This window comes from Salmo trutta, chromosome 40 (genome assembly GCF_901001165.1).
Source record: "Salmo trutta chromosome 40, fSalTru1.1, whole genome shotgun sequence".
Taxonomy (NCBI): domain Eukaryota; kingdom Metazoa; phylum Chordata; class Actinopteri; order Salmoniformes; family Salmonidae; genus Salmo; species Salmo trutta.
The window spans coordinates 4063285-4124883 of NC_042996.1; the positions used below are offsets into that span (position 1 = coordinate 4063285).

General features: G+C 43.9%; 4 protein-coding genes across 4 annotated transcripts in view; 3 read left to right on the top strand and 1 right to left on the bottom strand.

Annotated features, from left to right (window-relative positions):
* The window catches only part of LOC115180115 (WAP, Kazal, immunoglobulin, Kunitz and NTR domain-containing protein 1), a 5102-nt gene extending 1965 nt beyond the window's left edge, over positions 1-3137 (top strand). The window contains exons 2-4 of the mRNA XM_029742015.1: positions 424-504; positions 1568-1753; positions 2960-3137. Coding sequence (XP_029597875.1) covers positions 424-504; positions 1568-1753; positions 2960-3030 — 338 coding nt within the window. The 3' untranslated portion in view covers positions 3031-3137. The remainder of the gene's footprint in view (positions 1-423; positions 505-1567; positions 1754-2959) is intronic.
* Positions 3138-20086: 16949 nt separating this feature from the next.
* On the top strand, positions 20087-20545 carry ucn3l (urocortin 3, like). The gene has a single exon (XM_029742017.1). The coding sequence runs from the start codon at positions 20087-20089 to the stop codon at positions 20543-20545; it is 459 nt and encodes a 152-aa protein (XP_029597877.1).
* Positions 20546-29476: 8931 nt separating this feature from the next.
* On the top strand, positions 29477-53408 carry copg2 (COPI coat complex subunit gamma 2). The gene is made up of 21 exons (XM_029742675.1): positions 29477-29624; positions 30293-30426; positions 30515-30586; positions 30846-31001; positions 31199-31291; positions 31394-31480; positions 31679-31836; positions 33180-33313; positions 33475-33542; positions 33643-33831; positions 34111-34206; positions 34447-34690; positions 34990-35065; positions 35154-35257; positions 35483-35677; positions 45767-45948; positions 46259-46388; positions 46689-46786; positions 46940-47078; positions 52063-52161; positions 52384-53408. The coding sequence occupies exons 1-21, from the start codon at positions 29588-29590 to the stop codon at positions 52512-52514; spliced, it is 2622 nt and encodes an 873-aa protein (XP_029598535.1). The 5' UTR covers positions 29477-29587; the 3' UTR covers positions 52515-53408.
* An 88-nt stretch (positions 53409-53496) lies between these two features.
* Positions 53497-60538, bottom strand: LOC115180117 (mesoderm-specific transcript homolog protein-like). The gene is made up of 5 exons (XM_029742018.1): positions 60429-60538; positions 59976-60143; positions 58408-58487; positions 55663-55718; positions 53497-53614 (listed from the first exon to the last, which is right to left on the bottom strand). The coding sequence occupies exons 2-5, from the start codon at positions 60133-60135 to the stop codon at positions 53497-53499; spliced, it is 414 nt and encodes a 137-aa protein (XP_029597878.1). The 5' UTR covers positions 60136-60143; positions 60429-60538.
* Between the last annotated feature and the right edge of the window lie 1061 nt (positions 60539-61599).

A 61599-nucleotide genomic window follows, 5' to 3' on the forward strand; every position in this document is an offset into this window, starting at 1 on the left:
GGAGTATTACGTTGATTCCATTACAGCAGACTTAATTTGCCTGATAAAAAAAAGTTCAATAACAATAAAATACAAACTCCATAATCTCCCCATAAATGCAGTGTATTTTACATGCAAAATGTATCAGTCACAGACAAACATCCGACTTGGAGATAACGGACATTCGTAGACATTTCCGTCTGTCATTAGTCTTATTGGTCATAAATCCTTTCCTCCATGTCTCCCTGTTCATCCTCCAGTATGAACCTATAGAGAGTCAGTAAGACAGACCAAGTCAGTTGGACAGACTGAAGTGGGTCAGTGCCGAGTCTGCAGACCACGGCCCTGTGTGTTGATTAGAGGAGTGGTTCGCAGTAGGCCCCACTTAGTGATAAATGGTTGAATCCACCTGTCTGTAACCTAATGAGTTCTCTCGGCCTTCAGACTCTGGAGCCAACAGGGGAGCGGATTGGGGACTGAGGCACAGGAGAAGAAGGGTTCCGGGAGTTGGGCCACACTCATCAGGTGAATGAATGGAACTTGTTTTCCTTTCCATCTCTCTCTTTTCTCTCTCCGTCTTTCCTCTTCCTCCCGCTTCTTCCTCTTCTCATTTTGATTCTTTATTTTTTCTCTTGCACTCTCTCGCTTTCAATCTCCCTCCCTCCCTCTTTCTCTCTCTCTTTCTCTCTACCTCCCTCCCTCCCTCTCTTTCTCTCTCTCTCCCTCCCTCTATCTCTCTCTCTTTCTCCCTCCCTCCCTCTCTTTCTCTCTCCCCCTCTCTCTCTCTTTATCTCTATCTTCCTCTCTCTCTCCGTCTCTCTCCCCTCTGTCTCTCTTTCTCTCTCTCTCTCTCTCCCTCTCTCTCTGTCTCTCTTTGGTTTCCCTCTCTCTCTCGCCCTCTCTCTCTCTCTCTCCCCCCTCTCTCTCTTTCTCTCTCCCCCTCTCTCTCTGTCTGTCTCTCTCTCTTCCTCTCCTTGTCTCTCCCTCTCTTTCTCTCTCTCCCTCCCTATCTCGCTCTCTTTATCTCTCGCCCCTCTCTCTCTCTTCCTCTTTCGCTCTCTCTCTCCCTCCCTCTCTCTTTCTCTCTCTCTCCCCCTCTCTCTCCCTCTCTCTTCCTTTTTTCTCTCTCTCTGTCTCTCCTTCTCTCTCTCATATTAGTCTGTAATGAGGATGGAGTGTATGGGGCACAATGCGGGACGAGAAAGATAAGACTGTGTGTGTGTTGGTGTGCTCGCGCTAGAATTGAAAGGCAAAACTATTAAAAAACATTATTCACTTAATTAATGGATGATCTAACAATGACTCAAATGCTTGATATCACAGCACAATGAACATTATTTCTTTGGTTTTCACAAAGGATTTTAATTCACTGAGGATAATATTCCTAATTCTACGTGTTTTTGAATGTGTTCACTCTTGTCAAACATGCCTCAGAAAAGCTTCTCTTAATTCTCTGATACTTAACTCCTATAATTTAGTGATTAGCCTGGTCCCAGATCTGTTTGTGCTGTCTAGCTCCTACAGTCATCGTCATGTTTGGCACAAACAGATCTGTGACCAGGTTATATTGTCTCTACTTTTGCTTTAGACTTGACCCCTGACCCCTGCCTGCAGCCCATGTCAGAGGGGGGGTGTTGGGAGTATGTCCTGCTGTGGTACTACCACCCCCGCTCCGGGGAGTGCCGGCCGTTTGTCTACGGGGGTTGTGAGGGCAACCACAACCGCTTCAACACCAAACACGATTGTCAGAGGTGGTGTGGGAAAGAGAGGAGAGGTAGGGAACTACTTGGTGCCGGTAATAGTCTCCAGGTTAGAGTTGACGGGGAGGAATCCCTCAGTTGACGGGGGACATCTGGGGGGAGGTGAACCAACAGCCGGAGGGTTACTGGCTTCAATATCCCATGTGCTATCTAGCGCCGTTGTGCCCTTGAGCATGGCATTTTACCCCTAATTGCTCCAGAGGCAGGTTGGGTACTGTGACAGCAAAAAAAAAAAGGATTTTTCAGTCCAAATGGACCAATAAAGCAAATATTGTATTATATTGGAATAACTTCAGAAGATTTGGGAAGCAGAGGAGAGGTAGGGAACCTCTAGGGATGACTAGGGAATGACAGGAGGAGATTTGGGAAGCAGAGGAGAGGTAGGAAACCGCTAGGGATGACTAGGGAATGACAGGAGGAGATTTGGGAAGCAGAGGAGAGGTAGGGAACCGCTAGGGATGACTAGGGAATGACAGGAGGAGATTTGGGAAGCAGAGGAGAGGTAGGAAACCGCTAGGGATGACTAGGGAATGACAGGAGGAGATTTGGGAAGCAGAGGAGAGGTAGGAAACCGCTAGGGATGACTAGGGAATGACAGGAGGAGATTTGGGAAGCAGAGGAGAGGTAAGAAACCGCTAGGGATGACTAGGGAATGACAGGAGGAGATTTGGGAAGCAGAGGAGAGGTAGGAAACCGCTAGGGATGACTAGGGAATGACAGGAGGAGATTTGGGAAGCAGAGGAGAGGTAGGGAACCGCTAGGGATGACTAGGGAATGACAGGAGGAGATTTGGGAAGCAGAGGAGAGGTAGGGAACCGCTAGGGATGACTAGGGAATGACAGGAGGAGATTTGGGAATGATACATATTGTAACGCCCTGGCCATAGGGGGGTTTTTGTTCTTTATTTTGGTTAGGCCAGGGTGTTACATTGGGTGGGCGTTCTATGTTCTGTTTCTACATTTTTGTATTTCTTTGTTTTGGGCCGTATGTGGCTCCCAATCAGGCACAGCTGAAGTTCGTTGTTGTTGATTGGGAGTCACACATAAGTGCATGTTTTTCTGTTGGGGTTTTGTGGGTAATTGTTTCTGTCATTGTGTTTCACCTGACAGGACTGTTTGGCTGTCAGTTTCTTGTTTTGTAGTTGTATAGTGTTCCGTTTAAATATTAAATATGATGAACACTAACTCCGCTGCGTTTTGGTCCACTCTCTCTCACGACAGCCGTTACAGAATTACCCACCAAACAAGGACCAAGCAGCGGAGGAAGGAGCAGCACCAGGAGAGCAGCATGATGGACTCATGGACGTGGGAACAAATACTGGACAGAGAGGGACCATGGACTCAGGCTGGGGAGTATCGCCTCCCGCAGTGGGAGATCGAAGCGGCGAGAGCGGAGAGGCGATGGTATGAGGAGAGAGAGCGCAACAGGCACGAGAGGCAGCCCCAAGATTTTTTTGGGGGGGGGGGCACACGGACAGTCGGCGGTGCCGAGGTCGGAACCAGAGCCAGTCGGGTTGACGTTGGAGGTGAGCGAAGGGTGCGAAGCAGAGACAGTGAAGGAGTTGATGGGGAGATTGGAGTGGAGAGAGATGAGAGAGCTGCTGGTTTGGTGCATAAGGCACGGCATTCGCCCTACGGAGCGTGTCAGTGAATTGATGTCACCTGAGTCAGTTCTCCATACTCGTCCTGAGGTGCGTGCTGGCCGTCTGTTGAAGACTGTGCCTGCGCCCAGAAACAGGCCTCCTGCATGTCTTCCCAGCCCTGCACGTCCTGTGCCTATGCCCAGAACCAGGCCTCCTGCATGTCTCCCCATCCTTGTCTGTCCTGTGCCTGCTCCACGGACCAGGCCTCCAGTGGGTCTCCCGATCCCGGTTAAGCCTGTGCCTCCTCCTCGGACCAGGCCCCCAGTGGGTCTCCCCATCCTGGTCTGTCCTGTGCCTGCTCCATGGACCAGGCCTCCAGTGGGTCTCCCCATCCTGGTCAGTCCTGTGCCTCCTCCTAGGACCAGGCCACCAGTGGGTCTCCCCATCCTGGTCCGTCCGGTGCCACCTCCCAGGACTAGGCCTCCAGAGTGACCCGCCTGTTCGGAGCTGCCAGAGTGGCCCGCCTGTCCGGATCGGCCAGAGTGGCCCGCCTGTCCGGATCGGCCAGAGTGGCCCGCCTGTCCGGATCGGCCAGAGTGGCCCGCCTGTCCGGATCGGCCAGAGTGGCCCGCCTGTCCGGATCGGCCAGAGTGGCCCGCCTGTCCGGATCGGCCAGAGTGGCCCGCCAGCCGAGCACAGCCAGGGTCGTCTGCCAGCCGAGCGCAGCCATCGCCGCCCGCCAGCCGGGCGCAGCCAGGGTCATCCGCCAGCCGGGCGTAGCCATTGCCGCCCGCCAGCCGGGCGCAGCAAGGGACACCCGCCAGTCGGGCGCAGCCATCGCCGCCCGCCAGCCGGGCGCAGCAAGGGTCGTCCGCCAGCCGGGCGCAACAAGGGTTGCCCGCTAGCCGGGCGAAGTCAGGGTCGCCCACCAGACCTTCGGCGCGGCCAGGTGCGCCACCTAAGAGGGCGACGCCAAGGGTGGAACAGAGGCCACGTCCCGCACCTGAGCCGCCGCCGTAAGAAGGCCCACCTGGACCCTCCCCTTCAGTGTCAGGTTTTGCGGCCGGAGTACGCACCTTGGGGGGGGGGGGGGGGGGGGGGGGGGGGGGGGGGGGGGGGGTACTGTAACGCCCTGGCCATAGAGAGGGGTTTTTGTTCTTTATTTTGGTTAGGCCAGGGTGTTACATTGGGTGGGCGTTCTATGTTCTGTTTCTATGTTTTTGTATTTCTTTGTTTTGGGCCGTGTGTGGCTCCCAATCAGGCACAGCTGAAGTTCGTTGTTGTTGATTGGGAGTCACACATAAGTGCATGTTTTTCCGTTGGGGTTTTGTGGGTAATTGTTTCTGTCATTGTGTTTCACCTGACAGGACTGTTTGGCTGTCAGTTTATTGTTTTGTAGTTGTATAGTGTTCCGTTTAAATATTAAATATGATGAACACTAACTCCTCTGCGTTTTGGTCCACTCTCTCTTTCACGATAGCCGTTACACATATACACTACAGTTCAAAAGTTTGGGGTTACTTAAAAATGTCCTTGTTTTTGTCCATTAAAATAACATAAAATTGATCAGAAATACAGTGTAGACATTGTTAATGTTGTAAATGACTATTGTAGCTGGAAATGGCAGATTTTTTATGGAATATCTACATAGGCGTACAGAGGCCCATTATCAGCAACCATCACTCCTGTGTTCCAATGGCACGTTGTGTTAGCTAATATCATTTTAAAAGGCTAATTGATCATTAGAAAACCCTTTTGCAATTATGTTAGCATAGCTGAAAACTGTTGTCCTGATTAAAGAAGCAATAAAACTGGCCTTTTTTAGTCTAGTTGAGTATCTGGAGCATCAGCATTTGAGTTCGATTACAGGCTCAAAATGGCCAGAAACAAAGAACTTTCTTCTGACACTCGTCAGTCTATTCTTGATCTGAGAAATGAAGGCTATTCCATGCGAGAAATTGCCAAGAAATTGAAGATCTTGTACAACGCTGTGTACTACTCCCTTCATAGAACAGCGCAAACTGGCTCTAACCAGAATAGAAAGAGGAGTGGGAGGCCCCGTTGCACAACTGAGTAAGAGGACAAGTACATTAGAGTGTCTAGTTTGAGAAACAGATGCCTCACAAGTCCTCAACTGGCAGCTTCATTAAATAGTTCCCGCAAAACACCAGTCTCAACGTCAACAGTGGAGTGGCAACTCCGGGATGCTGGCCTTCTAGGCAGAGTTGCAAAGAAAAGCCATATCTCAGACTGGCCAATAATAAGAAAAGATTAAGATGGGCAAAAGAACACAGACCCTGGACAGAGGAACTCTGCCTAAAGGCCAGCATCCCAGAGTCGCCTATTCACTGTTGACGTTGAGACTGGTGTTTTGCAGGTACTATTTAATGAAGCTGCCAGTTGAGGACTTGTGAGGCGTTTTTTGAATGGTAGTGTACATATATTCAAAATATGTCTATTGTGACAACTAGCATGTCTGTTGACAACTACCAACAGTACATTTCCTAAAAGAAAATGCAGCACTTGAATGCACCATCAATCAGGGCCAAGGTTGGTATTCAGGAATAAAAGGGGTCAACGATGGAAGGAACCAATCAGACTAGCCAGAGCTGGCACTAGAAAAGAGAGAGGTAATCTAGACAGCCATTGTGAATCTTGGGATAAACATGGGCAAACACCAGACAGCCAGGTCAAACACATTATTTGAAGTGCACTTGATTTAGCTTGCCGTTTGACAAATGTATTTGACATCAGTCTGGCACACACAAATGCAATCTCAACGAAGGAGGGGCAGTACGCTATTGTTGCATTACATAACACATTCATTGTTTCTTCACAGGTCTTGAACCTAGAAGGTGAGAGACAGCCGCCAATCAAGACAATTCTTTTTTTGTAAATGCCACAGTGTAAAATGTTAGAATTTTTGTGCAGATCTGTTTTGTTATATTTAAAGTAACCTAATGATTATCCACACTTGAGAGAAATGCCCATATAGACCAGAGCTGCATTGGTTTCATATATTTGCAAAATCATTTGAAATGCTTTTTCTGTGCCTGTTTGAGCTTGCCTGGCTTAATAACCCAATAGAAAAGTCCCAAAACTGCAAAACCCTGCCCATCTGGGACTCCAGGCAGTCTTAAGCTAATGCTCAAATTATTTTTCAAGTATTTGAACCCAGGTCTAATACAGGCATTATATTTTCTATTGACTATGACAATTATAGTGACTCACCACCATTTGTTTTATGTGGTTCAGGGTGGTGTGTTTGGTTAAAGGGTGTTTGATTTAGTATTTCCGGGGTTTTGGTTTATAGTCTATGTTTATGTATTTCTATGTCTAGTCTGGTGAGTGTGTTTCTATGTTGTGTTGATTGGGGTTGGGACTCTCAGTTGAAGGCAGGTGTTGTCTATCTGCCTTTGATTGAGAGTCCCATATATTAGGGTGTGTTTGTGGTTGTTATTTGTGGGTGATTGTTCTGTGTTCAGCCCTAGGCTTTGCAAGACTGTTTTGTTGTTCGTTCGTTTTCGTGTTTTGTTGTTTTGGAGTGTTCTTTTGATAGTTAAATAAAAGTCAAAATGAGCATACACGTACCTGCTGCATTTTGGTCCTCATTCACCGACGACAACCGTGACAGAATCACCCACCACTCAAGGACCAAGCAGCAGAGGAAGGAGCAGACGGCGTTCGAGTTGGACTGGCGGGAGAAGTGGACTTGGGAGGAAGTTCTGGACGGGGCCGGACCTTGGCACCAGGCTGGGGAGTATCGCCGCCCGCAGTGGGAAATAGAGGCAGCCAAGGCAGAGAGGCGGTGGTACGATGCCAGAGACGCGCTGAGGGAGAAGCACGAGAGGCACCCCCAATAATTTTTTTTGGGGGGGCACACGGGTAGTTTGGCTAGGCGAAGGAAGAGCCGGAAGCCAGCTACCCGTGGTTATATGGAGGAGCGTATGGGATGGGGAGCGCCATGTTTCGAGGAGAAGCGCACTATCTCACCCATACGCACGCAAAGTCCGGTGCGAGTTATTCCAGCCCCTCGCAGGTGCCGTGCTAGAGCGGGCATCCAGCCTGGTAGGAGGATGCCTGCGCAGCGCATCTGGTCGCCGGTACGCCTCCGAGGACCAGGCTACCCAACTCCCGCTCTACACACGGCTTACATCAGGCCCCTGCACAGCCCAGTCTGCCCTGTGCGAGCACTCCGCTCGTACAGGGCTACTTGTTCCATCCAGCCAAGGCGGGTTGTGCAGGAGGTAAGATCTAGACCGGCTGTGCGCCTCCATAGCCCTGGGTTTCCAGCTCCTGTCTCTCGTGCGGACCCGGAAGTGCGCCAACCCAGTCCGACTCGTCCTGTTCCCGCTCCCCGCACTAGCCTGCAAGTGCGTAAACCCAGCCTCGCCAGTCAACAGTCGTCGGAGCTGCCCGCCAGTCAACAGTCGTCGGAGCTGCCCGCCAGTCAACAGTCGTCGGAGCTGCCCGCCAGTCAACAGTCGTCGGAGCTGCCCGCCAGTCAACAGTCGTCGGAGCTGCCCGCCAGTCAACAGTCGTCGGAGCTGCCCGCCAGTCAACAGTCGCCGGAGTGGCCAGACTGCGCTGAACTGCCGGAGTGGCCAGACTGCGCTGAACTGCCGGAGTGGCCAGACTGCCCTGAACTGCCGGAGTGGCCAGACTGCCCTGAACTGCCGGAGTGGCCAGACTGCCCTGAACTGCCGGAGTGGCCAGACTGCCCTGAACTGCCGGAGTGGCCAGACTGCCCTGAACTGCCGGAGTGGCCAGACTGCCCTGAACTGCCGGAGTGGCCAGACTGCCCTGAACTGCCGGAGTGGCCAGACTGCCCTGAACTGCCGGAGTGGCCAGACTGCCCTGAACTGCCCCGAGTGGCCAGACTGCCCAGACTGTCCCGAGTGGCCAGACTGCCCAGACTGTCCCGAGTGGCCAGACTGCCCAGACTGTCCCGAGTGGCCAGACTGCCCAGACTGTCCCGAGTGGCCAGACTGCCCAGACTGTCCCGAGTGGCCAGAGTGCACCGACTGTCCCGAGTGGCCAGACTGCCCAGACTGTCCCGAGTGGCCAGACTGTCCCGAGTTGCCAGACTGCCCCGACTGCCGGGAACGGCCTGAACCGGAGCCACCTCCTGATATAGGTGGGTTGGGGAGGGGGGGGGTGTAGCACAGTGCCGTCGTTGACGGCAGCCACCCTCCCTTCCCTCCCTTTAGTAGAGGGGAATTTTTGTTTTGTTGTTTGGGGTTGTTGTTTTTGTTTTGTTTTTTGTTTTAAAGGTGCTTCCGGGGTTAGCACCTTTAAGGGGGGGGTACTGTCACGTCCTGGCCAGTATAAGGGTTAATTAGTATTGTAGTTTGGTCAGGACGTGACAGAGGGTATTTGTTTTATGTGGTTCAGGGTGGTGTGTTTGGTTAAAGGGTGTTTGATTTAGTATTTCCGGGGTTTTGGTTAAAGGGTGTTTGATTTAGTATTTCCGGGGTTTTGGTTTATAGTCTATGTTTATGTATTTCTATGTCTAGTCTGGTGAGTGTGTTTCTATGTTGTGTTGATTGGGGTTGGGACTCTCAGTTGAAGGCAGGTGTTGTCTATCTGCCTTTGATTGAGAGTCCCATATATTAGGGTGTGTTTGTGGTTGTTATTTGTGGGTGATTGTTCTGTGTTCAGCCCTAGGCTTTGCCAGACTGTTTTGTTGTTCGTTCGTTTTCGTGTTTTGTTGTTTTGGAGTGTTCTTTTGATAGTTAAATAAAAGTCAAAATGAGCATACACGTACCTGCTGCATTTTGGTCCTCATTCACCGACGACAACCGTGACAATGTTATGAATGTGTTCTTTCATGTTTTAATCAAAAGGTAGCCTGCACATTCTGTAGTAGTATAGTATAGTATGGCACATTCTATAGTACTATAGTATAGCACATTCTATAGTACTATAGTATAGCACATGCTATAGTACTATAGTATAGCACATGCTATAGTACTATAGTATAGCACATTCTATAGTACTATAGTATAGCACATTCTATAGTACTATAGTATAGCACATTCTATAGTACTATAGTATAGCACATTCTATAGTACTATAGTATAGCACATTCTATAGTACTATAGTATAGCACATTCTATAGTACTATAGTATAGCACATTCTATAGTACTATAGTATAGCACATTCTATAGTATCATAGTATAGCACATTCTATAGTACTATAGTATAGTATAGCACATTCTATAGTACTGTAGTATAGCATGTTCTATAGTACCATAGCATAACACATTCTACAGTACTATGGTATAGCACATTCTATAGTACTATAGTATATCACATTCTATAGTACTACTTCTAAGTGCATCATTTGTTCTTATTGTTTAAAGTTTAACATTTTTAACACTTAAACCCTGATACTACTGAAATAGTTTAAACCCTGATACTGCTGAAATAGTTTAAACCCTGATACTGCTGAAATAGTTTAAACCCTGATACTGCTGAAAGAGTTTAAACCCTGATACTACTGAAATAGTTTTTAACACTTAAACCCTGATACTACTGAAATAGTTTAAACCCTGATACTGCTGAAATAGTTTTTAACACTTAAACCCTGATACTACTGAAATCGTTTTTAACACTTAAACCCTGATACTACTGAAATATGTTTATTGTATTGGTACATGATTCTACACCAATTGCACTGTTTATGTGAATTTATAATGAGTGTTTACTATTTGAATGTGTGTCATTAAATCACAACGAGTCCATGACGTTCCTTTACCACTGTGTGTGTCAGTGAATCACAACAATGAGTCTATGAAGTTCCTTTACCACTGTGTGTGTCAGTGAATCACAACAATGAGTCTATGACGTTCCTTTACCACTGTGTGTGTCAGTGAATCACAACAATGAGTCTATGAAGTTCCTTTACCACTGTGTGTGTCAGTGAATCACAACAATGAGTCTATGACGTTCCTTTACCACTGTGTGTGTCAGTGAATCACAACAATGAGTCTATGACGTTCCTTTACCACTGTGTGTGTCAGTGAATCACAACAATGAGTCTATGACGTTCCTTTACCACTGTGTGTGTCAGTGAATCACAACAATGAGTCTATGACGTTCCTTTACCACTGTGTGTGTCAGTGAGGGTCGGTGCCGTTTAAGATGAGGGAGGACTAGTTTTATTACAACATATTGTATGACTTTCATTCATATTCCATTCACCCTACTACTACATGATACTCACATTTTCACATTTTCCCTGTACCCATCATGAGGTTGCTACAATCTAGCCTATGAATGAAAGTTTACAGGTCGAGAGAAAGATTTGAGGTGACAGACCGTGACACACGAACAGACAGAGACACGTTCAATACCGTCTTGCACACTCTTGCCTGCATCTAGCTGATCTACGGTGTAATCATTAGTCCAACAGTTGCAAAATAGAGTACAAATTCAGGTATGTTTATCCCCGTTCAATTCCGTTTGCTTCCGTTAAAAAACGTTTTTCAACAGAATCGGCGGAATGAATACACCCTTGATCACATGCAAACAGCACATAAAATAGCCACATACAAACAGCTTGTTGTCTTCCTTATCGCATCTATGCACACTCCTCCTCACTTTTTCCCTTTGCTTATGGACTTCAACTAACAACACATCAGCTGTATGTGACCAGGCGAAAAAAACCTTTCCTAGCCAAACCTTCATATCATGACCGCTACACACAACCTACACCGTTGTCACCATATTAGCTGAAGTAACATCATAGAACTAATAGAACTAACGTGTTAGTAAACCCGCTACAATCATGCAGTAATGTTACAGTGTACCGTCAGTAAGCAGTTTAGCAGTTACACCGGTGGGCCCCAGTGGCAATAAATTTGTAAAACCAAAAGCTTGGAAAACAGAAAGGAAAACGCTGAACACTGCTGCTCATGCTCCCAGGTGATATTTATTTATAACAACGTTGTTATAAATAAATATCACCTGGGAGCATAAGCAGCAGTGTGCGGCATTTTCCTTTCTGTTTTCCATGAGTTTGCCTACAACTCCAGCACCTGCGGAAAGTAGCTGTAGCTTATGTTTTCAGTTCTAGATTCACTCTCTGATCCTTTGATTGGGTGGACAACATCTCAGTTCATGCTACAAGAGCTCTGATAGGTTGGAGGATATCCTCCGGAAGTTGTCATAATTACTGTGTAAGTCTAAGGAAGGGGGTGAGAACCATGAGCCTCCTAGGTTTTTGAAGTCAATGTACCCAGAAGGGAACGGAAGCTAGCTGTCCTCTGGCTCTACCATGGTGCTACCCTACAGAGTGCTGTTGAGGCTACTGTAGACCTTCATTGCAAAACAGTGTGTTTTAATCAATTATTTGGTGACGTGAATATATTTTGTAGAGTTTTATCTAAAAAGGATAACTTTTTAAATGTTTCACTATTTTTAATTTTAATGAAATTCACTGAGGATGGTCCTCTCCTTCCTCCTCTGAGGAGCCTCCACTGGTGTGTGTGTGTGTGTGTATGTACGTGCATACGTGTGTGTATCTGCATAAGTGTGTGTGTGTGTACGTGCATGTGTACATGCGTGGGTGTGTACGTGGGTGCGTGTCGTGACCTATTTTTTGCACTTGTATTTGGACGGTTACTTTGAATCTTGGCTAAGTAACTGGTCTAAATGCTGCCGTGTTGGCTCTCTCTCAGGACTCTCTCCGTGCTTGGGCCACTGAATTCCCTATTGAGAGAATCTCTCTCCAACCCACACACATACACTCACTCTCTCTTTCCCCGGCTCTTCTCTCACTTTTTGTCTCTCTTTTCACAATGATCATTTTCTCCCCTTTCCCAAACCTCACTCCATCCCTCCTTTCCCCCTAGCTCACATTACACAACCCTATCACCTACTGTACATAAAGCACCAGTATCCCACCAGGCTTATTAAGGCTAAAACACCCGGGGGTGGCTGACTACCCACCTGCCTGCCTGCCTTGCCACCTCTCTCCACTACATATGTCCCCGCAACAGGGGGGTGACATCATGCAGGCTGAGGGCCAGATGAGAGCCCAGCAAGGGAACAGAGGGCTGTATTTGTCAGAGGAGAGGACACACCGTCTATGCTCGGTAGCAGGGGAATCCTGGTTGAAATAGGTTGGTTGGATGGATGGATGGATGGATGGATGGATGGATGGATGGATGTTGGTAAAGGAACAGACTTGACTTAGTAATTTTACAATATTGTTACGTTCCCAGCTGACAAATTCAAAATGTCGTTCAAAACAAAGGGAAATAACAAAGACAGATCACTTTGACAACTAAAACAAACCAGAAAGGGGTTCTGAAAGTCACCCATGTGGGTGCCCACTGAAAGTTGACAAAGCCACTAGTAAGGGTTTCTAAAAGACACCCACCATGGATGCCCACTAGGTTTGCCTCCAAAAAGCCAAACTAAAAGAAAAACCCACAACAACTTAGGATAGGGAATAAAAAGAATATGAAACAAAATAAACATGGGAAAACCCAAAACTCAGGCTTCTTTCAAACTTAAATAGGTTGAGCTCTAAATTGCGTCTCAGCTGACGCAATTTCAAGCTCAACTGGAGCACTGGGCCAGCCACTGTTAAATATCACCTGGGCCAGCCACTCTTGAAACCTCCTAACGATTGGACCCTTTTTTTTCAATTTTCGCCTAAAATGACATACCAAAATCTAACTGCCTGTAGCTCAGGACCTGAAGCAAGGATATGTATATTATTGATACCATTTGAAAGGAAACACTTTGAAGTTTGTGGAAATGTGAAATTATATAACACATTGGATCTGGTAAAAGATAATACAAACAAAAAAATATGCGTTTTCTATTTTTCTACCTTTGAAGAGAAAGGCCATACATTGAAATAGGATTCCAGATGTAATTTAGATGTTGTCCACAAGATAGCAGCAGTGTGTGTGCAAAGTTTCAGACTAATCCAGTAAAGAATTACATCCCTACACAAGTCTGCCAGGAGTTTGCCCAAATGTGCCGAATTGGTCAATTAATACATTTTCAAGTACATAACTATAGAGAACATACAAAAATGCTATGGTAAAAAATATATACACTGCTCAAAAAAATAAAGGGAACACTAAAATAACTTATCCTCGATCTGAATGAATGAAATAATCTTATTAAATACTTGTTTCTTTACATCATTACATGAATGTGCTGACAACAAAATCACACAAAAATAATCAATGGAAATCCAATTGATCAACCCATGGAGGTCTGGATTTGGAGTCACACTCAAAATTAAAGTGGAAAACCACACTACAGGCTGATCCAACTTTGATGTAATGTCCTTAAAACAAGTCAAAATGAGGCTCAGTAGTGTGTGTGGCCTCCACGTGCCTGTATGACCTCCCTACAACGCCTGGGCATGCTTCTGATGAGGTGGCGGATGGTCTCCTGAGGGATCTCCTCCCAGACCTGGACTAAAGCATCTGCCAACTCCTGGACAGTCTGTGGTGCAAAGTGGCGTTGGTGGATGGAGCGAGACATGATGTCCCAGATGTGCTCAATTGGATTCAGGTCTGGAGAATGGGCGGGCCAGTCCATAGCATCAATGCCTTTCTCTTGCAGGAACTGCTGACACACTCCAGCCACATGAGGTCTAGCATTGTCTTGCATTAGGAGGAACCCAGGGCCAACCGCACCAGCATATGGTCTCACAAGGGGTCTGAGGATCTCATCTCGGTAGCTAATGGCAGTCAGGCTACCTCTGGCGAGCACATGGAGGGCTGTGCGGCCCCCCCAAAAAATGCCACCCCACACCATGACTGCCAAACCGGTCATGCTGGAGGATGTTGCAGGCAGCAGAACGTTCTCCACGGCGTCTCCAGACTCCAGACATGTGCTCAGTGTGAACCTGCTTTCATCTGTGAAGAGCACAGGGCGCCAGTGGCGAATTTGCCAATCTTGGTGTTCTCTGGCAAATGCCAAACGTCCTGCACGGTGTTGGGATGTAAGCACAACCCCCACCTGTGGACGTCGGGCCCTCATACCACCCTCATGGAGTCTGTTTCTGACCGTTTGAGCAGACACATGCACATTTGTGGCCTGCTGGAGGTCATTTTGCAGGGCTCTGGCAGTGCTCCTCCTGCTCCTCCTTGCACAAAGGCAGAGGTAGCGGTCCTGCTGCTGGGTTGTTGCCCTCCTATGGCCTCCTCCACGTCTCCTGATGTACTGGCCTGTCTCCTGGTAGCGCCTCCATGCTCTGGACACTACGCTGACAGACACAGCAAACCTTCTTGCCACAGCTCGCATTGATGTGCCATCCTGGATGAGCTGCACTACCTGAGCCACTTGTGTGGGTTGTAGACTCCGTCTCATGCTACCACTAAAGTGAAAGCACCGCCAGCATTCAAAAGTGAACAAAACATCAGCCAGGAAGCATAGGAACTGAGAAGTGGTCTGTGGCCAACACCTGCAGAACCACTCCTTTATTGGGGGTGTCTTGCTAATTGCCTATAATTTCCACCTGTTGTCTATTCCATTTGCACAACAGCATGTGAAATGTATTGTCAATCAGTGTTGCTTCCTAAGTGGACAGTTTGATTCACAGAAGTGTGATTGACTTGGAGTTACATTGTGTTGTTTAAGTGTTCCCTTTATTTTTTTGAGCAGTGTATGTTTACACACTCTCAGGAATGTCATGCATGATGGATCACTAGCTTCCCTACAGAAAATACACTAACCTACACACATCTATATTACCTGGACCAGCCACTCTTAAATATCACCTGGGCCAGCCACTCCTAAATATCACCTTGGCCAGCCACTTTTAAATATCACCTGGGCCAGCACAGGTGAAACACCTCCCGACTAATGAGATGGACAAGCCAACACAGGTGTAACACCTCCGACTAACGAGATGGACAAGCCAGCACAGGTGTAATACATACTTACTAACAAGGTGACACCAATCGGTGCACCCTATGTGCGAACATGCTGCCTCCAAATATAAATGAAAAAAAACAAAACCGGTAACAAAATAAATAAATAAATAAATAAATAAATAAATAAATAAATATATATATATAGTTAAAGGAATAAGTCAAATTTGTTTCAAATTCACTGTCTTCTTGGTAAGCAACTCCAGTGTATATTTGGCCTTGTGTTTTAGGTTATTGTCCTGCTGAAAGATGAATTAAATCTCCCAGTGTCTGGTGTGAAAGCAGACTGAAGCAGGTTTTCCTCTAGGATGTTTCCTGTGCTTAGCTCCATTCTGTTTAGTTTTTAACCTGAACAACTCCCCAGTCCTTAATTATTACAAGCATACCCATAACATGATGCAGCCACCACTATGCTTGGAAATATGGAGAGTGGTACTCAGTAATGTGTTGTATTGGAATTGCCCGAAACATATCACACTGACTAGATCAGTCACTTCGTTCACAGTCGCTGCTGTCCTTGTCTGTTCCTAAGGCTAGAACTGAGATGGGGAAACAATATTTTTCCCATAATGCCCCTTCATCCTGGAACATGCTTCAAAAGATATTAAAGTTAGGGGAGTTAGTGTCCTGCCTGTTTTTAAGACTCTGATCGACAACACTGTTTGTGATAGCTGCAGTTCTTTCTAATATTCAATTGTATCCATCCGTAACTTGGGACACTTTGTATTTTGGGTGTATTTTGTAAATGTTTAATGTACACGCTGCTATTTCCCTGTTTTGCCTTCTTACCAGGTCACCCTCGCAAAAGAGGTTCTTAACCTCAATGGGTCTTACCTGGTTAAATAAAGGTTAAATAAATAAATAAAAAAGTTGTATTCAGGACAAAAAGTGGATAGGTTTTCCACATTTTTACCAGTATTACTTCAGTTAGCCTTGTTGCAAACAGGATGCATGTTTTGGAATATTTGTATTCTGTACAGGCTTCCTCCTTTTCACTCTGTCATTTAGGTTAGTATTGTGGAGTAACTACAATGTTGTTGATCCATCCTCAGTTTTCTCCTATCACAGCCATTAAACTCTGAAACTGTTTTAAAGTCACCATTGGCCTCATGGTGAAATCCCTGTGTAGTTTCCTTCCTTTCTGGCAACTGAGTTAAGAAGGACGCCTGTATCTTTGTAGTAACTGGGTGTATTGATACACCATCCAAAGTTTAATTATTAACTTCACCATGTACCATGTAGGTGAAATGTAATATGTAAAATGTATGTAAATGTAACCAAAAAGCTGTAAAAACAAAAAAATATATATTTTTGTCATCCGAAGATGGGGGTTGATGGATGGGTTGATTAAAAAATAAAATAATAATAATACAAACGTCACCATGCTGAAAGGGATATTCAATGTCTGTTTTTTTATACCAATCTACCAATTGGTGCCCTTCTTTGCGAGGTATTGGAAAACCTCCCTTGTCTTTGTGGTTGAATCTGTTTGAAATTGTGTTTTAATGGGTCCATGCAACTTATTATGTGACTGATTAAAACCTGTTGAGGCCAGGGGGCAGGATCTTATCCCGGTATTGGGATTCATTGTCATGTGACCATGGCGGGGAATTCAAAACTGCAAGAGTAATCATTTCAAATAATCAAATAATCAACTATTTTCCTCCATTTGAAAGAAATATCTCCTAAATCTAACCACGCTGTCCGATTTTCAGAGGCTTTACGGAGAATGCATAAAGTTAGGTTATGTGAGGAGAGTACATTGACAATAGCTGCGTGTAATGTTTAGCCAATTCAAAGAAGGGCATCAACAGACAGAAAACTAGCTAGAATTATGCACTTACCTTTGACAATCTGCATCAGATGACACTCATAGGACATTATGTTATACAATACATGCATTTTTAGTTCCATCAAGTTCATATTTATATCCAAAAACAGCATTTACAGTCGCGGTGAAATTCTGAATTTTTTTCGGCTCGAATGCTCCCAGTGAATCTAGCATTAAAAATCACGGAATTACTATTCGAAAACATTGGTAAATTATAATATTGTCATTCAAAGAATAATATATTATCATCTCGTAATTGCTACCGAATGGCCAGATCTCAAAATAACTTTACTGGGAAATCACATTTTGCAATAAACTTGGTACTATGCTAACAACAATAAGCTATAAGCTAAGCTAAGCTATACCGTTAGCATTAGCATAATCTAATATCGATAATAACATTCTAAATATCCCCTTACCTTTGATTATCTCCATCAGAAGGCGCTGCCAGAGATCCCAGGTCCAGAACAAATGTGGTTTCTTTTGACAAAGTTCATAATTTATGTCCAAATAGTTAGCGTTCAGTAGGCTCCCACAAAATGAGGTGGGCAGTGTAAAGTCACGCCGAAAAGCTAAAGAAAACCTAGTAAATAATCTATTTACGTTTCTTCAAACATGTCAAACGTTGTTTAGCATTAATCTTTTGGTCCATTTTTAACGTGAAACATCAGTAATATTTTCACACAACCTATCAAGTGTCTAGAATAAACGATTATGACAAAGACACTCTTCTCAGATTTATGCGCAGGCGCAAAAAATGAAGTGATGACGTGTCAACTTGTAAGCATTCTAATTCGGTCTGTATTCATCACAGATGCTTCAAACAACTTTCTAAAGATCGTTGACATCTAGTGGAAGCAGTAGGAGTTGCGAACTGAATCCTTTCTCACTGTGGTATCTATAAAACAATGACACTAAATAGTACAGTCACAAAATTCTCATTTTTTTAAATCTATTTTTCACAGGTTTTTGCCTGCAATATGAGTTTTGTTATACTTACAGACACCATTCAAACTGTTTTAGAAAATTCAGAGTGTTTTCTATCCAAATCTGGTAATAATATGCATATCCTAGCTTCTGAGTTGGTGTAGGAGGCAGTTAAAAATGGGCACATATTTTTTTCAAAATTCTCAATACTGCCCCCGTGGCCCGTAGAGGTTTTTTTAGCACATTTTTACTCCTGAACTGATTTAGGCTTGCCATAACAAAGGGGTTGAATACTTCTTTTTTTATTCATTTGTCAAAATTTCGACAAACATCATTCCACTTTGATTTATGGGGTATTGTGTGTAGGCCAGTGACAAACAAATCTAAATGTAATCCTGTAACAACAGAATGTGGAAAGAGTCAAGGGGTGTGAATACTTTCTGAAGGCACCGTATATGTCACTGAGCAGACCCTTTTATCGAAAGCGCCTAACAGTTTGTGACGCGTGTTAATTGAACTCATTTCTTCAGCACCATGCTCTTACCAAGTGAGTCACACAGAACCGAGTGAATTAACAGCAGCAGAGGTCAACCCTTCTATAAAGCATGCTTGATGACATCTTTCCTGAATTAAGCATTTTGATACAATCACCTCAAAACCAAAGACGGACTAGGATTTAACCAGCATAATGGGCACCAACCATATGGGCACACAGTGTGGATGAGCCTGCCTGCTGAGATGAACGCTGTCCTTGCCTATACATTCACCCAAGTCACGACTCGGTTCGGACGCTACAGACGGTTTAGTGAAAAGACCGATTTTGGGGATGTCTCCTGGTCTGATACACAGCGCTGTAGCTCTGCGGTTGAAAGTAGCGAGAAAAAAATTACATCTTTACCTTAAACTGGCGGATTATGTTAATTAGATACTCTTAAGGATAGAAGATAAGCTCAAAGAACTTTAATTGAAAGTTCATGAAGTGGACCTGTTGTTTACCTCATGGAATATTCCAAGACATCTCTTTGTTTCCTCTATCCTTCCTCATGCCTACTCTGATCTGTGCAACGCCCCTACTCTATAGCCTGTAAAAACAAGATAACCTCCTAAAAAGTAATTTTTAATACAAGTATTTATTTGTATTGATTGGCAGATATTTTTTAATCAAGAGAATCAAGGCCCAGAGGTAAACATCTGAAAATATTGTTCAGAAGGTTGTGCACTGCGCATGGAAAGCATGGTGCGCGTGGAGCTGTCCATGGTGCTGAATGACATCGCATCAACAAGTAGTGAGCTTTTCATTTTCAGGCTACTCACGAGCGATATGTTGAAACTATTGGAAAAACATGACATTGGCTGACACAATCTGGTTAAAACGTTTGAAACTGCAAATAGCTTTGTAGGATAAATTGGATGTGTTACAAAAGTGTCAGAAGGGGTGACGAAATGGATCCTTGCAAGGGGGTGTCAACGCATCAGAGTCAGTGTGTGATCTTTGAGAGAGAAGAGACCAAACATGTCAACCCTATGACGTTAGTTCTGGCGCACGAATGAATTCCGAACGAATGGACGTGCGAGACAAATTCGTGATCAGAAGACGCGGAAAGAACAAGGCGAGAACGAGGTTGGGAGATCAGGGAAGCCCGAATTTTAAAACGCTGGGATTACCAATATTTTATTTTATATTATATATTCAATTGTTATCTAGGGTGTTTTTTGTTTTTGTTTGTACTAGTCACACGTGACTTTCTGGCGAAAACTGTCTTGTAGAATTACAGTGCACGGAACTTGGTAAGTTATTTTTTGATCTGGCACATTTCCGTGTGCTCAAATCATGAATGTAGTTACATATTTCAATATCATTCACTTAATGTATTGATCGGATCAGACATTTTTAAACCATAAAGTGTTGCTTTATATCCTTTACAATAGGGAAGACAATAACCGGTAAAACTGATCTACTCTTTTGGGCTATTGTCTTTACGCATGGTGAACATGGAGAGGGTTATATTTGTCAGATATATGAGAACTTTTAAAGTTTAGTGACCAATAAACGAACGTTTCTCTCTCTCTCTCTCTCCGATCACTTAGGATATCATGATGCCGTTCCTAAGAACCCTGGTTGTGCTGGCTATCCTCTGCGCGCCAACCTCCAGCCTCTGTCACAGACTGTACCAGAGCGACTCCAACCTCCTCTGTGACGATGAAATACTATCTGAGGTCCAGACGAACGACGTTCCCAGTGACGAGTTCCCAGTGTCGGAAAGCTGGGGCTCCCTCTTCAAGTCCGGAGACACTCTCTCCTCCGCAGAGTCGCGGGAGAAAAGGACTTCGACTTACCCCGCGAACTACAGGTTTCTCAGTCAGACGCAGTTAAGGAGTAAGATGTTCCAGAACAGCATAAATAATGACCGGCTAAGCAAGTTTACCCTGTCTCTAGATGTGCCCACCAACATCATGAACATTCTCTTTGACATCCAAAAGTCCAAGAACCTGCGCGCAAAAGCGGCCGACAACGCGCGTCTGATGGCGCAGATTGGACGAAGGAAGAGACAGTAGACTATCTCTCCGACGGTTGAGGCCGCTACCCTGATTATCCATTACATATTAGATTTTCACTCTGACAAATACGTTTTGCTGGAAGTTTTATTTTTACTCAAATCGAACTTTCAGATGCAGTATTTGTGAGATGTTATTTTTTTTCTGTGGGTCTGATCTAGCAAATTTAAATACGAAACATAGGGATTATTGAGATTGACTTTTCTGAAGTACAATTGGAGTGTTTACTGTACAGGCCTATTATATTTTAGAATCCCTGAAATTGAATGAAAATCAAAAGACAATTCGAGATTATTTTGAACTAGTCTACACACTGAATGATTTTCATTTCTGTTCAGAATATACATTTCAATTAATTAAAATGAAAGTACTTTCAAGATAAGGTTAGGCCCTATAAAGCTACACAACTTCTAGTCTTCCACTGGAGTGTTAAAGGTCGAACCAGGAAATGTGGTATAATGAGAGGGGTCTTTGAAATTAGATAAGGCAAATGAGGAAATATGTAAATTGCACATGCATAAAATCAGTGTGTAAACTGTAATTATCCTGTCAATGGAAATGGTTTCCATTTCCTCTCAATTGTGCCCGCGTTTTATTGGAAAAGCAAGGAATATGCATATGCTTGAAATACAGGACAGTACGGTACAATACAAATTATCAGTACGGTACAATACAAATTATGTGAACAAATTGCATTCATTGAAATTCGCACGCATGTTGCGACATATTTCGTGTAAAGAGAATCGATTTAGCTTATATACCTTTGTGAATAGACGCTAGAATGTGAAATGTTTCTGAGTTATTTTAAGGTAAATGCATGGTAGCCTCAATGTTTGATCATCAAATGTCTGTTATTTTTATACACCAAGGGATTATTTTTCCTCAAATAAAAGCAGATGAATTCAACGTTGTCTTCAATAACGGCCATTTTTACATTTAGAAGGTGTTGTAATTTAGGTGTTAGGCATAATCAAGTCAGTCAGTCAGTCAGCCAATGGAAAAAAACCAGCTTTGTCTATATGAACTATAAATATATTATCGGCCCTATATATGTTATAGCTTTCAGGTGTGTTAAACACAGGTACACACACACACACACACACACACACACACACACACACACACACACACACACACACACACACACACACACACACACACACACACACACACACACACACACACACACACACACACACACACACACACACACACACACACACACACACACACACAGATTTGGGAGTCATCAGTGACCATTACATTTCCTCGTCTCTATATTTAAGAGGCATTTAAAGATGTTATTTATTGTGACATTGTATTATATTAAAAATTGCATTTATTATGACAACAAGTGAGCCTATATGCAAACTTGAATGTGTGAACCAGCTTCAGGTTAGGGTTTTCTGTCATGAATGTTGTTCTGGAGGCAGCTCTGCAGAGTGGTCACTAGCTGGCACAGCCACACAGTTGAAAGATCTGATTTTATACCTAACCCCAGTGGCGACCCGTCATTGTTTTGAGCCCCACATTTGTTTTGCATGTTATTTTGGCATTAATACGTGTCACATATCAGTTTGCAAACAATGTAAAAAAAAATGTATATCATTGAGTTAATAAAGCTGCATACAAACATGGCCTCTTTTTTGTTTTCTTGAGTAAGGCAGCTCCAAAATGCAGGTGTTTCCGCCTAGCACAGTGCTTTCTGTGGTGGTGGGGCAAACCAGCAGAAAATAGAGGCATTGCGCAGTGAACTGCTCAGTGTTCTGTCACTCATGGGGACATCCCGGTAACTTTGAGAAAACACACTTTATATCAGAGTTGTCTCAAAATGGCTATGCATATTCAAATCAAATCAAATGTATTTATATAGCCCTTCTTACATCAGCTGATATCTCAAAGTGCTGTACAGAAACCCAGCCTAAAACCCCAAACAGCAAGCAATGCAGGTGTAGAAGCACGGTGGCTAGGAAAAACTCCCTAGAAAGGCCAAAACCTAGGAAGAAACCTAGAGAGGAACCAGGCAATGAGGGGTGGCCAGTCCTCTTCTGGCTGTTCATAAATGACCAGCATGGTCAAATAATAATAATCACAGTGGTTGTAGAGGGTGCAACAAGTCAGTAACACAAGAGTAAGTGTCAGTTGGCTTTTTCATAGCCGATCTTTGAGAGTATCTCTACCGCTCCTGCTGTCTCTAGAGAGTTGAAAACAGCAGGTCTGGGACAGGTAGCACGTCCTGTGAACAGGTCAGGGTTCCAGCAGGTCTGGGACAGGTAGCACGTCCGGTGAACAGGTCAGGCTTCCATAGCTGCAGGCAGAACAGTTGGAACTGGAGCAGCAGCACGGCCAGGTGAACTGGGGACAGCAAGCAGTCATCAAGCCAGGTAGTCCTGAGGCATGGTCCTAGGGCTCAGGTCCGCTCCTGCTGTCTCTAGAGAGTTGAAAACAGCAGGTCTGGGACAGGTAGCATGTCCGGTGAACAGGTCAGGGTTCCAGCAGGTCTGGGACAGCAGGTCTGGGACAGGTAGCACGTCTGGTGAACAGGTCAGGGTTCCATAGCCGCAGGCAGAACAGTTGGAACTGGAGCAGCAGCACGGCCAGGTGAACTGGGGACAGCAAGGAGTCATCAAGCCAGGTAGTCCTGAGGCATGGTCCTAGGGCTCAGGTCCTCCGAGAGAGAGAAAGAAAGAAAGAGAGAAAGAGAGAATTAGAGAGAGCATATTTAAATTCACACAGGACACCGGAAAAGACAAGAGAAATACTCCAGATGTGACAGACTGACCCTAGCCCCCCGACACATAAACTACTGCAGCATAAATACTGGAGGCTGAGACAGGAGGGGTCAGGAGACACTGCGGCCCCATCCGATGAAACCCCCGGACAGGGCCAAACAGGTAGGATATAACCCCACCCGCTTTGCCAAAGCACAGCCCCCACACCACTGGAGGGATATCTCCGACCACCAACTCACCATCCCGAGACAAGGCTGAGTATAGCCCACAAAGATCTCCGCCACGGCACAACCCAAGGGGGGGTGCCAACCCAGACAGGAAGACCACGTCAGTGACTTAACCCACTCAAGTGGCGCACCCCTCCCAGGGACGGCATGGAAGAACCCCAGTAAGCCAGTGACTCAGCCCCTGTAATAGGGGCAGAGGCAGAGAATCCCAGTGGAGAGAGGGGAACCAGCAAGGCAGAGACAGCAAGGGCGGTTCGTTGCTCCAGCCTTTCTGTTCACCTTCACACCCCTGGGCCAGACTACACTTAATCATAGGACCTACTGAAGAGATATGTCTTCAGTAAAGACTTAAAGGTTGAGACTGAGTCTGCGTCTCTCACATGGGAAGGCAGACTATTCCATAAAAATGGAGCTCTATAGGAGAAAGCCCTGCCTCCAGCTGTTTGCTTAGAAATTCTAGGAACAATTAGGAGGCCTGCGTCTTGTGACCGTTGCGTACGTGTAGGTATGTACGGCAGGACCAAATCGTAAAGATAGGTAGGAGGAAGCCCATGTAATGCTTTGTAGGTTAGCAGTAAAACCTTGAAATCAGCCCTTGTCTTAACAGGAAGCCAGTGTAGGGAGGCTAGCACTGGAGTAATATGATCACATTTTTTGGTTCTAGTCAGGATTCTAGCAGCCGTATTTAGCACTAACTGAAGTTTATTTAGTGCTTTATCCGGGTAGCCGGAAAGTAGAGCATTGCAGTAGTCCAACCTAGAAGTAACAAAGGCATGGATTAATTTTTCTGCGTCATTTTTGGACAGAAAGTTTCTGATTTTTGCAATGTTACGTAGATGGAAAAAAGCTGTCCTTGAAACAGTCTTGATATGTTCTTCAAAAGAGAGATCAGGGTCCAGAGTAACGCCGAGGTCCTTCACAGTTTTATTTGAGACGACTGTACAACCATCCAGATTAATTGTCAGATTCAACAGAAGATCTCTTTGTTTCTTGGGACCTAGAACAAGCATCTCTGTTTTTTCCGAGTTTAAAAGTAGAAAGTTTGCAGCCATCCACTTCCTTATGTCTAAGACACAGGCTTCTAGCGAGGGCAATTTTGGGGCTTCACCATGTTTCATTGAAATGTACAGCTGTGTGTCATCCGCATAGCAGTGAAATTTAACATAATGTTTTCGAATGACATCCCCAAGAGGTAAAATATATAGTGAAAACAATAGTGGTCCTAAAACGGAACCTTGAGGAACACCGAAATGTACAGTTGATTTGTCAGAGGACAAACCATTCACAGAGACAAACTGATATCTATCCATCAGATTTATGGCATGAGGCTAGTAGCATAGCATCTCTCTCCATTGAATACAGGAGGGTGAAGTCAACAACCCTCGTTGAATATTCAAAATAGGATTACAATAATGATATGTATTTTATCCACCAATCCAAACGAAGGATAGGCAGGAGCTAGACAGCCCGCTGTGCCTCTTTTTGGACAATGATCCCATTGTTGGGGCAGAGAGACATGTATCTTGTCAGTATACCAATAATCTTTATTACAATTAAATTACATTTCAATTGATGGCTGCTGTGATGTCACACTGCTATTTCACCCAGTAGATATGAAAGTTTATCAAAATTAGATTTGTTTTCAAGTTCTTTGTGGATCTGTGTAATCTGAGGGAAATATGTGTCTCGAATATGGTCAGACATTTGACAGGAGGTTAGGAAGTGCAGCACAGTTTCCACCTCATTTTGTGGGCAGTGTGCCAATAGCCTACGGCGGCCTCTCGCAATAGCAAGGCTATGCTCACTGGAGCCTGTACATAGTCTAAGCTTTCCTTAATTTTGGGTCAGTCACAGTGGTCAGGTATCGGTGTTTTACGTTGTAAACGGAGGATGCTTTTGTGAATTCTTGGTTGGTGAGCAGACCTCACAACCACAAAGGGCAATGGGTTCTATAACTGATTCAAGTATTTTTAGCCAGATTCTAATTGGGAGGGCGTAGAAGGCCCTTCTTGCCTTGTCTCTCAGATTGTTCACAGCTTTGTGGAAGTTACCTTGTGGTGCTGATGTTTAGGTTGAGTTATGTATAGTTTTTTGTTTGCTCTACGGCAATAGTGTCTAGATGGTATTTGCAACTGGACCTTTTTTGGAACAGCATTATTTTTGTCTTACTGAAATTCACTGTGCAGAAAATCTAGGTGCTGCTGTAGGCCCTCCTTGTTTGGGGACAGAAGCACCAGATCGTCAGCAAACAGTAGACATTTGACTTCAGATTCTAGTAGGGTGAGGCCGGGTGCTGCAGACTGTTCTAGTGCCCTCGCCAATTCGTTGAAAAGGGTGGGGCTTAAGCTGCATCCCTGTTTCACCCCACGGCCCTGTGGAAAGAAATGTGTGTGTTGTTTGCCAATTTTAACCGCACACTTGTTGTTTGTGAAAATTGATTTTATGTCATATGTTTTTCCCCCAACACCACTTTCGATCAATTTATATAGCAGACCCTGAGTCAAAAGAATGAGAAGACTTTGCCTTTGTTTTGGTTTGTTTGTTTTGTCAATTAGGGTGTGCAGGGTGAATACATGGTCTGTCGTACGGTAATTTGGTAAAAGCCAATTTGACATTTTCTCAGTACATTGTTATCACTGAGGAAATATACAAGTCTGCTGTTAATGATAATGCAGAGAATTTTCCCAAGGTTGCTGTTGACGCATATCGCACGGTAGTTATTGGGGTCCTTGGTTACAAATATTGGGGAAGATGCCAGAGCTGAGAATGATGTTAAAGAGTTTATGTATAGCCAATTGGAATTTGTGGTCTGTATATTTTATCATTTCATTTGAGATACCATCAACACCACAGGCCTTTTTGGGTTGGAAGGTTTGTATTTTGTCCTGTAGGTCATTCAATGTAATTGGAGAATCCAGTGTGTTCTGGTAGTCTTTAATTGTTTATTCTAAGATTTGTAAATTATCATGTATATGTTTTTGTTCTTTGTTACATTGCCAAAAAGATTGGAGGTGGTTTATCCATACATCTCATTTTGGATAGACAACTCTTTGTGTTGTTGTTTGTTTAGTGTGTTTTAATTTTCCCAGCAGTGATTAGATTCTATGGATTCTTCAATTACATTGAGCTGATTTCTGACGTGCTGTTCCTTCTTTCTCCGTAGTGTATTTCTGTGTTGTTTTAGTGATTTACCATAGTTAAGGCGTAGGCTCAGGTTTTCTGGGTCTCTATGTTTTTGATTAGATAGGTTTCTCAATTCCTTTCATAGGTCTTTGTATTCTTCATCTAACCATTTGTCAATGTTGTTAATTTTCTTAGGTTGTCTGCATTTTTAGATTTGTTAGGGAAGCTAAAATGATAAATATACTGTTTAGGCTTTCTGCTGCCAAGTTTACACCATATTTGTGAGGGAATATTTTCACCTCCAGGTAGGTGTTTGTCCCCCTGTGTGCTGAGTGTTGGGTTCTTGTCCAGTTCTGGCATTTAGGTTGCCACAGACTAGTACATGTCCCTGGGCCTGGAAATGGTTGATCTCCCCCTCTAGGATGGAGAAGCTGTCATCGTTAAAGTATGGGGATTCAATTGGGGGGATATAGGTAGCACACATGAGGACATTCTCTGTTTAGATCATTTCCTTATTCATTTCTAGCCAGATGTAAAATGTTCCTGTTTTTACTAATTTAATAGAGTGGGTTATGTCTGCTCTATATCTAATTAGCATACCACCTGATTCTCTTCCCTGTTTCACACCTGGTAGTTTGGTGGTTGGGACTACCAGCTCTCTAACCTAGAGGGTAACCAGTGGGTCCTTCTCCTCTATACCATGTTTCTTTTAGGATGATAACACATATTTTTGTATAACTAAACACAGATAGACCACAGCCTGTCATTTCAAATGGAAACAAATGAGTCATAGTGGGTAGAACAAACAAGGAGGTGGGCAGAGCCAAGCACGAGCTAGCGAGATCCTATTGGCGCATTCTTGCAGGCATCTGCATATTTCCGTTAGGGAACCCCTCCTCTGTGAAGTACACGTGTTCAATATCTAAATTCGCCTTTGCACTCCTAAACAACGCGATTTTTACAAACTTTTGCAAAGGGTAAAGTCTACAATACCTAGTCCACTCTGTTCATTACAGATTTTAGTTTTGGGAATAGTATTGATCACATTTTTCATAGATGAGAAAATGTGCAGAATGACAGCCAAAATGAATCTCTTTCCATCTTCTCCCTGGCTCCTGAGTGGCACAGTGGTCTAAGGCACTGCATCTCAGTGCTAGAGGGGTCACTACAGACACCCTGGTTTGAATCCAGGCTGTATCACAACTGGCTGTGATTGGGAGTACCATAGTGTGGTGCACAATTGGTCCTGTGTTGTCTGAGTTTGGCTGGTGTAGGCTGTCATTGTAAATAAGAATGTGTTCTTAACTGACTTGCCTGGTTAAGTTATATTTATGTGTAATCTCCCACTGCCGGCCAGTGGGCTTCCTCTCACTACCATATGTGGTAGTGAGTGGAAACGCCAAGCAGATGCTTCACATTTGTCTCATTGTTCTATCTGTGATGACACTTTCTGTATTTCCAATTTCTTTGATTAAGTCTGTGTTCTTGCTCTTTAGGCCAAAGGGAGATGACCTCAGACCAGGATGAAATAGTAAAAGCGTTGTATTCCATAGTGTCTAGTCTTGTTTTTATGTGGTTTATTCTCGGAACACTACAGTAGGTGTGAGCAGATCATGTTGAGTATCTGATACATACTGTAGATCGCAGGATGGGGCAAACCATCATCTATGCCAGTGTTCACCAACCGGTCGATCGCGATCGACGTGTCGATCTCCAAGGCAGTTCTAGTCGACGCGATAAAGCCTTGTGTTCCTAAAAAAAATGGTATTAGTCTCTGGCTGTTGGTGGTAGGTAGGCAAACTGTTGCCATTTCATGTGTTGAAGGTACAAACTCCTACCACTTCCCCGTGGGCCTGGAGAGGAAATCAAGTGCAGTATGGTACCGCTGGCCAATCAGATTGCTCAGATGACCGAGTCTGCAGTAAGGTAGCAGGCATAAAAGAAAGCTTCGGCAAAATTGATACTGTGAGATTTCAAAACCATGACTATAGAGAAACTGCCAACGAATACAGCAAAGAGCTGCTGTTTTTATGAGTGAGTTGATGTTTAAGTTCTTACTCAGCACTGTCAACACTTTGTATTCAACACTTTTATAACCCATAAAATGTGCGTTCTTCCTGTTTCCACTCAACGCTACAACAAGCAGTGCAGCGGCAATGAATGAGTAGGAAAGTGTATTGATAGGCTCGCGTTGTTGTTATAATTAGCGGCTTGGGTCTTTTTTAATATTGAGGAATATTTCACTTTTCTGGTCATAGGAGTAACAAAATGAATTTGTGCATGAGGCAGAAATAATGCAGTGCGACGCGTGTTTCGCCATCAGCTGGAAGACTGTGTCCCTTTTTGGTCAGTGTCAGTGGAGGAAAGGGAGAGCGGAGGGATGTTGAGAGACGGACCCTCAGTCTGCTGCTCTCTCCCTCAGATGCAGCACGATCAGCCCAGTAAAATAAAAAGCAAATTATTTAAATGTATGCTCACTCAGCTGTGCCTCACAAGTAATACAACAATTGATCTATTACCGGTGTGATTATATAGCCTACCTCAAATTTTGAAATATAATTTTCCCGAACAATGCATTGGCAGGTCAATTCAAGCAAAGCCAGTATGCGGTGATAATGTATTGGGCCTATAGCTTACTGCACAAACCTCATTGCTACAGTACTGTTTTTAATTGGTTAATGTTGCATAGGCTTACATGTTTTAAGTCATGTTAATAAAAAATCAGAGCGGTAGATCTCGGCATGCATTTTGACTCAGAAAGTGATCCTGACTCAGAAAAGGTTGTTGACCACTGATCTATGCGCAGCTCACTACTCCCCCTACTGCAAATCATTACATTTGACGTCATTTCCGTCGACATGGACACAGACAGGAAGGTTGCATTTGGCGACGTGGAAGTGACTAGTCGTCTGTTGTAAGGCTGTACACCAACCACACTGATCCACAAACATTCCGTAACAATGATAAAGAAATTTGACAAGAAGGACGAAGAGTCTGGTAAGATAAATTAAGTGTAAAGAAGTCAATATAGCTACTTGGAAATAGGTCACGTTTTTTTGCCAATTAGTTACCGCTGACGTTAGCTAGCATTCTAGCTAGGTAACGTTAACTACACTAAGTTGGTATTCATTTGGTGGATATTTTTTGTTGTCAAATAGACGTGTCTGTCATTGTTCTTCACACTAGCTACATGTGTCTATTTGTTGAGCAGATATGTCAATTGCCTGCTAGCTAGCTTAAAGCGTCTCTTATCTGTCAAATTAGCTTGCAAACTAGCTAAACTAACGTTAGTTGGTTATGAAGGCTATGTTAACTGTGCCTAGTAAAACATACACATTCTTCTTTGGCTGTGCCGTGTAAAATTTGATAAGAGATTCAATACCTAGTTAGCTACATGTGTCTATCGAGTGTACCGTATACTGGTAGTTAGCTAGCTAATTTAGCTAATTTAAAAACTGTCAATGTCGTCTTGCTCACTCAAGCTTGTTGACCATAACTAGATGAGGTTTAAGCTACTACCTAAGTTATCTAGTTACGAAATCCACATTCAACACGATATAGTAATGACGCGTAGTAAGTGAAGCTACCTAGTTAGTCTTTATAGTTTGACAATCCAATTTTGTATTAATGTGTCTGTTTTTTTTTCTCTTTTCTGCAACAATTAGGAAGTGGATCTAACCCATTCCAGCATCTTGAAAAGAGTGCAGTATTGCAAGAGGCTCGTATCTTCAACGAGACTCCAATCAACCCCAGAAGATGTCTCCACATCCTCACCAAGATCATTTACCTACTCAACCAGGTGAGAATCAAACCCATAACATGCAAACCAATTGTTTTGCATGTATACCCTTTGATATTAACAGAAGATGTTTTTATGTTCTGTCTAGGGGGAGCACTTTGGAACTATGGAGGCGACCGAGGCCTTCTTCGCAATGACCAGGCTCTTCCAGTCCAATGATGTGAGAATAAGTTATTGCTTTGGGTTTCATTAAATTATTGCTGATTATACAAGTAAACAACATTATCGACAGAACATACCGCAACATGATGATACATGATGACATAAACTCACAAACTAACTTCAAACAGGTCCAACTAGTGCCATTAAATTAGTATTCAATGAGTAGTGTTATGATTGACATATTGTAGAGATGTGGCGCATAGTGTTTTTCTATAGCATTATCTGCTTTTTGAAAATGTCTCTCTGTATTCCTTCAGCAAACCCTGAGAAGGATGTGCTACCTGACCATCAAGGAGATGGCCAACATCTCTGAGGATGTCATCATTGTCACCAGCAGCCTGACCAAGGACATGACTGGCAAGGAGGATGTGTACAGAGGACCTGCCATCAGAGCTCTCTGCAGGATCACGGATGTCAGTCTGTTTCTCTCTCTCTGTCTCTGTTTCTCTCCCTGATTTTTATTAGGCTGTGTTTTCTTTTTGTTTCCATTCGGATAGCTGAACAGTATTTTATTTTTTACATCCAGCTAACATTGTGTTATTGTAATTGGACTAAACCTATGCTTTTTGGTCAATAAACTCAAGCCCTACTTTGTAACTCTGTCCCACAGACCACCATGTTGCAGGCCATTGAGAGATACATGAAACAGGCCATCGTTGACAAAGTGCCCAGTGTGTCCAGCTCTGCCCTGGTCTCATCTCTGGTAAGATATTAGCCACACAGCGCCTGGATGTCTCAAGGTGGCTGTGTCATTTGTAAGTATTCCCAGTGGTTTGTGGGTAATGTGTTTTGTGTGTGTCTGTAGCACATGGTTAAGATGAGCTACGACGTGGTGAAGCGCTGGGTGAACGAGGCACAGGAGGCAGCTTCCAGTGACAACATCATGGTCCAGGTGGGTTACACACGCACTCTGTTGATAACATGTTCATTAGGCACCAAGCAGAAGAAAGAACCTCTGTTTTACTGTTTTCTTCACTCATTCAATATGAAATACACTGGACAAGGTTTGGATATGTTGTTCCCTAATGAACACAGCCCGGGTAAGTTGAAAGAGTCACTTCCACTGTGACCTGTCTGTGATTCCCCCCAGTACCACGCCCTGGGCCTGCTGTACCACCTGCGGAAGAATGACCGACTGGCCGTATCCAAGATGCTCAACAAGTTCACCAAATCTGGCCTCAAGTCCCCCTTTGCCTACTGCATGCTCATCCGCATCGCCAGCAAGCTGTTGGAGGAGACCGAGGCAGGGTAGGTAGCACCATGGAAGCACTGTCACTCAGACCGAGGCAGGGTAGGTGGCACCATGGAAGCACTGTCACGCAGACCGAGGCAGGGTAGGTGGCACCATGGAAGCACTGTCACGCAGACCGAGGCAGGGTAGGTGGCACCATGGAAGCACTGTCACGCAGACCAAGGCAGGGTAGGTAGCACCATGGAAGCACTGTCACGCAGACCGAGGCAGGGTAGGTGGCACCATGGAAGCACTGTCACGCAGACCGAGGCAGGGTAGGTAGCACCATGGATGCACTGTCACCCAGACCGAGGCAGGGTAGGTGGCACCATAGAAGCACTGCCACGCAGACCGAGGCAGGGTAGGTGACACCATGGAAGCACTGCCACGCAGACCGAGGCAGGGTAGGTGGCACCATGGAAGCACTGCCACGCAGACCGAGGCAGGGTAGGTGGCACCCTGGAAGCACTGCCACGCAGACCGAGGCAGGGTAGGTGGCACCCTGGAAGCACTGTCACGCAGACCGAGGCAGGGTAGGTGGCACCCTGGAAGCACTGTCACGCAGACCGAGGCAAGGTTAGGTGGCACCATGGAAGCACTGCCACGCAGACCGAGGCAGGGTAGGTGGCACCATGGAAGCACTGCCACGCAGACCGAGGCAGGGTTAGGTGGCACCATGGAAGCACTGTTACGCAGACCGAGGCAGGGTAGATAAACACTGTCATGGACTGTTTACTTGAATGAGTTTTCTAGAGTGTACAGTGGGTTGGTGTCTAGTATTCTCTTTCATTGATATGTATAGTTTTTATTCAACACCAGGGGGAAATGATCTGTATAGTGGCATCATGCATTTGACATTTTTTATTTATTTAACCTTTTATTTAACTAGGCAAGTCAGTTAAGAACAAATTCTTATTTACAATGACGGCCTACCAAAAGGCCTCCTGCGGGGACGGGAGCCTGGGATTAAAAATGTAAAAAATAAATACAATATAAATATAGGACAAAACACACATCACGACAAGAGAGACCTAAGACGACAACAAGGCAGCAACACATGACAACACAGCACGGTACAGTAGCAACACAACATAACAACAACATGATAGAAACACAACATGGTAGCAGCGCAAAACATGGTACAAACATTATTTGGCTCAGACAACGGCACAAAGGGCAAGAAGGTAGAGACAACAATATATCACACAAAGCAGCCGCAACTATCAGTAAGAGTCCATACACATGGCAGCGGAGGAAACAGAATACAGTGTCAAATTTGACTTTATAAACATATTGGTATATTTTTGTCTTCCTGTGTGTGGCGTTGTAATACAAAGGTTTGGCTATTTTCTGTTTGTAGACATGACAGTCCCCTGTTTGACTTCATTGAGAGCTGTCTGAGGAACAAGCATGAGATGGTGGTGTACGAGGCAGCCTCAGCCATAGTCCACATGCCCAACTGTACTGCCAGAGAGCTGGCCCCCGCTGTCTCTGGTGAGTCTCTGGAATTACAGCCACTTTGGTAAATACACCTTGTTTTCTGGTGTCCACATGTGGGTACCTACCTGTAGAAATAGATGTTAGAGGTTGTAGTATCCTATGAACCTAGTACTTCTGGTTTTACCACTTGACTGTCTGTTAATGTGTTTCTCCAGTCCTGCAGCTGTTCTGCAGCTCTCCCAAAGCAGCCCTGAGATACGCAGCTGTCAGGACCCTCAACAAGGTGGGTCTCCACTTATCCATGCTCTTCATTACTCTGAGTTACCTGTGTTTTACATTGAGCATACTGTATTTACAACCGCATTCCCCCGTTCGTCCACCAGGTGGCGATGAAGCACCCGTCGGCCGTGACTGCGTGCAACCTGGACCTGGAGAACCTGATCACGGACTCGAACCGCAGCATCGCCACGCTGGCCATCACCACGCTGCTGAAGACGGGCAGCGAGAGCAGTGTGGACCGCCTCATGAAACAGATCTCCTCCTTCGTCTCTGAGATCTCTGACGAGTTCAAGGTGAGGAGGAGGATGTGTTTAAGTTTGTGTTGTTTCTCCTCAATGATATGCTCTTGTTTTCCCCCCTCTGCAATACTATAGTTGAATTATCTAGGAATTGAATTAGTCGGATAATCAATTAGAATACACTCTATGTAATCCCCCCCAAAAAAATATATATATATTTGTAGGAAGTTATACTATATTTTAAACAAACCACAACTACTTTAATCTATTTCCAAATGGGGTATTATTTCACCAAAGTGAAGTCCTATCCTCTGACTGCTGAGTGTGTTTCAGGTGGTGGTTGTGCAGGCCATCAGTGCCCTGTGTCAGAAGTATCCCAGAAAGCACAGCGTCATGATGAACTTCCTGTCCAACATGCTCCGAGACGATGTGAGTGGAACACCCTGACTGAGCAGCCTAATGTCTTTTTTCACTGATGTGTAGGACAAGAGAACCTATTGAAGCACATTTATGTCCTTCACACTGCCATGAAACCATCTGGACTACAGACAAACAGGAGCTCTTTGGACAACTCTGGCACATTTACATTGATACGACCACTCAGTTTTCTGATTTAATGTACGGCTGTCCCTGAAACATAAATTCTTTAAATGATGCCTCTCCTCTCAGGGTGGCTTTGAGTACAAGCGGGCCATCGTGGACTGCATCATCAGCATCATCGAGGAGAACCCAGAGAGCAAGGAGACGGGGCTGGCCCACCTGTGTGAGTTCATCGAGGACTGTGAGCACACGGTGCTGGCCACCAAGATCCTCCACCTGCTGGGCAAGGAGGGCCCGCGCACGCCCTCGCCATCCAAGTACATCCGTTTCATCTTCAACCGCGTGGTGCTGGAGAGCGAGGCCGTCAGAGCCGGTGTGTTAACCCCTGCTGGCCTGGAGTTGTATAGCATGTGTGTGTGAGAGACAGAGTTGTGTGTGTCTGGGTGCAACATGAATGGTAGTTCTGATAAGTCTGTTGGGATTGGCTCCATTAACTGGTGACATCACCAACCATGAAAGGCTCAATTCACTAATATGAAGACAAATGGTATTTGCGCCTGGCTTTTCAACAGAAACTCACTGTTAATCATGAAGGGTTCAAACTAATGTGGGTTACCACGTTGTTGTTTGTACACATTGTGTAATGACTAAGCTCCTTTCTTGTCCCTGTAGCTGCGGTCAGTGCTCTGGCTAAGTTTGGAGCCCAGAATGATGACCTTCTCCCCAGTGTGTTAGTCCTGATGCAGAGGTAGAGACAGCCTTTCACTGGCTCCCTGTCATAATGATCCATTCCCTGTGTGGTTACCACTCTAAAGTGTGTTGGCGTATGTTTCTAGGTGTATGATGGACAGTGACGACGAGGTGAGGGACAGAGCCACCTTCTACATGAACGTGCTGCAGCAGAAGCAGAAAGCCCTCAACGCTGCCTACATTTTCAACGGTGAGAACACACACTGCGCTCCTAGTCTGAACTTGAGAGCACTAGAGTGTGTGGACATATCTGGTCCGATTCAGGAAGTAAGGCTGTGTTCTTTGATTGTGGTCACTCGAACTCTCTGTGAATAGACACGTGCAAAGATTTTTTTTTCTTCTTCCCCATCGAACCTCAAAATGAATAAATGTATTTCCTTTATTGAACCTGTGTCTGTGTGTCTCCTCCCGTCAGGTCTGTCGGTGTCTGTCCCGGGTCTGGAGAAGTCCCTCCACCAGTACACCCTGGAGCCCACAGAGAAGCCCTTCGATATGAAGTCGGTTCCCCTGGCCAACACACCCATCACAGAGCAGAAGACCGAATTTGCTCCTGTGGCCACTAGCAAGCTTCCAGAGAAACCTGGCCCAACGCGCCAAGACATCTACCAGGGTACAGTCACCTTACTTGAAACTATCATGGCAAGACATGGCGTTATCACAAGGAAACAAAACATCTGGTCTGAATTTCTGGAGTAAAAGGACCCAATTACATTTATTTTCCAAGCTATAGCACACAGTATTTTGCATGGAAACACGTTCTTAATGAACCATAGAATTCAGTCTGCTAGGAGTTATTAGCCATGGAAACCAAATATCATAGTAGCAGTGGTTGTGCACTAGTATTGTGGCATCAACAACTTCAGAGCAGCAAAAAGTTGAGGGCAGCTATAATATTGAAGTAGTTAGGACTAGGGGTGGATTCAGCTGTAATATTGTAGTAGTTAGGACTAGGGTGGATTCAGCTATAATGTTGTAGTAGTTAGGACTAGGGGTGGATTCAGCTATAATGTTGTAGTAGTTAGGACTAGGGGTGGATTCAGCTATAATATTGTAGTAGTTAGGACTAGGGGTGGATTCAGCTATAATATTGTAGTAGTTAGGACTAGGGGTGGATTCAGCTATAATATTGTAGTAGTTAGGACTAGGGGTGGATTCAGCTATAATATTGTAGTAGTTAGGTCTAGGGGTGGATTCAGCTATAATATTGTAGTAGTTAGGACTAGGGGTGGATTCAGCTATAATATTGTAGTAGTTAGGACTAGGGGTGGATTCAGCTATAATATTGTAGTAGTTAGGTCTAGGGGTGGATTCAGCTATAATATTGTAGTAGTTAGGACTAGGGGTGGATTCAGCTAGGGGTGGATTCAGCTATAATATTGTAGTAGTTAGGACTAGGGGTGGATTCAGCTATAATATTGTAGTAGTTAGGACTAGGGGTGGATTCAGCTATATATTGTAGTAAGTTAGGACTAGGGGTGGATTCAGCTATAATATTGTAGTAGTTAGGACTAGGGGTGGATTCAGCTATAATATTGTAGTAGTTAGGACTAGGGGTGGATTCAGCTATAATATTGTAGTAGTTAGGACTAGGGGTGGATTCAGCTATAATATTGTAGTAGTTAGGACTAGGGGTGGATTCAGCTATAATATTGTAGTAGTTAGGACTAGGGGTGGATTCAGCTATAATATTGTAGTAGTTAGGACTAGGGGTGGATTCAGCTATAATATTGTAGTAGTTAGGACTAGGGGTGGATTCAGCTATAATATTGTAGTAGTTAGGACTAGGGGTGGATTCAGCTATAATATTGTAGTAGTTAGGACTAGGGGTGGATTCAGCTATAATATTGTAGTAGTTAGGACTAGGGGTGGATTCAGCTATAATATTGTAGTAGTTAGGACTAGGGGTGGATTCAGCTATAATATTGTAGTAGTTAGGACTAGGGGTGGATTCAGCTATAATATTGTAGTAGTTAGGACTAGGGGTGGATTCAGCTATAATATTGTAGTAGTTAGGACTAGGGGTGGATTCAGCTATAATATTGTAGTAGTTAGGACTAGGGGTGGATTCAGCTATAATATTGTAGTAGTTAGGACTAGGGGTGGATTCAGCTATAATATTGTAGTAGTTAGGACTAGGGGTGGATTCAGCTATAATATTGTAGTAGTTAGGACTAGGGGTGGATTCAGCTATAATATTGTAGTAGTTAGGACTAGGGGTGGATTCAGCTATAATATTGTAGTAGTTAGGACTAGGGGTGGATTCAGCTATAATATTGTAGTAGTTAGGACTAGGGGTGGATTCAGCTATAATATTGTAGTAGTTAGGACTAGGGGTGGATTCAGCTATAATATTGTAGTAGTTAGGACTAGGGGTGGATTCAGCTATAATATTGTAGTAGTTAGGACTAGGGGTGGATTCAGCTATAATATTGTAGTAGTTAGGTACTAGGGGTGGATTCAGCTATAATATTGTAGTAGTTAGGACTAGGGGTGGATTCAGCTATAATATTGTAGTAGTTAGGACTAGGGGTGGATTCAGCTATAATATTGTAGTAGTTAGGACTAGGGGTGGATTCAGCTATAATATTGTAGTAGTTAGGACTAGGGGTGGATTCAGCTATAATATTGTAGTAGTTAGGACTAGGGGTGGATTCAGCTATAATATTGTAGTAGTTAGGACTAGGGGTGGATTCGGCTATAATATTGTAGTAGTTAGGACTAGGGGTGGATTCAGCTATAATATTGTAGTAGTTAGGACTAGGGGTGGATTCAGCTATAATATTGTAGTAGTTAGGACTAGGGGTGGATTCAGCTATAATATTGTAGTAGTTAGGACTAGGGGTGGATTCAGCTATAATATTGTAGTAGTTAGGACTAGGGGTGGATTCAGCTATAATATTGTAGTAGTTAGGACTAGGGGTGGATTCAGCTATAATATTGTAGTAGTTAGGACTAGGGGTGGATTCAGCTATAATATTGTAGTAGTTAGGACTAGGGGTGGATTCAGCTATAATATTGTAGTAGTTAGGACTAGGGGTGGATTCAGCTATAATATTGTAGTAGTTAGGACTAGGGGTGGATTCAGCTATAATATTGTAGTAGTTAGGACTAGGGGTGGATTCAGCTATAATATTGTAGTAGTTAGGTCTAGGGGTGGATTCAGCTATAATATTGTAGTAGTTAGGACTAGGGGTGGATTCAGCTATAATATTGTAGTAGTTAGGACTAGGGGTGGATTCAGCTATAATATTGTAGTAGTTAGGACTAGGGGTGGATTCAGCTATAATATTGTAGTAGTTAGGACTAGGGGTGGATTCAGCTATAATATTGTAGTAGTTAGGACTAGGGGTGGATTCAGCTATAATATTGTAGTAGTTAGGACTAGGGTGGTCGGCTATAATATTCAGCTATAATATTGTAGTAGTTAGGACTAGGGGTGGATTCAGCTATAATATTGTAGTAGTTAGGACTAGGGGTGGATTCAGCTATAATATTGTAGTAGTTAGGACTAGGGGTGGATTCAGCTATAATATTGTAGTAGTTAGGACTAGGGGTGGATTCAGCTATAATATTGTAGTAGTTAGGACTAGGGGTGGATTCAGCTATAATATTGTAGTAGTTAGGACTAGGGGTGGATTCAGCTATAATATTGTAGTAGTTAGGACTAGGGGTGGATTCAGCTATAATATTGTAGTAGTTAGGACTAGGGGTGGATTCAGCTATAATATTGTAGTAGTTAGGACTAGGGGTGGATTCAGCTATAATATTGTAGTAGTTAGGACTAGGGGTGGATTCAGCTATAATATTGTAGTAGTTAGGACTAGGGGTGGATTCAGCTATAATATTGTAGTAGTTAGGACTAGGGGTGGATTCAGCTATAATATTGTAGTAGTTAGGTCTAGGGGTGGATTCAGCTATAATATTGTAGTAGTTAGGACTAGGGGTGGATTCAGCTATAATATTGTAGTAGTTAGGACTAGGGGTGGATTCAGCTATAATATTGTAGTAGTTAGGACTAGGGGTGGATTCAGCTATAATATTGTAGTAGTTAGGACTAGGGGTGGATTCAGCTATAATATTGTAGTAGTTAGGACTAGGGGTGGATTCAGCTATAATATTGTAGTAGTTAGGACTAGGGGTGGATTCAGCTATAATATTGTAGTAGTTAGGACTAGGGGTGGATTCAGCTATAATATTGTAGTAGTTAGGACTAGGGGTGGATTCAGCTATAATATTGTAGTAGTTAGGACTAGGGGTGGATTCAGCTATAATATTGTAGTAGTTAGGACTAGGGGTGGATTCAGCTATAATATTGTAGTAGTTAGGACTAGGGGTGGATTCAGCTATAATATTGTAGTAGTTAGGACTAGGGGTGGATTCAGCTATAATATTGTAGTAGTTAGGACTAGGGGTGGATTCAGCTATAATATTGTAGTAGTTAGGACTAGGGGTGGATTCAGCTATAATATTGTAGTAGTTAGGACTAGGGGTGGATTCAGCTATAATATTGTAGTAGTTAGGACTAGGGGTGGATTCAGCTATAATATTGTAGTAGTTAGGACTAGGGGTGGATTCAGCTATAATATTGTAGTAGTTAGGACTAGGGGTGGATTCAGCTATAATATTGTAGTAGTTAGGACTAGGGGTGGATTCAGCTATAATATTGTAGTAGTTAGGACTAGGGGTGGATTCAGCTATAATATTGTAGTAGTTAGGACTAGGGGTGGATTCAGCTATAATATTGTAGTAGTTAGGACTAGGGGTGGATTCAGCTATAATATTGTAGTAGTTAGGTCTAGGGGTGGATTCAGCTATAATATTGTAGTAGTTAGGACTAGGGGTGGATTCAGCTATAATATTGTAGTAGTTAGGACTAGGGGTGGATTCAGCTATAATATTGTAGTAGTTAGGACTAGGGGTGGATTCAGCTATAATATTGTAGTAGTTAGGACTAGGGGTGGATTCAGCTATAATATTGTAGTAGTTAGGACTAGGGGTGGATTCAGCTATAATATTGTAGTAGTTAGGTCTAGGGGTGGATTCAGCTATAATATTGTAGTAGTTAGGACTAGGGGTGGATTCAGCTATAATATTGTAGTAGTTAGGACTAGGGGTGGATTCAGCTATAATATTGTAGTAGTTAGGACTAGGGGTGGATTCAGCTATAATATTGTAGTAGTTAGGACTAGGGGTGGATTCAGCTATAATATTGTAGTAGTTAGGACTAGGGGTGGATTCAGCTATAATATTGTAGTAGTTAGGACTAGGGGTGGATTCAGCTATAATATTGTAGTAGTTAGGACTAGGGGTGGATTCAGCTATAATATTGTAGTAGTTAGGACTAGGGGTGGATTCAGCTATAATATTGTAGTAGTTAGGACTAGGGGTGGATTCAGCTATAATATTGTAGTAGTTAGGACTAGGGGTGGATTCAGCTATAATATTGTAGTAGTTAGGACTAGGGGTGGATTCAGCTATAATATTGTAGTAGTTAGGACTAGGGGTGGATTCAGCTATAATATTGTAGTAGTTAGGACTAGGGGTGGATTCAGCTATAATATTGTAGTAGTTAGGACTAGGGGTGGATTCAGCTATAATATTGTAGTAGTTAGGACTAGGGGTGGATTCAGCTATAATATTGTAGTAGTTAGGACTAGGGGTGGATTCAGCTATAATATTGTAGTAGTTAGGACTAGGGGTGGATTCAGCTATAATATTGTAGTAGTTAGGACTAGGGGTGGATTCAGCTATAATATTGTAGTAGTTAGGACTAGGGGTGGATTCAGCTATAATATTGTAGTAGTTAGGACTAGGGGTGGATTCAGCTATAATATTGTAGTAGTTAGGACTAGGGGTGGATTCAGCTATAATATTGTAGTAGTTAGGACTAGGGGTGGATTCAGCTATAATATTGTAGTAGTTAGGACTAGGGGTGGATTCAGCTATAATATTGTAGTAGTTAGGACTAGGGGTGGATTCAGCTATAATATTGTAGTAGTTAGGACTAGGGGTGGATTCAGCTATAATATTGTAGTAGTTAGGACTAGGGGTGGATTCAGCTATAATATTGTAGTAGTTAGGACTAGGGGTGGATTCAGCTATAATATTGTAGTAGTTAGGACTAGGGGTGGATTCAGCTATAATATTGTAGTAGTTAGGACTAGGGGTGGATTCAGCTATAATATTGTAGTAGTTAGGACTAGGGGTGGATTCAGCTATAATATTGTAGTAGTTAGGACTAGGGGTGGATTCAGCTATAATATTGTAGTAGTTAGGACTAGGGGTGGATTCAGCTATAATATTGTAGTAGTTAGGACTAGGGGTGGATTCAGCTATAATATTGTAGTAGTTAGGACTAGGGGTGGATTCAGCTATAATATTGTAGTAGTTAGGACTAGGGGTGGATTCAGCTATAATATTGTAGTAGTTAGGACTAGGGGTGGATTCAGCTATAATATTGTAGTAGTTAGGACTAGGGGTGGATTCAGCTATAATATTGTAGTAGTTAGGACTAGGGGTGGATTCAGCTATAATATTGTAGTAGTTAGGACTAGGGGTGGATTCAGCTATAATATTGTAGTAGTTAGGACTAGGGGTGGATTCAGCTATAATATTGTAGTAGTTAGGACTAGGGGTGGATTCAGCTATAATATTGTAGTAGTTAGGACTAGGGGTGGATTCAGCTATAATATTGTAGTAGTTAGGACTAGGGGTGGATTCAGCTATAATATTGTAGTAGTTAGGACTAGGGGTGGATTCAGCTATAATATTGTAGTAGTTAGGACTAGGGGTGGATTCAGCTATAATATTGTAGTAGTTAGGACTAGGGGTGGATTCAGCTATAATATTGTAGTAGTTAGGACTAGGGGTGGATTCAGCTATAATATTGTAGTAGTTAGGACTAGGGGTGGATTCAGCTATAATATTGTAGTAGTTAGGACTAGGGGTGGATTCAGCTATAATATTGTAGTAGTTAGGACTAGGGGTGGATTCAGCTATAATATTGTAGTAGTTAGGACTAGGGGTGGATTCAGCTATAATATTGTAGTAGTTAGGACTAGGGGTGGATTCAGCTATAATATTGTAGTAGTTAGGACTAGGGGTGGATTCAGCTATAATATTGTAGTAGTTAGGACTAGGGGTGGATTCAGCTATAATATTGTAGTAGTTAGGACTAGGGGTGGATTCAGCTATAATATTGTAGTAGTTAGGACTAGGGGTGGATTCAGCTATAATATTGTAGTAGTTAGGACTAGGGGTGGATTCAGCTATAATATTGTAGTAGTTAGGACTAGGGGTGGATTCAGCTATAATATTGTAGTAGTTAGGACTAGGGGTGGATTCAGCTATAATATTGTAGTAGTTAGGACTAGGGGTGGATTCAGCTATAATATTGTAGTAGTTAGGACTAGGGGTGGATTCAGCTATAATATTGTAGTAGTTAGGACTAGGGGTGGATTCAGCTATAATATTGTAGTAGTTAGGACTAGGGGTGGATTCAGCTATAATATTGTAGTAGTTAGGACTAGGGGTGGATTCAGCTATAATATTGTAGTAGTTAGGACTAGGGGTGGATTCAGCTATAATATTGTAGTAGTTAGGACTAGGGGTGGATTCAGCTATAATATTGTAGTAGTTAGGACTAGGGGTGGATTCAGCTATAATATTGTAGTAGTTAGGACTAGGGGTGGATTCAGCTATAATATTGTAGTAGTTAGGACTAGGGGTGGATTCAGCTATAATATTGTAGTAGTTAGGACTAGGGGTGGATTCAGCTATAATATTGTAGTAGTTAGGACTAGGGGTGGATTCAGCTATAATATTGTAGTAGTTAGGACTAGGGGTGGATTCAGCTATAATATTGTAGTAGTTAGGACTAGGGGTGGATTCAGCTATAATATTGTAGTAGTTAGGACTAGGGGTGGATTCAGCTATAATATTGTAGTAGTTAGGACTAGGGGTGGATTCAGCTATAATATTGTAGTAGTTAGGACTAGGGGTGGATTCAGCTATAATATTGTAGTAGTTAGGACTAGGGGTGGATTCAGCTATAATATTGTAGTAGTTAGGACTAGGGGTGGATTCAGCTATAATATTGTAGTAGTTAGGACTAGGGGTGGATTCAGCTATAATATTGTAGTAGTTAGGACTAGGGGTGGATTCAGCTATAATATTGTAGTAGTTAGGACTAGGGGTGGATTCAGCTATAATATTGTAGTAGTTAGGACTAGGGGTGGATTCAGCTATAATATTGTAGTAGTTAGGACTAGGGGTGGATTCAGCTATAATATTGTAGTAGTTAGGACTAGGGGTGGATTCAGCTATAATATTGTAGTAGTTAGGACTAGGGGTGGATTCAGCTATAATATTGTAGTAGTTAGGACTAGGGGTGGATTCAGCTATAATATTGTAGTAGTTAGGACTAGGGGTGGATTCAGCTATAATATTGTAGTAGTTAGGACTAGGGGTGGATTCAGCTATAATATTGTAGTAGTTAGGACTAGGGGTGGATTCAGCTATAATATTGTAGTAGTTAGGTCTAGGGGTGGATTCAGCTATAATATTGTAGTAGTTAGGACTAGGGGTGGATTCAGCTATAATATTGTAGTAGTTAGGACTAGGGGTGGATTCAGCTATAATATTGTAGTAGTTAGGACTAGGGGTGGATTCAGCTATAATATTGTAGTAGTTAGGACTAGGGGTGGATTCAGCTATAATATTGTAGTAGTTAGGACTAGGGGTGGATTCAGCTATAATATTGTAGTAGTTAGGACTAGGGGTGGATTCAGCTATAATATTGTAGTAGTTAGGACTAGGGGTGGATTCAGCTATAATATTGTAGTAGTTAGGACTAGGGGTGGATTCAGCTATAATATTGTAGTAGTTAGGACTAGGGGTGGATTCAGCTATAATATTGTAGTAGTTAGGACTAGGGGTGGATTCAGCTATAATATTGTAGTAGTTAGGACTAGGGGTGGATTCAGCTATAATATTGTAGTAGTTAGGACTAGGGGTGGATTCAGCTATAATATTGTAGTAGTTAGGACTAGGGGTGGATTCAGCTATAATATTGTAGTAGTTAGGACTAGGGGTGGATTCAGCTATAATATTGTAGTAGTTAGGACTAGGGGTGGATTCAGCTATAATATTGTAGTAGTTAGGACTAGGGGTGGATTCAGCTATAATATTGTAGTAGTTAGGACTAGGGGTGGATTCAGCTATAATATTGTAGTAGTTAGGACTAGGGGTGGATTCAGCTATAATATTGTAGTAGTTAGGACTAGGGGTGGATTCAGCTATAATATTGTAGTAGTTAGGACTAGGGGTGGATTCAGCTATAATATTGTAGTAGTTAGGACTAGGGTGGATTCAGCTATAATATTGTAGTAGTTAGGACTAGGGGTGGATTCAGCTATAATATTGTAGTAGTTAGGACTAGGGGTGGATTCAGCTATAATATTGTAGTAGTTAGGACTAGGGGTGGATTCAGCTATAATATTGTAGTAGTTAGGACTAGGGGTGGATTCAGCTATAATATTGTAGTAGTTAGGACTAGGGGTGGATTCAGCTATAATATTGTAGTAGTTAGGTCTAGGGGTGGATTCAGCTATAATATTGTAGTAGTTAGGACTAGGGGTGGATTCAGCTCTAATATTGTTAGTAGTTAGGACTAGGGGTGGATTCAGCTATAATATTGTAGTAGTTAGGACTAGGGGTGGATTCAGCTATAATATTGTAGTAGTTAGGACTAGGGGTGGATTCAGCTATAATATTGTAGTAGTTAGGACTAGGGGTGGATTCAGCTATAATATTGTAGTAGTTAGGACTAGGGGTGGATTCAGCTATAATATTGTAGTAGTTAGGACTAGGGGTGGATTCAGCTATAATATTGTAGTAGTTAGGACTAGGGGTGGATTCAGCTATAATATTGTAGTAGTTAGGTCTAGGGGTGGATTCAGCTATAATATTGTAGTAGTTAGGTCTAGGGGTGGATTCAGCTATAATATTGTAGTAGTTAGGACTAGGGGTGGATTCAGCTATAATATTGTAGTAGTTAGGACTAGGGGTGGATTCAGCTATAATATTGTAGTAGTTAGGACTAGGGGTGGATTCAGCTATAATATTGTAGTAGTTAGGACTAGGGGTGGATTCAGCTATAATATTGTAGTAGTTAGGACTAGGGGTGGATTCAGCTATAATGTTGTAGTAGTTAGGACTAGGGGTGGATTCAGCTATAATGTTGTAGTAGTTAGGACTAGGGGTGGATTCAGCTATAATGTTGTAGTAGTTAGGACTAGGGGTGGATTCAGCTATAATGTTGTAGTAGTTAGGACTAGGGGTGGATTCAGCTATAATATTGTAGTAGTTAGGACTAGGGGTGGATTCAGCTATAATATTGTAGTAGTTAGGACTAGGGGTGGATTCAGCTATAATATTGTAGTAGTTAGGACTAGGGGTGGATTCAGCTATAATATTGTAGTAGTTAGGACTAGGGGTGGATTCAGCTATAATATTGTAGTAGTTAGGACTAGGGGTGGATTCAGCTATAATATTGTAGTAGTTAGGACTAGGGGTGGATTCAGCTATAATATTGTAGTAGTTAGGACTAGGGGTGGATTCAGCTATAATATTGTAGTAGTTAGGACTAGGGGTGGATTTGGAACTGGGCCTCTCTAATCCCTCCTCCTCCTGTCAACAGAACAACTGGCAGCCATCCCAGAATTCCAGGGCCTGGGTTCTCTCTTCAAGACGTCGGAGGCGGTGCAGCTGACCGAGGCGGAGACTGAGTATGTGGTGCGCTGCGTCAAGCACACCTTCGCCAGACACATGGTGTTCCAGTTCGACTGCACCAACACGCTCAATGACCAGCTCCTGCAGAAGGTAGGGCTACACTGGTGACTGCTGCGCTTTAGGAAGTTCACGTCTCCTAGAATGCACAGCGATTGTCAATGTGTGGAGGTCTAGTTGGGTGCATCACCCCTAACCCCTCCTCACACTAGATATCTCTGAGCAGTTTGAAAAGCATAATCATTTTCAATTAATTTTATAAAGCTTTATTGTCCATTCAATTGACAGTAGACAGAAAAGTGTCTTTGGTGCCTCACATTTAAAATCTACAACACTGATATTAAGACACAGGACTAAATGTATAGAAATGTATTAAGTGGAAGTCCATTGTGTTGTCCTTCAGGTTATGGTTCAGATGGAGCCGTCGGAGGCCTACGAGGTTCTCCACTACGTCCCTGCTGCTAACCTACCCTACAGCCAGCCTGGCTCCTGCTACAGCCTGGTCAGACTGCCTGAAGATGACCCCACCGCAGGTTACCTTTATTAAACCTCTGAGGGAGAGAGAGAAATAAGCCATTTTCATGAGGGCAGCTCTCTGAAGTGCTTAGTGTGACGTCAGTGTTGTAACTCTGTTAAAACCCTTCTCAGAGAACTAAAGAATCTGAATGGGGATCTTGTAGCACCTAACAACATGGTTTTCCATTGAGAGAGAAAAGCACTTATCTGCTGGCCTTCTTCAAACACTGAGGATACTGTTATTTACATCACGTAGCCTAGTCATGTAACGTCTGCACCGTCTGTATGTCATATTACATGTGTTCTCTGCTCTCCAGTGTCCTGTACGTTCAGCTGTACTCTGAAGTACCTGGTGAAAGACTGCGACCCCAACACAGGAGAGCCCGATGACGACGGTTACGATGACGAATATGTGGTATGAGCTCAATATAAAACCTATTTTTAAAATCTCAACTAATTTATCCCAAAAATAATTATCTTGTTTACCGTCATTTGCCTAAATTCTCTATTCTCCCCTTTTTCTACCTTCTCTGCTCTCCTCTACCCTCCCCACCGTTGCCCCCCCCAGCTGGAAGACCTGGAGGTGACCGTAGCAGACCACATCCAGAAGGTGTTAAAGCCTAACTTTGCCGCAGCCTGGGACGAGGTGGGAGACGACTTTGAGAAGGAGGAGACATTCGCCCTGGCCTCTGTCAGAACGTTAGATGGTAATTAGTTCAATCAGGATCTTTGGATTTATCCCCCCAACATTGAAACACAGTGTACATTGTGAGCTGTTTTAGATCAGTGGTTCCATTCATAGAAATACCATCATTAACAGTCGAATTGATTTTCTCCATACTTCTCTCTTTCCATTGTGACTCACTTAAAGCCTTTTGAGCTTGTTTGTGAGGCATCAAATGGGCTATTTCTAACCATAATTCAGTCTTTAAATAGAACCCAATGGAACTGGCCTCGTGAAAGTGTTTGAACTATGTATTTAACCCAGGTCTGGAGTTGGAACTGACTTAACGTTAAATGATCTTGTTGATAATATTTATCTTATGACACTGCTACATATTTAAATCAGTGAGTAATATGTGTATTTGGACACAGGCACACTGAAGGCAGGTTGTATCTAGGGGGCTACAGTGTGACAAGTAAAATCTCCAAGTTGTCTCTGTAGGGGCTGTTGGTAACGTCTCTCTGTAGGGGCTGTTGGTAACGTCTCTCTAGAGGCTGTTGGTAACGTCTCTCTAGAGTCTGTTGGTAACGTCTCTCTGTAGAGGCTGTTGGTAACGTCTCTCTGTAGAGGCTGTTGGTAACGTCTCTCTGTAGAGGCTGTTGGTAACGTCTCTCTGTAGAGGCTGTTGGTAACGTCTCTCTGTAGAGGCTGTTGGTAACGTCTCTCTGTAGAGGCTGTTGGTAACGTCTCTCTGTAGAGGCTGTTGGTAACGTCTCTCTGTAGAGGCTGTTGGTAACGTCTCTCTGTAGAGGCTGTTGGTAACGTGTCTCTCTGTAGAGGCTGTTGGTAACGTGTCTCTCTGTAGAGGCTGTTGGTAACGTGTCTCTCTGTAGAGGCTGTTGGTAACGTGTCTCTCTGTAGAGGCTGTTGGTAACGTGTCTCTCTGTAGAGGCTGTTGGTAACGTGTCTCTCTGTAGAGGCTGTTGGTAACGTGTCTCTCTGTAGAGGCTGTTGGTAACGTGTCTCTCTGTAGAGGCTGTTGGTAACGTGTCTCTCTGTAGAGGCTGTTGGTAACGTGTCTCTCTGTAGAGGCTGTTGGTAACGTGTCTCTCTGTAGAGGCTGTTGGTAACGTGTCTCTCTGTAGAGGCTGTTGGTAACGTGTCTCTCTGTAGAGGCTGTTGGTAACGTCTCTCCTGACTCTCTGGTCATTCAAAATCCCATGGCACTTATAAGAGTAGGGGTGTTCACCCCGGTGTCAAGGCTAAATTCCCAACCTGGACACTTTCCATCATGGCCACCTTATCATCCCCCTCATTCCTAGTCGGCATATATCAGTCCTCACCTCTCGCCGTATGTCACTCCTCACCTCTCCTCATATATCAGTCCTCACCTCTCCTCATATATCAGTCCTCACCTCTCCTCATATATCAGTCCTCACCTCTCCTCATATATCAGTCCTCACCTCTCCTCATATATCAGTCCTCACCTCTCCTCATATATCAGTCCTCACCTCTCCTCATATATCAGTCCTCACCTCTCCTCATATATCAGTCCTCACCTCTCCTCATATATCAGTCCTCACCTCCTCTCATATATCAGTCCTCACCTCCTCTCATATATCAGTCCTTACCTCCTCTCATATATCAGTCCTTACCTCCTATCTTATTTATCAGTCCTCACCTCTCCTCATATATCAGTCCTCACCTCTCCTCATATATCAGTCCTCACCTCTCCTCATATATCAGTCCTCACCTCTCCTCATATATCAGTCCTCACCTCTCCTCATATATCAGTCCTCACCTCTCCTCATATATCAGTACCTCCTCATATATCATCCTCACCTCTCCTCATATATCAGTCCTCACCTCTCCTCATATATCAGTCCTCACCCTCTCCTCATATATCAGTCCTCACATCTCCTCATATATCAGTCCTCACCTCTCCTCATATATCAGTCCTCACCTCTCCTCATATATCAGTCCGCACCTCTCCTCATATATCAGTCCTCACCTCTCCTCATATATCAGTCCTCACCTCTCCTCATATATCAGTCCTCACCTCCTCCTCATATATCAGTCCTCACCTCCTCTCATATATCAGTCCTCACCTCCTCTCATATATCAGTCCTCACCTCTCCTCATATATCAGTCCTCACCTCCTCTCATATATCAGTCCTCACCTCTCCTCATATATCAGTCCTCACCTCTCCTCATATATCAGTCCTCACCTCTCCTCATATATCAGTCCTCACCTCTCCTCATATATCAGTCCTCACCTCTCCTCATATATCAGTCCTCACCTCTCCTCATATATTAGTCCTCACCTCTCCTCATATATCAGTCCTCACCTCTCCTCATATATCAGTCCTCACCTCTCCTCATATATCAGTCCTCACCCTCTCCTCATATATCAGTCCTCACCTCTCCTCATATATCAGTCCTCACCTCTCCTCATATATCAGTCCTCACCTCTCCTCATATATCAGTCCTCATCCTCTCCTCATATATCAGTCCTCACCTCTCCTCATATATCAGTCCTCACCTCTCCTCATATATCAGTCCTCACCTCTCCTCATATATCAGTCCTCACCTCTCCTCATATATCAGTCCTCACCTCTCCTCATATATCAGTCCTCACCTCTCCTCATATATCAGTCCTCACCTCTCCTCATATATCAGTCCTCACCCCCTCTCCTCATATATCAGTCCTCACCTCTCCTCATATATCAGTCCTCACCTCTCCTCATATATCAGTCCTCACCTCTCCTCATATATCAGTCCTCACCTCTCCTCATATATCAGTCCTCACCTCTCCTCATATATCAGTCCTCACCTCTCCTCATATATCAGTCCTCACCTCTCCTCATATATCAGTCCTCACCTCTCCTCATATATCAGTCCTCACCTCTCCTCATATATCAGTCCTCACCTCTCCTCATATATCAGTCCTCACCTCTCCTCATATATCAGTCCTCACCTCTCCTCATATATCAGTCCTCACCTCTCCTCATATATCAGTCCTCACCTCTCCTCATATATCAGTCCTCACCTCTCCTCATATATCAGTCCTCACCTCTCCTCATATATCAGTCCTCACCTCCTCTCATATATCAGTCCTCACCTCCTCTCATATATCAGTCCTCACCTCCTCCTCATATATCAGTCCTCACCTCCTCTCATATATCAGTCCTCACCTCCTCTCATATATCAGTCCTCACCTCTCCTCATATATCAGTCCTCACCTCTCCTCATATATCAGTCCTCACCTCTCCTCATATATCAGTCCTCACCTCTCCTCATATAGCAGTCCTCACCTCTCCTCATATATCAGTCCTCACCTCTCCTCATATATCAGTCCTCACCTCTCCTCATATATCAGTCCTCACCTCTCCTCATATATCAGTCCTCACCTCTCCTCATATATCAGTCCTCACCTCTCCTCATATATCAGTCCTCACCTCTCCTCATATATCAGTCCTCACCTCTCCTCATATATCAGTCCTCACCTCTCCTCATATATCAGTCCTCACCTCTCCTCATATATCAGTCCCTCACCTCTCCTCATATATCAGTCCTCACCTCTCCTCATATATCAGTCCTCACCTCTCCTCATATATCAGTCCTCACCTCTCCTCATATATCAGTCCTCACCTCTCCTCATATATCAGTCCTCACCTCTCCTCATATATCAGTCCTCACCTCTCCTCATATATCAGTCCTCACCTCTCCTCATATATCAGTCCTCACCTCTCCTCATATATCAGTCCTCACCTCTCCTCATATATCAGTCCTCACCTCTCCTCATATATCAGTCCTCACCTCTCCTCATATATCAGTCCTCACCTCTCCTCATATATCAGTCCTCACCTCATATATCAGACCTCTCCTCATATATCAGACCTCTCCTCATATATCAGTCCTCTCCTCATATATCAGTCCTCTCCTCTCCTCATATATCACTCCTCTCCTCTCCTCATATATCACTCCTCTCCTCTCCACCTGTTAGCTGATGTGTGGTGAGCGTTCTGGGACAACAATGGTCTCTGCATCACCCAGGTGGAGCTACAACACTGACGGTGGATGAGTTTCCCTCTACTATATAAAGTCCTTAGACTACCTCAGTTGGTAGAAAAGCGCTGTATAAATCCAATCATTATTATTTATATACAATGATTTATGTGTTATGTGGGGAATATTTCCAAAATTAAAATCACTTGGAGCTGATTTCCTGGAGTGTGTATACTTGGGGAGCCAAGTACCACCACCTGCGGGCCAGACAGGGTTCCGCCAGATGGGGGAACCCTGTTGTCTCTGTTGAGGCTGTTGGTCACATCTCCCTGTTGTCTCTGTAGAGGCTGTTGGTCACGTCTCCCTGTTGTCTCTGTAGAGGCTGTTGGTCACGTCTCCCTGTTGTCTCTGTAGAGGCTGTTGGTCACGTCTCCCTGTTGTCTCTGTAGAGGCTGTTGGTCACGTCTCCCTGTTGTCTCTGTAGAGGCTGTTGGTCACGTCTCCCTGTTGTCTCTGTAGAGGCTGTTGGTCACGTCTCCCTGTTGTCTCTGTAGAGGCTGTTGGTCACGTCTCCCTGTTGTCTCTGTAGAGGCTGTTGGTCACGTCTCCCTGTTGTCTCTGTAGAGGCTGTTGGTCACGTCTCCCTGTTGTCTCTGTAGAGGCTGTTGGTCACGTCTCCCTGTTGTCTCTGTAGAGGCTGTTGGTCACGTCTCCCTGTTGTCTCTGTAGAGGCTGTTGGTCACGTCTCCCTGTTGTCTCTGTAGAGGCTGTTGGTCACATCTCTGTTCCCTGTTGTCTCTGTAGAGGCTGTTGGTCACGTCTCCCTGTTGTCTCTGTTGAGGCTGTTGGTCACGTCTCCCTGTTGTCTCTGTTGAGGCTGTTGGTCACGTCTCCCTGTTGTCTCTGTAGAGGCTGTTGGTCACGTCTCCCTGTTGTCTCTGTAGAGGCTGTTGGTCACGTCTCCCTGTTGTCTCTGTAGAGGCTGTTGGTCACATCTCTGTTCCCTGTTGTCTCTGTAGAGGCTGTTGGTAACATCATCAGTTTCCTGGGCATGCAGCCCTGCGAGCGTTCAGACAAGGTCCCAGAAAACAAGAACTCACACATCCTCTTCCTTGCCGGTGGGTGTTTCATTTATTTATGGTATCTTGATTTGAATGAATTATTGTTTTGCTTTGTGAATTGTTTTGTAGGCTCATTCTGTACCCTTTATTATCGTAAATATGTTAAGTTCAGTTTCTAACCTTGACACAGCAGCTTGTTCAACTTCCTGTCACTAGTGTGATGGACGCAAGCCCCCCATGGTATGAATGACAGTTTCTATGTCCCTCCCCTTCCTCCAGGTGTGTTCCGGGGGGGTCATGACGTGCTGGTTCGCTCGCGCCTGGCCCTGGCCGACGGTGTCACTATGCAGGTGACGGTCCGCAGCTCAGATGAGACGGTTGTTGACATCATTCTAGCCTCTGTGGGCTAGAGGGCGCCAGCGAGGCTTGTGAATACAATGGCATATTCTAATTGTTTTCTCCACTTTTTTCCATTCACAATATTCTCCACGCAATGTCCTCCCTGCTTTATGTCGTTGGAATGTGTCTTGTGTTTTTGGGTAGTCTGAGATGGAATACATTATGGTGATGTGTGTGTACAACTGGCATCCTTCAACACAACTCATCTCTGTAGACTGGCCCCAGGTCTGTTTGTGCTGTATAACCAACGCCAATGGTCATTCATAGGTGTTGGCAAGGCAGCACAAACAGATCTGGGACCAGGCTAGTGTCATTAATGGCCCACGTTTTATCAAATCTATTAAATGTTGACCATGGAAGTACTGAATTATTGTTACAAGCTTTATGGAAAACTCATTTTATTTCTAGAAAGTTTATTTCTTCCATCCAGAATGTAGAAATCATATCAAAATTATTTTCCTTGGGTTGCAACCTGTTAAAAAATGCTCTTCAACCTTACGAATTACATCAATTTGTCATAAACAAATAGATTGGACCCCAAAGATGAGATTACCTTAGGAAATCTACTGGAAGCATGAAAGATCACCCATGTCCCTATAGCAGTAGTTGATCCATGTAGTACTGTCATTTTGTTCATACCGAGTAGCAGGAGACCGTATCTGTCGAACTTGGCTTGGCGCTTTGATGACAGACCAGGAATGGATTCAAGATTACTGTGTCATATCAGCTATGATTCAATGTGCACAGTTCTCATCCAGGTTTGAGGTTTTTCACCACCGACCCAGTCAGGGCTGAATCTTCACAATGGGAGATGTGAAAATGTGTGTTTAGGCACCAAATCGAAGAAAACACTGAAACAGGGCTGAACTCCAATAAATGCATATTTTTGTTTTCCTATTGCAAAATGTTTTAACCTTCCCGTTGTGAGCCCGAATGAGCATGACCCAGGTTATGCTCGCAGAAGTTCAGATTGTCTAATTCTGGTGAGTTGGCTCAGAAGGCGTTGATGAAGCTGCAGTAGGCGTTGAGGAAGCCAGTAGGGTCCTCCAGCTGGGGATAATGGCTGATGTGTTCATCCAGAACCGACACAGTAGACCTCTGCACTAGTTTCCTGAAGGACAATGACAACAGGTTGGGAGGGACAAGAGGACTTATTCATACAAAAGGAATCCTTGCATTCTGTAATACCCAAATGAATGATGGGGGATATATACAGAAACCCAAATACTTCTACTACTACTGTATATACAGAATTTAAGCATTTGTCTCGGGGCTCTAATCAATCACTTCCAGTTTAGCCGACATCCGCATAGTGGTGGAATTGCATTAGAGCTGTCAAACACAAGCGGCTCCTAGCATTATACCTAAAGCGCACGTTGCCATTGGCTGCACGGAGTCACATTTAGAGAAATTCCATGCAGCCTTGTTTATAATTCCGAACACTGGAATGTGAGATCTCGCTACAGCGCCATTAGGCTGATAGAAATCATTTTCTGTAATGGTTTTCAATTTGAGCGACATATTTAGCCTACACTTTCTCGTTCTGGTCAGACGTGGGTTCAAATCTTCCCTTTAGTTCTGCATAATTGTGGTGCCTTACATCAGTCTACAAATCCCACACAACTCACGGCCAATGCTGGTGCATTTTCTTGATTCACAAGTAAGGTTCAAGTCTCTTTTCCCTCTGATGCTTTGGATTGAATGTTGAGTAACTTTAAAGTAAAAAGTATATATATATATATATTTTAAATCTAAATCCTGCAGTGGCTGAGTGGAATTGTCACTGGCTTGCAGAGCAAGATAATGGTTCAAAACCCGAATGGTTCTGTAGCTAAGGTTATAGCCTCAATATATCCTCCTGTGGCACAGAGGCTGTCAGAAGGCTACAGACCGACAGGTACAAAGAACATACTTTTTTTCGGACTACAACCTTATGTTGAAGGAGACAAAGACATCATGAAAGATGGTGGCATAAGAGAAAGACGTCTGCCTCAGTGGAGAGGTTGTGGGCTCCAATCTAACCAGCTGAAACTCCAGCAACTGACACGGACCAGTTCAAGTATGGTGGTGGAGGAAGGTAGCAACCGAGAGGGGAGAATTGAGTAGAGTTCAAGGCAAGCAGAAGCAAAGACTAAATATATTTTTTCAAGATTTAACCATGGTGTTTCTGGTGAATTATTGCATAACCATCTGCATTTATATCTCTGAATACAGGGACCATGCCCCCTCTTCTGTCCTCCTCGCACCCCATCTCAGAGATGAAGGGTGGTCCTCTTCAATCCAGGGATTCCAACCAGCAACCTTATCTGTGTGAGGCAGGGAGCATCCACCAGCGCCACAGACACCTTCACACTAACTAGGAAACATTTAAAAAGGTAGACATCTGAAGAGAGTAGCTTCATGTTAAAAATGACATTGAATGGGATTTGAACCCATGACCATGGCGATGCAAGGCAGTGACAATTACTGTTAGTAAGATAAACTGCTCTGACAAAGAAGAGTGCATTTAACATTCTACACAACCTATGGACTGAGCTTTGAGCCCAAAAATACTACAATATACTTTCTGTCTGTAGAGCTTGAATACCCTTTCTGGTATTTTTACAGACATTAAAGGAATGCACAGGCTTGTGCTCCAACAACAAGATTATAGGTACTACCTTATGTACCTTATGACAAAAAAAATGCTCGACACGCCATAGAAAGTGATTTGTATTAAATTAATATCACGTTTTAGACGTCGACGAAACATTAGATCCTATTTCAGTTGAATGCCTTCAGTAGTACAACTGACTAGGTATCCCCCTTTCCCTTATTTGAGACAGGAAAAAAACTGGAGTACATTGTGCCTCAGACACTCACCGTAAACACCCCCATCATGTGGTTGTACATGATACTACAGCTCTTCATATGGAAAGACAGCATTTACCATGCAATCTCAGCCCTGGCAAAACTCATTGAATATTCCTACACTCACAAATGTAACTACCCAATGCAAGTGAATGGCAATGACCCAGTGCATGTGAATGAAACTAACACCTTAAATACCTCAATGCATGTCAATAGGATAAGAGTATGGAAGAGGTGCACTTACTGGTAAAGGAAGATGAATTGGGGGTGAGGGTTGACTGGATCCAGGGGTCCATAGATCATATGAACTGAAAGACAAGGAGGTAGAGGGATGATGTGGAGGAGTGGGATTCCATGAACTTGTTCTAAAAAACCCAGAAATTATTTTTTAGCCTTCCAATGACAGGCTAGTCAATTAGCATCTAACTAAATCCACATGCCTTCTCATAACAATCAAATGTTATAATGCATCTAGTGATGACAGACCGAAACGCTTCTCAGTGAGATGTTGAACAGGATTCTATGGGGATGGGGACCATGTGTAGTAGGGAGGGAGGGAGGTGTGGATCACACCGATCACGCCACTACCAGCTAACCTTAATGGGGCAAAGATGGGCTAATAATCTCCTGGGAGGTATTAGTCTGCGCTAAGTAGCTTAGCCTCACTGACTGACTCGCTGGTCACCTCATAGTCCAAACCAGGGGGGAGTTTTACCGTTTACAGTCCCTGTACAACGGCATTCAGAACTTCAGTGTACTAACTGACATGGCACTGTAACTTGTTTTTGTGCAGTTTCATAGTAGGCACAAACCAACCTATTGCAGGAAATCAACATCAACGGACAGAACAGCAGTGATGGAGTTGAATGAATGACAGACAGTACATTATCTTAACTTCCTGCCATTGCCCTTCTGTCATTACAGTACCTTCAGAATGTATTCACAGTCCTTGACTATTTACACATTTTGTTGTTTCAAAGTGCGATTAAAATAGAGAGGGACGGAACCTACACTGTTACATTGATGCTGTTGACCCGGATCATTGGTTGCTGCGGAAAAGGAGGAGGTCAAAAGGGGGGGTGAGTGTAACCGATGTGAAATGGCTAGTTAGTTAGCGGTGGTGCGCGCTAATAGCGTTTCAATCAGTGACGTCACTCGCTCTGAGACTTGAAGTAGGGTTTCCCCTTGCGTTGCAAGAGCCGCGGCTTTTGTGGCGCGATGGGTAACGATGCTTCGGTGGGTGTCAGTTGTTGATGTGTGCAAGGGTCCCTGGTTTGAGCCCAGGTTGGGGCGAAGAGAGAGACGGAACCTACACTGTTACACAGGCATATATCCCAGCAAACCAATTGATCTGTGCATAACATTTTATAGATAAGCCCCTTTCTCTTATCTGCTTACCTTGTACCAGTCCAGGCTGGAGGTAGGGAAGCCATGGAGGAGGATGACCACTACTTTCTCTTATCTGCTTACCTTGTACCAGTCCAGGCTGGAGGTAGGGAAGCCATGGAGGAGGATGACCACTACTTTCTCTTATCTGCTTACCTTGTACCAGTCCAGGCTGGAGGTAGGGAAGCCATGGAGGAGGATGACCACTACTTTCTCTTATCTGCTTACCTTGTACCAGTCCAGGCTGGAGGTAGGGAAGCCATGGAGGAGGATGACCACTACTTTCTCTTATCTGCTTACCTTGTACCAGTCCAGGCTGGAGGTAGGGAAGCCATGGAGGAGGATGACCACTACTTTCTCTTATCAGCTTACCTTGTACCAGTCCAGGCTGGAGGTAGGGAAGCCATGGAGGAGGATGACCACTACTTTCTCTTATCTGCTTACCTTGTACCAGTCCAGGCTGGAGGTAGGGAAGCCATGGAGGAGGATGACCACTACTTTCTCTTATCAGCTTACCTTGTACCAGTCCAGGCTGGAGGTAGGGAAGCCATGGAGGAGGATGACCACTACTTTCTCTTATCTGCTTACCTTGTACCAGTCCAGGCTGGAGGTAGGGAAGCCATGGAGGAGGATGACCACTACTTTCTCTTATCTGCTTACCTTGTACCAGTCCAGGCTGGAGGTAGGGAAGCCATGGAGGAGGATGACCACTACTTTCTCTTATCTGCTTACCTTGTACCAGTCCAGGCTGGAGGTAGGGAAGCCATGGAGGAGGATGACCACTACTTTCTCTTATCTGCTTACCTTGTACCAGTCCAGGCTGGAGGTAGGGAAGCCATGGAGGAGGATGACCACTACTTTCTCTTATCAGCTTACCTTGTACCAGTCCAGGCTGGAGGTAGGGAAGCCATGGAGGAGGATGACCACTACTTTCTCTTATCTGCTTACCTTGTACCAGTCCAGGCTGGAGGTAGGGAAGCCATGGAGGAGGATGACCACTACTTTCTCTTATCAGCTTACCTTGTACCAGTCCAGGCTGGAGGTAGGGAAGCCATGGAGGAGGATGACCACTACTTTCTCTTATCTGCTTACCTTGTACCAGTCCAGGCTGGAGGTAGGGAAGCCATGGAGGAGGATGACCACTACTTTCTCTTATCTGCTTACCTTGTACCAGTCCAGGCTGGAGGTAGGGAAGCCATGGAGGAGGATGACCACTACTTTCTCTTATCTGCTTACCTTGTACCAGTCCAGGCTGGAGGTAGGGAAGCCATGGAGGAGGATGACCACTACTTTCTCTTATCTGCTTACCTTGTACCAGTCCAGGCTGGAGGTAGGGAAGCCATGGAGGAGGATGACCACTACTTTCTCTTATCTGCTTACCTTGTACCAGTCCAGGCTGGAGGTAGGGAAGCCATGGAGGAGGATGACCACTACTTTCTCTTATCTGCTTACCTTGTACCAGTCCAGGCTGGAGGTAGGGAAGCCATGGAGGAGGATGACCACTACTTTCTCTTATCTGCTTACCTTGTACCAGTCCAGGCTGGAGGTAGGGAAGCCATGGAGGAGGATGACCACTACTTTCTCTTATCTGCTTACCTTGTACCAGTCCAGGCTGGAGGTAGGGAAGCCATGGAGGAGGATGACCACTACTTTCTCTTATCTGCTTACCTTGTACCAGTCCAGGCTGGAGGTAGGGAAGCCATGGAGGAGGATGACCACATCAGAGCTGCCTACAGCACCATAGGTCTCTGGTAAAGGAAAAAGTAAAGCATACACATTGTTCATCACGTACCATGAAAATGTTACATAGATCAAAGGGCTAAAACCGGTGCTTGGAACTTGCCATTGTAAAGTGCAAATGATGACTGATCTGAACATGGGCTCCAACTTCTAGCAGTCCAGACTGTTCCCTGTACTGATGAAGGAGCCTCTAGATGACTACAGTAGTCTGCATCACTGCATGCATCTCTAATGTAATGAGACGCTAATTAAAGCTCTGTTCATTCCACCCACATTCATGTGACAACTGGACAGGTGAAATAAATGCTTTCAATTAAATGTGCTTTATTGGCATGACTTAACAAAGTACATATTGCCAAAGCTTACTTTGGAGATGTACAATATTAACATAATCAAAATAATATTGTCAACGTGACAACAGTAACAACAATAATCAAGGGTCAAAATAACCATATATTGAACAATAACAATGGCATAGAGGACATGTGCAGGTTGGTTGGCTGTCAGACACTGTCTCTCATTTTATGTCAGGCAGCAATGTAGTGCGCTGCCAACCCACAGCTCTCTGCGTCCTCCCCCAACAGAATGGGTAGCCTACTCTCATCAGAGAGGTCTTTGAAAAAGGGTTTCAAATTTGGCGTAATTACACTCATATTGTTATATATTTTTGACATTTTGTCAGGAAATGCAGCTCTGTCTCGGGTTTTGCTGTGGTGTAGTGGTTGCACAGCCTTTCCTCTACAGGGAGCCAGGTTTTCCTGTGTCTACCCTTCTCAATGGCAAGGCTGTGCTCACTGAGCCTGTACTTTGTCAAGGTTTTCTAAGGTTTTGATCAGTAACCATGGTCAAATAGTTTTCTGCGGTGAACTGTCGATTTAGGGCCAGATAGCACTGCATTTTGTTTTGTGCTTTGTGTTTCCCAATAAGTAATGTAGTTTTAACTGTTGTAATTTGGTTTATTCTGATTGGATGTTCTGGTCCTGAGGCTTCAGTGTGTTAGTAGAACAGGTTTGTGACCTCAGCCTCAGGACCAGCTGGATGAGGGGACTCTTGGCATTGCAGGGCTTGATAATATGAGAGTGGGTCACTGTATTTTAGATGCTTCCAAAACTTAATTGCTCTTGTTTTTAGTTTGTATTATAGGTGAATATTGGCCTAATTCTGCCCTGCGTGCATTGTTTGTAGTTTTCCTCTGGACATGTAGGTGAATCTTACAGAACTCTGCATTCAGGTTTCAATGGGGTGTTTGTCCCATTGGGGGAAATCTTGTTTTTGCAAGTGGACCCCACACCTCGCTGCCATAAAGTGCAATTGGTTCAATGACACATTCAATTAGTCTTTAAATATCAGTACAGTGCACCACTATCAGGTGGATAGGGAGATGGATTCATAAGCAAGTTCAATTTCAAATGTATGATGTTTGGACGTATATAATCTGAATCAAATGAGAATACACCCTATCCCTCCATTCTACTCTTACTGATGCCAAATCTTACCTCTGTAGAATATATTGTTGCTCCTGAAAGTGAAGAATGCTCTGGCAGAGCGCCAGGTCAGGAGGGCTGGAGACAGCTGGGGAGGAGGGATGTGCAGGTAGACCGCAGAGGAAGCCACCGTTCCCTCATCTTTCCTTTGGTAGGAGGGCCGGTCTCGCATTCTGCACTCTGGAATATACGGATGAAGACAACACTGGGGTCACGGCACGACATTTAATTTAGGCTACTATCACCCTTTCACATGAATGGTCTACAAGTGCCAGACCTATTTTGTGATAATGTCATGTGACACCCCGCTACTTACTGTCTATTCATAAATTCTTGAAGCAACATAGTCGGCAAAGCTAGACTTTGGAATATCGTCAAAATAGTGGGCTACATGTTAACGTCGCGGTCTCCTTGCAACAATAGGCTATGCTATCATTCTGTTTTAAAAATAAAGCATTAGCCTACCTCTTGGAAATGTCACTTCTTGCTCCCGAGTGGCGGAGCGGTCTAAGGCACTGCATCTCAGTGCTAGATGTGTCACCACAGACACCCTGGTTCAAATCCAGCTGTATCACATCTGGTCGTGATTGGGAGTCCCATAGGGCGGCGCACAATTGGCCCAGCGTCCCCTGGCTTTGGCTGGTATAGGCAGTCATTGTAAATAAGAATTTGTTCTTAACTGACTTACCTAGTTGGGTCAAAATACTTTTCCAATTTGTAAGTCGCTCTGGATAAGAGCGTCTGCTAAATTACGTAAATGTAAAAAATGTAAATGTTGAAACTAAAATAACACTTCCGCCCGGGGCACTGTCAGTGCTGTACTTGCCTATAGCCGAGTCGCGGTTCTGTCATTCCTATGTGCTCAGTGCGTCCGGGTCATCTGGGTAGGTTTCGAACCTTGGCCCAGTGCACTGCATTAGCGCTGGGTCGGGGAATTGTATTATTTTGTAGTCGCATGGAGGATTGCCAGGGAGCTGAGCGCTAAATCTTCAGGAGCCATCTGTCGGTGTGGATGTCCAATAAGCATGCCAATGATACATGCCACCCGTTCCAAATGTCCACTTTCATGTAACAAACCCTATGCTGATTTGAATATGAGTATTACAATAAAAAGGACACTAGGGAAGGCTACTCATAGCATGAATCAATGGAACAGCAGTCCAGAGGGAATGTAAGTTACCTTACTGATTATCAGTGACATAATCAATATCCCTGGCTGATTAAAATGAGACAAGGCGAATGTGGCATAAATGATTAAATTATCCTATGTTTTTGTTCTCCATGTTATGAGGAAATAACCTAATCTGCAGCCATCCAGTGGACGAATTGTTAGTGGCGGATGACTTGTTTCCGCGTATCTTTCAAACCCACCCAGACTCATCACTAGATGGCAGTGTAACACAACTAAAGCACTAAGCAGACATCTGTCAGAACGGGTGTTTCACTATAAGCAGAATCATATTATTATTAAAAAGGACAAGTATATTTAAATGTATTTATTTTTTTACCAAATCTGCATTTTAGATGTAAACGACATGTTATAGAAGTTCCCAATAACTTTTTTTTTGTGCAATTTCACTTCAATTTGAGAAACATATCCCACCAGCGACAGACCTCATTCAGTCGCAGGAGCACA

Bases quoted from the DNA above. Each gene is read 5' to 3' on its own strand.
- ucn3l (XM_029742017.1), top strand. From the start codon at position 20,087: ATGCCGTTCCTAAGAACCCTGGTTGTGCTGGCTATCCTCTGCGCGCCA.
- copg2 (XM_029742675.1), top strand. From the start codon at position 29,588: ATGATAAAGAAATTTGACAAGAAGGACGAAGAGTCTG. The intron at 30,587-30,845 runs GTGAGAATAAGT...GTATTCCTTCAG, and splicing joins GGCTCTTCCAGTCCAATGAT to CAAACCCTGAGAAGGATGTG. The intron at 47,079-52,062 runs GTAATTAGTTCA...TTGTCTCTGTAG, and splicing joins CTCTGTCAGAACGTTAGATG to AGGCTGTTGGTAACATCATC.
- LOC115180117 (XM_029742018.1), bottom strand. From the start codon at position 60,135: ATGCGAGACCGGCCCTCCTACCAAAGGAAAGATGAGGGAACGGTGGCT. The intron at 58,488-59,975 runs GTAAGATTTGGC...TTCCTTTACCAG, and splicing joins CAACAATATATTCTACAGAG to AGACCTATGGTGCTGTAGGC. The intron at 55,719-58,407 runs GTAAGCAGATAA...TGGGTTTTTTAG, and splicing joins CCAGCCTGGACTGGTACAAG to AACAAGTTCATGGAATCCCA.